Raw genomic sequence first — 72,089 nt, forward strand, 5'->3', positions numbered from 1 at the left:
GGTAGAGTCTGCTTAAGAGCCAGAACTTCAGCTCTCTTCCAAGGAACATGTACCCAAACACACTGAAAATGAGCCGGTACAGCAGCAATACCATTAACGGCATCAGCCAAAACTTCTTCTCTCCATACCGGAGGAACTTCTCTCAACGGATACTGCTTCACTTTTCTCCTAACCGAAGGATCAGGTTCAAACAACAACTGAGAAGGAAGTCTACACCTAAACGCAAGAAGCGTCTCAACTGCTTCTTCAACATCGGGAGCCACTATCGTCCCTTTAGCAAAGTTGGACTGAACATTAAGTAACTCCGATGGAATCGAACCCATTTTAGCATCGTCCCACTCTTCACGAAGGAAAGTACACATAACATCAAAAACATACCTTTGCTTTGGCGCTTCCCACTGTAGGAAAACATCCATAACCGCTTGCAGATCATACCTGGAAGCATTCAAAACCCATCTACAAGCAAGAAGATCTAACACTGTCCGCTCCTCGGAACTCGGGAGCTGACTACGCGTTTGTTTCCTCACCGAAACTGGGGTCATATTAAACGACCCAAAAAGAGGAGACAAAAAGACTAGTGACAGTTTCAGCCATTCGCTGTTGAGTAGAAGGAGAAGAAGTTGACATGAGGACAGGAGACAAAGTGTTCTGAGACGACAAAGACATAGGGTCAGTAGAAAAGGAACTTAAAGGCAAAGGAGTAGAAGGCAAAGGAGTTTGAGGCAAAGCTGGCGGCCCTAGAGAAGGCTGCGCCAGAGGTGAGAGAACCAACTGTGGAAGAACCGGTGGCTGAACAACAGCAGGAGGTTGAACAACTGGATGTTGCACAACTAGGGGTTGCCAAGGTGCCGTAGCACTCTGCATATAAGGGGGTGGTGAATTCAAAAAATGCAACATCAAAGGATCCTTTTCAGGGTCATTAGTCACATTCGGGACAGGAGATGGCAAAGCCGGATAACACTTATCAATGGCCACGCAACATTGTCTATCTGACACCTCAATCGCACGATCTTCTTCATCTTCTTTAAACTGCCTATCAGCTTGCATTATCGACATATTCTTATTTTTCCTATCTCTTTTAGCTTGCTTAATTTCTCGCTGTTTGGCTTCCTTACGCCTGAGGCGGAAAGAGTCAAACATCGCCGGCCGGGCTTTCTTCCTAAATAGCGCAACTTCCAAATTATCTAGAACATCTGATTCAAAACTACCATGTTGTGGCCATTTTAAAACACCATATTTACGTGTATAGCAGACCCATACTTCATTCTACGTAATGGGACCCACTCCATGCTTTGAATAGAGCTCATAAATCAGACTTCCAACCGGAGGTATCGGACACGAGTCCTCCAATCGGGAATCCCTGTTGCAACTACAACAAAAAAAAATCCTACGTTTGCTAAGACCAGGCATCTTCGCTCACTAATCTAGCTTCAAACTTCAAGGGGTTATCTAACTCGATATACTCGCAAATGTACGAGCCCCTCGGCTTTGGTATTTCCAAAAACCAAATCAAAGAACCCAAGAAACAAAACCAAGTCGTGGTAGCGACCCACTTATACTTAACCAAAATGTCTTGTCACACCACCAGAAGACCGTCTATCGTCTCGCTCTACAAATCATCACAAAAGGGTCCAAGACAGGGCGACAGTCAGGGCAGCAGTCCTTCGTAGCCGTCGGAAAGGGGAAGCCTCGCAGCAAAAACCTTCAGTCCACATTCGACATGCCGGGGTCGATGAAGTGGGGGCCCTCTTCCAGAATTTCCTCACGAAGCTCCTCACGATCCTCGGGCTTGGACCAGTACCGCTGAAGTCGCCCCATGTTGGGCGCCAACTAAAGAACCGGGTTTTTAGAACCCGGCGGCGCCAGGGGCACGCCCAAAGTCTTCGGATTCACCTTGGTTACAGAGACACGGAATACTTCTGGGTGGCGTCAGAGACCAAGTTTATTAGCTGCAGCCAGTAACAGTGATCCTAAAAATACAGCATGGAAGTATTTCAGGAGACTGCTCAAATTTGTAGAGCAAGACATCCCTTTTTATACACAATAATCCCATTTTATGAGCATACACTCCCACTGCGCCAAAAGTTAACCAATGAAATACATTCTCAAACAAAGTATCACATGACGAAAAGCTCAGTTTGCAATGTCCGAACCCAAAGTTATTCATTGGGAATGTCCCAAATCCAATTTCCACAAGCAGGACAAACCCATAATTGAAAAGCACAATGCATGTAATGAAGAGCATAGAAAAGGAAACAATGTCTGATAGCGAGCAAGATAAGGCATGTGTAAGGAGACTAAAAGTTAACGATGTCCTGAACAATGATTGGCAATCTCAGACAACGATCAAACCAGGGAAATTGACTCGGCAGGGTCAGCTTCAGGTGAAGGAATCAGATCCTTACAATTCACCTCGTAGTCAAGAAAGACCCTGTTAATGTATACCAACACATGAAGGCCAGGTTGCTTCGTTCGTTCGACTATATTCGTCGGCCTGCGTGATGGCAAGACAAAATGGAGACTTAAACAAAATGGAACCCATGTTCGAGACGGAATCTTCAAATGCACAGCGAACTCGCTAGCTAACGTGACAAATTCACTCCACATTAGCCGCACTCGCTAAATACAGTCCGACATCACCAAAATCCTGACGGAACCATGACCTTACGTAACGAGGCCCGTTTTCACAGAACCACACTACACAAAGATCTTTGCAGCAAATCTTTGTCTTAACCCTGTAACATATTTTAAAATGCTGGATCTTTTAGACAAATTAAGTAAGCTAGAACAGCTTTACTGTCACATATGTCCATGTTATCAAATTCGTTGGAGCTGATTTTTTTTATATATGTATAAGTTGAAAGACTGCTTTTCAAGCTCTGCCCCTCATAACTTCACCCCTGTTCACTTGCCACACCTTGAATCCCCCAAATTCTGGGTTGCTGGGCTAAATATTTCAACTCGAGCACTGTCAGTCTGCCTTCCTTTCCTCTCCTCACCATGCTACATAGGTCCACAGTCAATGGAAGTAGCTTGAAAAGGATGCCAGTGTAATTAAAAGTGTGGTTGCAGTAGGGTTGTATGTGTTTAGCACAATTTTTTTCCCCAGTCGAGCAGCTAACACTCATCCCCCACCTTGCAAACTGCCAAGAAGTTAGCCTGCTGCTGCCTGTGATGAAAGGGGTCCCCCACAATTCAGGGGATCCCAACAGGACCATTGCCTGTAGATGTTTGTGAGGTGCCCTTTCAGAGTCTGTTCGTCACATTGGTCTTTGAGGGGCTCCACTGACAATGGTCCATCATCGATGTCGCAGCCCAGGTGAAGTCACTTTCATTGATGTCACTACATAGTACAAAGGGTTTGAGATTTCCCCCCTTTCAATTTGCTGAAATGGTAATATAGGCGAAACTAAAGAGGATGAGAGTTTTTGTTTGTTTGTCACCGACGTGTATGGTTGCAAGAATATCAAACTACCCCTTTAGTAACAATGGCAGCCTTTGCCATAAGCTAAGCTATTTCAAACAGAAAACAAGCATTGGCATAGCCAATAGGTCTCGCCTTTGGGACCTTAGAAGTGTTTAGCCATGTAACAGTTGATGTTGTTGCACCAAGAATATTGTGCTGGATAACTAAACACTTATGAGGTCCCAAAGGCAAGACCTATAGGCTATGCCAATGAATGCTTGTTGTGTATCAACATGAAAATGGTCAATAAAGTTTAAAAAAAGGTTCTCAATCAATACAACCACAAAAACAAATAAAATCTAATAAAATACTGTCTAGTTATAACCCTAGTATACAGTGTATCACAAATGACTCTATATAACCGACTTAAACATCACAAGCCGAGCTACAAAGAACTGGATACTGGAAGTCTTACAGATATTGCAGGCAAAGGAGCCGGACCAGCAACGATAACTATTGTGTTGCAGCATTTGTTTAGCTCCTACTACATTTAAGGGGGCTCTAAAGCACTAACCCACACAAATTGCAAGCTCCAACGTGTAGGGTGTGTGGTTGGGCAGTGCAGTTTTTGTTTTGTGCCTATGTGGGAAGTGTTTTTATTTCTCTGTGATGACCTCCAAGGTACGGTTATCATGTTATGGGAAGCAGTATGTGAAAAATACCTTCAAATTACAGTTATAATACGGACTAACTTGCTTAACCACAGGGGCGATGGTATGTCGTGTGCCCATAAACCAAAGAGGGGGAGAGGGATAATCTGATAAGACCCAGTAATCCATAAAGCGACATATGCCAGAAAGAGATACTGTCAAATGAGTCAATGATTGCCACAAGGGTAAGAATGGGACTTGGAGATATAAGCAGTAGCCATGCACCTAGTAATTTTATTTGTTAAGGTCTCGCCTACGCAGCGTGCAAGCGCTGCTTTGCTGTGACCTCTTGGAATCACTCCGGACTTTTGTGGAAACTCGTGCATGTTCTGCACTGTTTCCAATTAGTACTCGTGCATGTGTGGGGTTTACCTTGCGGGAGCAAGCAGCAGCGTCATCTGTTTGCAATTATCGCGCCTGCTGCTGCTCGCTCCCGCAAGGTAAACCCTGTAGATGGATTTTAACTTTTGCGATACAGGGCCGCGCTTGTCTTTCAGCGCTTGTTTGCTTGGCTTGCTCATCTTAGTCCACGTTCTGGAATCCAGGTCCGTGAGTCTCCCTTCCTACAGCGTTCTGCTTTAGACAGTTGCCGGCAATCTCCTGATTGGGCTGATCGTGGGCCCACAACTTTATTTTAAATACCCGGAAACCTACCACCTACCTGTAGTTCTCTCCAGCACAGAAATTCTGAAACATTGTCAATAGTGTACTCTATCCTGACTTCTAACAGGCACTAACTGCAATTAACCTGTAACGATCCCAAGATCGTGTGCACTCTCTTGGAAGCTCACGGCCACTGCCCGCCCAGAGCCTCCCACACAGGAGGACCCGCACACCATGTGCCCTCCTCACCAGAAAGCCCATGGCGGCAGAAACTCTGCCTTCTGACATTGAGCCATCGGTACTTCTAACCCAGGTTGGCTATTGCCCAATATTCTGCCCTCTTCTAGATGCCCACAGCGGCTACCAGCAAGAAGCAAGACACAGAATGGCCATCCCCTTGCTGTAACCACGCCCCAAAATCAAGGGTTTTGTCTCCTTACAGCACCAGCCTCCGAGCCTGACAAGCCCCTGCCAGCACAGATTTATATAGCACGAACTCGAAGGAATTTGAGCACCAGTTTGGTAACACAAGGACACGTTCATCATTCATTCAGTTGAACCAGAGCTGGGAGAGCACCTGAGCAAAGTGAATAAACACATACGCTGCACCCACGACAACTGGGGCAATCACTTCCGGTGGGGCTGGAAAGCCACTTCCGGGATATAGACCTTCTTTTCCGGGGTGGGCTCTTTCCTTTGAAACTTCGTAACTTTGATTGGGCAGTACAGACTATATCGCCTCCTAGTCCCACCCTGACTGTCACTCAGTATGACCTGGCGTTCCTATCTTAATTAGACAACATTAAACAAAATATTTGCATTTGGTGATGGTTTATTATTTTCAGTCAGCAACACCACCACTGCCTCGCTTTACATTCTTTATGCTGACCACCTGGGTCTCTCCCGAAGCATTAACTACATCAATTTCTTTACACAATTAAAGGTGTGCTCCACCACCTTGGCTACTGTAATTCATTCATGGAGGGTATGCTCTCTCCTTGGTCGCTCTTCTTTCACATACATTCCCCGTTCCTAGAACGAAGCATGAAATGGTCTCTGATGTGTTCATCATATAGGGTCCCCAACGCACTTTCCGTTGTTCCGACATCCCTTTCACCAGGGGATTCTAACGTGTGTTCAGATATCTTCAAGATTCCTCAAGGATGTTTAAATCCTCTCTGCTTGCATCATCATTTGTTAGATTAGGCATAGTCAAACATGTTCAAGCCCCTCCTGGGCCATAATATTGCAACAACATAGAATTGTGTCTCAAACATGGCACCACACTAATACGGAAGACAGCACTGTGACCCTTTCACCTCAAAAGTGGCTTACCAGGACAGAGCAAAAACAGACTGGGAGGTGATATTCATGCGTAGGATTCCAAAATGAATGTTGATAACACACAATGTGAATGTGAAAAACTCCACAGGCAAAAAAAGAAAACTCACCCGAAATCAATTTACAAACTTCTTCTCCTACCGCAACCTCCCCCGGACTCCCACCCCTCGCCTAAAAACACACTTTAGCTCTTCTGCAGGCAGGACATCTCTGATAACAGACTCCCAACACTGCACCTGAAACCAAACTGCCTTCACGCAATAACTCACTGTCCACAAACTCTTTATTAGCAAGAAAGGCCTCTTTATTAAGACAGGTGCAAAGTAAATATTCTTTCCAAAGCATTTTGCCATTTATCAGATAAAGCAAATCCCCAAACTTAATTTAGCCTGCCCTACAAAACCTAAACCCCAACAACGTTAACCCAACCAAACCCAGAAAGGAACTGACTCCTGTTGAGATCCCAAACAGAGTTTTCCTGCCCCACCAAGGAGAACCTTCATGTCCGCCTGCCAGAGCACCATATATTTTCTTTCCAAATCTGCCCAATCAAATCCCGTAATTCCAGTAAATAAAATGCTTGCCCCATTTGAGACAGGTGGACCCCAACCATATGAAAAAGATGCCCCTTAGTACTCTGTATATTAGGGTGAGATAAAACAGTAACCCCCATACTCCCACAGAAGAGACGCATAGCTCTATTAAGTTTTCTTCTCGCCTTCTCCAAAGCTGCATGGCTTTTTGCTCCTCTCCAATGCAGCCGCGGTATGAATTCTGTCCTAACCACCGTGGTGCTCACCCACTTGTCTTTGATGGCAGACAGATCCAATTTCATTATTTGATCAGAGTCAGGCCACATAAGTCGACACGATTGTTCTCTCCAAGGTGAATGACCATGGTCCCCCCTAGAACACATCAGAGACAAAACGGAAAAAAAACAACGCAATTCCCCCTTTTCCACTCCGTATCACCTCATGGTTAACACTTGTGAGTCCAATCGATCTCCCACAAATTTGTTGCTCAGCATAAACAGCAGCCCATTTAAAGAAGGAGTGTCCTACTATCCAAGTTGTCCTCTTAAAGTGTGTAAGCCTGTCAATCAGACCTAGATAGAGAAACAAATATTAACAAGGGAAACATAAGTGCTGAAAACATTTCCTCACATACTTTTTGCAACATCTGGACTTCCACCTCCCAATCCTGCATATGGCTGACCAAGACCATCCCAATATATCAGCTTCAGTAGCTGCTCCAATATGAAAGGAGTGCGTTCCAAAATGCAGTGGATTCTCACCGAAACTAATGAGCACCTTCCTCAACACCGCCAACAACTGAGCAACTAAAATCGGTTTCCCCTGTGCATGACAAAATATGTACCCAGGTGTGAAAAAAGAAGAAGCCTGAAAAACCTCCCATTCCCTGACAGCACAACAAATTTCCATACCATTCTTATTCAAGAAAAACCCATTTCCCCCTACCCAATTGGTCAGTCTTAGAAGCCCTCAAACAAATTCGCAGCCTGTGGCCTTCAACAAAAACTTCATTACTGTGTATGTCTACCCCATTCCTTAAACCTAGTAACTCAGAGGCCCTAAATGCCCCAAAACACTACCACAAAAAACGTAACCTAAACTTGCCACACTCAAACTCATCATAGCAGCAAAAGGGCAACTGCAACAACATCCTTTGCAGCAACTCAAAAGACGCTGGCTTTCGCAACTGTTTGTTACCAGCCTGTTCCCTTCCCAACACCTTAAGAACCTTCCTCACTAATACCCCCCCACTGGATCCCTACCCCCACCTTAACTGCCCATAAAGAGAAATGCCAGCCAATTTGCCAGAAATAGTAGTGTGAGAAAGACCTTTATCTATTAGGTGCAAAACGAAATTCAACAAAAACTGTTCCTAATCAATCACCCTCCCATGTGTATGCAACCTGTTACCATAACTCAAGAACTCATTCCAGGCTTGTTGATAGCTTCTTCTGGCCGATTCTGCCACTGATTGTTCTACCAACTTGACAATTCTCATTCCCCCCCACGCTCAGACGCACTGTGGGATCTGAGTCTTGTTGGCCTCTGCCCCAGGAGCCAGCCTGCGGAATTACTCCCACTGAAAATGAGACAGAGGGTCTGCTATACAATTATTTACACCAGGAATATGTCTCGCTTTAAAAATAATGTTCAACTATAGACACTTGAGCATGAAAGCACATAACAACCTCAACACTTGCAAATCCCTGGCCTTTTGCTTGTTAATCAACTCTACCACCTCTAGGTTGTCAATATTGAACAAAACTGTTCTATTCTGGAATTCCTCGTACCAAACATACAATGCAGCCAGGAGCGGAAAAAGCTCTAGAAAGGCGATGCTGCGACCCTGCCGCCGCCAATGCAATGGCCAACTCTCTGCGCACCACCGCCCCTCCCAGAATATGCCAAAGCCTTTAGCACCAGAAGCATCAGTGTATACCTGCACTTGCCAAATCATATCTCCGTCCGCAAAAAACAAAGATAATCCAATTAAGGTCCTTGAGAAAGGTGAGCCATATGGACAGATCCGCCCTGAATGCTGTTGAAATGCACACTCTATGGTGTGGGAGATAGGCCCCAGACAATGACATTCCAAGCCTCCTACAGAATGTTCTCCCAGCTCTGATCACCCTCCAAGCGAAATTCAGGTATTCTGCACCTTCCGGAGCTCCAATTTACACTCCTCCAACACTGAGGACAAAAAGGCTGAAATGTACTGAACTTTGTCCGTTGGCAATCTCCCCACCATTTCCAAAGTGTCTATCTCCATCCCCAAAAGGTCAGTGTGGTACTAGGACCTTCAGTTTTGTCATGTGTCAAAGGCACACCAAGCTCCTGAGTCATGTCTTGAAAAATGTGTAGCGCTTTTTGACACTGCCCTGAATCTGAACACCAATGAACAAAAAATCGTACAATTATTGACAGATGAGCTCATGACCACTAATGTAGGTAAAATGCCACTGGAAGAAGATGCTGAATGTTTCAAATAGCACACAGGATACCGAACACCCCATGGGCAGAACTTTATCCATATAGAACGCTCCCTGGAAGTGCATACAACAGACCAAAGTCAGAAGGATGGATGATCAAAAGCCTAAACACAGACTGTATATCACTTTTGGCCAATTGGGCTGCTCTACACGCCGATCTCACCAACCTCAATGCATCATCCATCGATGCGAAAGAAACTGTAGAATCTTCAGGTGCTATGAAGTCATTAATAGAGGAGCCTTATGGCCAAGACAGGTGGTGTATCAAACGGAATTCCCCAGCCTTCTTATTTGGTACCACCTCCAGAGGAGACACAATCAAGTCTTGCATTGGACAATGAACAAAAGGAACAGCAACTCTGCCTGCTTTGACTTCAGGCCATATCTTTTGCTGAACAACCTGAGAGAGTTCTTTAGTGGACTTTAAGTTGTCCGACCACCGGCTCTGACGGGCCCTTGGTAACCGATCTTATATCCATCTTTGAAGCCCCAAAACAGTCTATTTGCAGCTTCATTATCTGGATATGCTGCCAGCCACTGCTCCCAGACCTCCAACCTAATGGGTGTATGAGCCCTATGGAACAAACTGAAGGGCCTGGCCTCTCCCCCTCTGTCTCAGTCCCTGATCACCAAATCTCTGGCCTGGGAAACATTGTGTGAGGGGATGTCTGCCTCCACATTGAGAGCACTCATGCTTGCATCTACAGAACTGCCTACTGCAAAAACCTCTGTTGAAATTCCAACAGGCCCCAAAAACTGCTGGCTGCCCCCTGTCGCTAAACCCCGCCCCTGGCTGGGTGGGAGGATATTGAAAGGGCCGGTAAGATACTGGCAACCTATTTGCAGTGTGAGTAGTAGCATGCGGCTGAGAATATGCCATCCATTGTAGCCATAACTCCGAGTCCACATCACCCCAGGGTCTATCATTAAACACACTCATGCGAGCTCAAAATTCCTCATCTTATGAGAGCCAAGCATAACCCCCAAGGTAGCGCTGAGCTTTTCTGATAATATCCATATGCTCAAACATGGCAACCACTCTATCCTGGTGTTTTTCACAATATATATTAGCGTATATAAGAAAAGCAGATGTCCAGTTCTCAATCGTTTTAGGGACCCCAGGTCGTCTGGCTAACTCCCACTCCTCCTTTGGCCCTTCTTTGGCCTGAATGTCACGGTGTAACAATTTAAAAACATCAACAAATTTGTGTCGCCAAATTCTGCTCTTGGTCTTGTCTGTCAAATAAGAGCCTAAGGTATACCAATCCCCATGTAAGGCAATTTGTTGTGTATATTTTTATCCTCTTCTACTGCCTCCTTTTTGTCTGGTTCCCCTTCCTTAGGTCTCTGCCCAACTTGTTCTGTGACGCCACCCTCCCGCACCTCTTCCAGTAAATGCCCTTGATGCCCCGTCCCATCCTGAACGTGATCCAAAACCCTATCCCCCACAATACCAATGGACCTGGTAGATTTTTGTGAAGCACCCCCTTGTTGCCAACAAGACCACCAGTCAGCCTTACCTTTTGGCAACTGCGAAGCTCTCCTGCGAAAATCCAGCGGGTCATCGTGTTGTTCAGTGATAGCTGAGGAGTCCTTTGCAATTGCTCGGTCCGCACTTGACGTCCGCAAAAGACTAAACACACTGGTTTTCCCCGAGACACCCCTCTTCTCCACCACCGGAGCCAAAACATTTTTCCCATCATCCCCATAGTCCCCATCTCTCACTTCACCCTCCTCCAGGTCATCGCTGCCCGCGTCAAATAGCAATGTTTCCCCACAACCAGCATCATTTCCACTTCCCCCGGGCATTTTCCCATCACCAACCCCACCATCATAAAATTGCCATTGCACATCTGTTAGAGCAGTTGTGTTGCCTGCAGTGGAAAGAAAATCCGCTCCAGATCTCCGTCCCTTTATCAGCCCCTCTGACTGAGCCGCCGCGTGCTCAGCCTGCATCTTCCTTTTGCCAGCCGCCATCTTTTTAGACAAAACTGGGACCGTGCCCCTCAAGCCGCTCAGACCAGACTTCTCTGCCCCGAAAATGCCTGCAAACCCCCCACTGGGTCACCAACCGCTACCGCTGACTCACCACCCGCACCCACCCACACCCACTGGCCTCCCTGGGGTTCCTGAACTATCTTCTGCGGGGTGTCACCAGAATGCATTCCTTGGGGACCCAGCACAAAAGCTGGACTAACTGGCTGCTGTGCCACCCTACATGCCGCATCCCCAATGTGAACCTTGGGCCCTGGCTCTTTCAGTGGCTGTGGCTGTGGCCATAAGGGCAACTGCAAAGCTCCCCCAGGTCCCCTAACCCCAGTCGGCGACACCACCTCATCACTGGGGGGTGCCTGGCCTGCCACAACAACAGATGGGCTCATAGATCCACATCCCTGTGTCAACCGACCCACTGACCCAACCACAGGGGCCTCCAGGGGCACGGCTGCATGATATGAACTGGGCAATGGCGCAGCTGGGCTCAGGAGAAAATTCTGCCCATGCACAGTAATCAATTGGGCACCCCCTGGCCACTGCACACCAGCCTGCGGGACATACTGCTCTCCATAAGCCTCTTGCTGCTTGCTTACAGAAGCCACCGGTACTTCAGCGCTCCTCCCCCGCCTCCCTCGCAGACCTAATTTGCTTTGCAGAGCTGCCCGGCTCATAACTCCGCCTCACATTCTTGAAACCCGCTCCAAAGACCGCCCCCCGTCTCCCGCCCACTGCCACACGCCTCCCTGCCACCACGTGAGCAGCAGCGCATACCTGCTCGTTATCGGGAACCTCAGCGGGGGGGGGGTCAAGAGGCTCCAATACCGATGCCACCTCTCCCTGCTCCGCACCTACAGGCATGGCAGCAGAGCAGTTTTTGTCGTCCTCGGGCTGCGGGGACAAACACGCAGCCACTGCCTTCGCCACTCCTCTAGCGGCCTTCTGGGAGGGTCCTCTCTGCCCGCGGTGCAGAGCACCCGGATAGCCTCCCGTATCTCCACTGACAGGCTGGGACTGAACCCTTGTGTTTGTACACTCGGCCCGTGCAGGTACCGATGGTCAGTTTGCATGGGGTCAAGAGCTCCTCACGTTGAGCCAGAGTAGCTCACTACCAGTTACCGAATATTACTCTTTCGCATCAAAGTCTGCACAATAGCATACTCAGAATATCCTCTATCTTAAATATCGTTTACCAAAATATCTGCCCATTAGAATTAATAATTTAAAATCTATGCAAAAAGAGACAATATTTTTGCAAACTACATTTAGGGCACATGCAGACAATATTTTTGATAACGATGTCATGAGATACAACGTTTTTTTGCAGATACAGCACTTTATTCACCACAAAGGCGCACGTGCTGTCCTAAGAACAAGTCACTAAGTGCATCACTGATTTCACTTAATGACATGCTGATACTCACTCTTATATCTGTGCCGAAATCGGAGACTTCCATGCTATAGTCAGTTGGCCCCAAAGCCCCTCCCTCTCCGTGCCCCTCTACCCTGCAACAAAAACAAGCATTGCAAAAACCACAGTTGATGGACAGAATGCAGAACAATGCCATACATTCACCCCAGTACAGAGATCTGGGCCTAAATCCATCGTTTTTTTGCACTCCACACCACCTCAGTTCAGACATGGCCATATGCAAATCAGTCCGACCGTGTGCCTCATGGGAACAGTCGAGCCCGAACTGCCAAGCCATGCCTTCCCTGGACCGGAAACAAGCTTCAGAGGGCCGGTTTCTGGCATTCCAGCCGTCTTCAGCCCGGCTTACTTGAATCCAGTGGTGTGGAGAGCATGGGACTCACATCTGAGCATACCCATCCCACTCGGGGTGACAAATGCAAAAACCACAGTTGAAGGACAGAATGCAGAACAATGTCATACATTCACCCCAGTTACTTGTATAGGAAAGAAGGAGGTTCCCCTGTGGTATATGACAGGGAGGGGGATCTTAACATCAACAAAAGGGTTGGAGTCCCTGTCTTGACCGTGGCAGGCTAGAATTGCTGAACCATTTATCCTAAACGGGGTCAGAGATAGGTGGGAGAATAATTATCCCTATCCTTTTAGCAAACCAATAACGTAAGCAAGGCAGAGTGGACATAAACACAAAATCAATTCAACTCGAAAACATACTAAGTAAAGCAATTTTTTGTCAATTAAAAATAATCATAAACCTTTTGTTGATACATTCACCCCAGTACAGAGATCTGGGCCTAACTCCATCGTTTTTTTGCACTCCACACCACCCCAGTTCAGACATGGCCATATGCAAATCAGTCTGACCCTGTGCCCTGTGCAGAGCCAATAGGTATCGCCTGTGGGACCTTATAAGTGTTTAGCCATGTAACAGTTGATGTTTCACCAAGGATATTGCGCTGCATAACTAAACACTTATAAGGTCCAAAGGGCAGACCTATTGGCTATGCCAATGCTTGTTATTTACTTGTCCCCGGTAGAAAAAGACATCCCATGAAAGAGAGAGTATGAAAGGATGTGGGCGAGACCTGAAGGCCGGCAGTCTGAGCAGAAGCTGCACACTCTTTAAAAGGCCCAGATTTCACCTACTCCTGCAAGCCCGTAGGAATCCAACATTGTGAGCAGGGGTTCACACCCATAGCCTCTATCAAACTCTCAGAGGTTCTCAAAGGTGGGTGGGACCCAGTAGGACAACCCCAGTTGGGTCATAGCTCCAACCCCAGCTAGATGGCACCGTGCTCATGCGAGGGTCAGAGACAAAGGACTTAGTAAGAGCGAATTGGCCTGCCTCGTGTTAACCTGCAGGCCTCACCTTTCCAAGAGATCCCAGTACTTTTCTTGGATCCCAGAGACCCTTGTTCTTTCTAGTTTACATAAAGAGGCGACCTCCTGACATTCGAGAATTTCCTCCCAGAACAACTTCCACTGTCATTATTAGCGCTGAACGACAACATTTCAGGGTAAAAAAGGGGCCATGTGGTGCAAGAAGGCTTACACTGCTTCCATCACTTCGGCATGGCGACGATTTGAAAGTTCTCAATGTGTTCGTTCTTATCCCAGCCCCTGTCCGACCTGTGCGCCTTGCGAATAGCATATGTTTTTTAACTGCAGTGTACAGTGAATAAAAAATGTTATTATTACACAATGTAATTGTACCCAGCTTACCTACCTGTGAAGTTCCTAAGGATCCGTTAGCATGTCAGGCATTCGAAATACTGCATGTCTCAGCAGCAAGCGTTTAACTCAATTAGACACACTGTCAGCTACAGGGGCGAGGGGACGAGAAGCGGTGAGGTTTCCAGGGGGGCGGGTAGGTAGCCTGGGATGTTTAAAGCTGGCTGTGTGAAGAAGGGAGTGGATACTCAAAGGTGTTCCTAGTCAGCAACTAACCACAAGCACAGCTGTGGAATCACGTCACCGTGTGAAGCAGGCATGTGTGTTAAATGCCTCTTCAAACTGTGTGAAGGTGACCTTGTAAAATCTTGTGGAAATGCCACGTCCTTTGATACTTTTCATTCCTGCTGGGCCATCTCGGCTGCGAACACGGTGCTTTTTAATATTTCTCATGCATGCAAATCACCAACAGCGCAGGCGACCAGCGCATGCCCTTGATGCTGAAACCAAAAAACGTGAATGAACTCAAACACGAAGAGTGCATGCCCTGTGTCTGTGAAGGTTCTTCTAAAGAGGTGGATAAACAGTGGGAGTAGAAAGTGGTTTACATGCAGGTGGGTGAGAAAGAGCGACACAAACAATGTCTGTAAAGCGGCTCCTTATGCCAAGTTCAGGGCGAGCCTCCACCGTGGTGTGACGGTGACTCAGAGCCACTGGCTCCGGCCCAGCTCGCGAGCGGTTACCAGATTTGAAAATGGATTCTAAGCTCGGCCATGCCTCGGAGTGCGACCTGCAGGAGATCCCCCACTTTCAAGTGCTGCGGAGGCTGTGGCAGTGCTTCCTCTGGCCCAGGAGGCTTCTTGATGCTGCTCGCTGCTGAGGAAGGTAAGGGGAGTTATCCAAGCATCAGTGCACATGTGGATCCCACATCAATCAAGGTTTTCAGCCTGTAATCCTCTAAGAGGGGAAAGGGGCCGTTCAGGAAGATCAAAATACCACAAACACATCTTCCAGGAAAAAGCGTCACACTTCAAAACCCTCCTCAACTCAGCCAAAAACAGACCCAAAAAACTATTTGACCTCATCGAAAATAAAAAAATAAAAAAACTTCTCTCCCTCAATCATCAAGCATGACGATCCACCAAAGAAAGCAGCCGAATTTGCTATATTCTTTGATGAAAAAGTAAAACCACTGGTGGATCAGGTCATTCACCCTACCCACCTGGGGAGCACAATTCCTTAGTCATTTGACAGAACTTTGTCTCTATCTCTGAAGATGCCCTCCTCAAATGCATTCTCGAAATAACACCCTCTAATTATTCCTTCAACCCCATCCCTAGCGTCCTCGCAATTGACTTCTACACCTACACTCTTTCCTATTGGACCAGTCTGGTTAACTTCATCCTCAGCCAAGACTCCCTTCCTGTTGCCCTTAAAACAGGACAGGTTACCCCACTTCTTGCAATCCCCTCCGCTGATGCAACTGACCTCAACAACTTCCACCCCATCACCAACCTCCCTTTTCTTGCTGAAATCACAGAAAGATGTGAAGCGAAACAACTTTCCCTACATATCAAGGATAACAACCTTCTTGACGAATTCCAATCTGGTTTCATGCAAGACTGCAGCACTGAAACAGCCCTGCTGAAAGAGATCGACGACACCCTGTGTGTACTTGACTAGGGGGGGGTCTTGTCTTCTGATCCTTCTAGACCTTTCTGCAGCCTTTGACACTGTTAATAACAACACTCTCTTGAACACTTTAAAACAGAGAATTGGCTTTGTAAGGCTCAGTGCTTAAATGGTTTGCTTCATTCCTCTCGGGTAGATCTCAAGTGATAAAATAGCCAACAGCCTTTCGTCTTCAATGGCGTTACGTCAAGGAGTCCCTCAATGATCTATCCTCGCTCCCACTTTGCTGAATCTTTACTTGGTACCATTGGGAAATCTCCTAAGTAAATCTGGGATCCTTTACCACCTCTATGCTGATGACACCCAAATCTACCTTAAGGTGTCTTCCGCACACAACATCTCAATACTCAACACTACTCTAAACTCTATACAAATGTGGATGTCAGCTCATCAACTCATTCTGAATCCTTCCAAAACTGAATTCCTCCTTCTCTCTACATCACTTTCTTCTCCTGTTTAATCTTGGATGGCTAAGCTGAATTTAGTTAACAACAAACCTAGTGTTGTCGATACTTGACAAAAGGCTCAATCTACACTCCCACATCAATTCCATTGCAAAGAATGCACGTTACCAACTGCGCCTTCTCTGGAGGATTCTACGTTTCTTTCCAGACCAAGACCTGAAAACTATGGTCCAATCTCTGGTTCTCTCTAGTTTGGACTATTGCAATTCTCTCCTTACTAGCCTCCCCAAATGCCACCTTTCCCCTCTTAAATACGTAATCTATTCAGCGGCTCGTTTTGTTTATGGGGCCAAAAGAGGTGATCACATCACGTCCATACTGCTCTCTCTTCGATGGCTTCCCATCGAAGCAAGGGCAATCTACAAGACTGCCTGTATCACCCACAAAGCCTTGCACACTTCCTCCCCTCAATACCTGGCGAGTAAACTTAAAATCTCTGGAAGCTCTAGACCTTCATGTAATGCTGAAAATGTACTGCATGAGCCCCCTACCTTCCAAAGGGAAAGATCAATGGCTCAATCCTTCTCGGGCAATGCAGTTAGATTCTGGAGCTCGCTTCCTCCATCACTCATTATCACCACCTCTACCCGGACTTTCAACACTGACCTCAAATCTCTTCTTTTCCAAAGACACATATATATTCTTTGCCTGGACTAACCTAATCCTAATGTTTATTTTTTGTATGACTGATTTTACTTCTTCAACTATCCCGTTTGTATCTGTAACGTGTAAATATATAAATCTCCTCATGTAACGTACTTGGGGGCATATTACCAACAAGTAGCGATATTTATCGCTAAATAGGCTTAGCAACGTTTTTTTATCGCTGCCTATCGCTGGATATGTTAGTGGAGAAAACATGCTATTAGCAACGTTTTTCTCCATTGTGCTAAAATATCCAGCGATAGCGGTGAAATAAGTGAATATCGCTGAGAATACAACGATATTCACGCATTAGCGACGAAATGCTCTTAGCCATGTTATCCACCTCCCATTGGATAACATGGCTAAGAACTGGTCTGGGCAGGTGTTAGTATTTGGAGATATTTGCGCATAGCGCGAATATTTCCAAAGCTACGCCTGCCTTGCTAATAGGCGATAGCGACGTTAGCGACTGCTTTCAGTCGCTAACTGGTTGGGTACGCCCACTTTGCATGTCAATAGCGATAAACATCGCTGACATGCAAAGCGGGCCCCAAACCGCTCACTATCGCCTAAAAGCTGTCGCTAACATCAGTTAGCGACAGCTTGCTAATAGGGCGATAGAATTATCGCCGCTTAGCCGCCAAAAACGACCGCTAAATCGGCGATAATTGCTTATCGCCCCCCTTGGTAATACGCCCCTTGGCTCTATTGTGAAGCGCTCTGACACCTTTGGGTAAAGTCCGCTCTATATAAAAATGCATTAAATACATAAATAAATAAATAAATACTAGCTTTCCAGGGGCATTAAACTTTTGGTGAATTGGGTAGATTTCTCTATAAGCAAGTTTGCTTTTGATGTTATGAGGTTGCTTGGTTCAGGTATGTAGTGCACAGTGTACGTCATTCATTTATTAATCTAACAAGAGAGGTGTGAGGAAGGTGGTCATGCTCTGGCGGGAAAGCCTGCGCCAAGTGCTATCTGGCCAGCCCCCATGCAAGCCGCAGCGTTCGCTGCAGCCTAAGCCAGGCAGTCATGCAGAGTATCTCTAATAGGCCCCATCCATCCGACGAGCGGCTTTTCTGTAATGAATTTCAGTGCTTGATCTCTCGGCAAAGGTTAGCCCCACATTAAGATCTACTCTGGATAGAGGAGCGCGTTACTGTAAGACGTATAACCCCAGCCTCCGTCTCTGGCACCTACGCCCTCCAATAATGACAGGCTTTATTATTGTTTACTTCCGCAAATTGCACGATTGATCTCGCCTTCTGGGTCCGGCCGTGCCCTTGTCCTCGACTGATGCAGTCCTGCACTAGCAGGGCCGGCTGAGTGTTCCTCTCCCGGGTATCGCACAGGCCCTTGGCTCGCGCACAGGCCCTTGCGGCGCTCTCACAGTCGGCGTTGGTAGGCCGGCCACGTCCACCCTGGTGCAGTGCATTGTCGATCACTGGGTTTGCCCACTATAAACCATGGATAGCCGCGGGCTGACAACGGCCATGGCGAGACCCTGGAACTTTGCCTTAAGAACTTATTTGACTCTCAATTTAGCTTGTCTAAAGGCTCCATTTGGGTGTTCGGTCCAACTACAGACAAGAGCCCTCTCTTTATCTTCCATTTTTTTAATGTAAATAATTGAAGTAATACACACTTCACTTAAGGCACAGCAGAGCACTTTACATAGAACATTTTGAAAACAAGCAGACCTTTACTACATAAATCACTCGCCGCTGCTAGCTCAAAGGCAAAAATGTATCTACTTGCAACTAGCTAAAAGGCAGATATGAACTACTTGCCGCTAGCTAAAACATTTAGTAGATTTCAACCATTTTACATTCGTAGATCTGTTGATTAATGTGGTTTGCGCGACCCCAAGTGAAAACATATCTGAACTGGACGTAAAGCCATTTCTTCTGCTGTCGCCTCACTGTCAAAACCGGTGCCTGCTCTTATCACAAGAAACCCAAACTCTTTATAGCTCAGAAAGGGCCTTAAATATTGGCTCTTTGCCCACAAATACATAATTTACAGTCTTGAACTTGCTACCTTAACAAATAGTTTTATCTACCTACCTCACCTAGATGTAGGTGAATAGTCAACTGTATGGAACAGCATGGTCTGTTCCAGATTATAGAAAGCGCACGTGAATTCAGAGGAAGGGATATTTACTTTTACACACATTTCAAATTTCAAGCACAGGAGGTAAAGCAGTTTGCCCAGAAAGGCAGAACATTTTGGACAAGGGAAGCAGGCAGGATTAGATTTCAGGTTTTCGGTCCTCTAAGATCAGCAACCTAGCTGCACAACCCAACAGGTCTCTCTTCTCAGGCTCACTTAGGGGCATATTATCAAGAACGGCGTTAAAAATGATCACCGGTTTAGCGGTAGAAACTGCCGCTAAAGCGGCGATAATGAGCTTGATGATATGCCCTTGAGAATTCCAATAGAAGTCCATGGGGCATATTAGCAAGGGCAGTATTGCCGCTTTAGCGGCACTTTTTGCCGCTAAAGCGGCGATATTTCTATCGCCCTATCAGCAAGCTGTCGCTAACAGCAGTTAGCGACAGCTTTCAGGCGATAGCGACCAGTTTGGGGCCCCCTTTGCATATCAGCTATATTTATCGCTAATGACATGCAAAGTGGGCGTACCCAAACTGTTAGCGACGAAAAGCAGTCGCTAACACAGCTTTCGCCTATTAGCAACGCAGGGGAAGCGATAAAAAAAGTTGCGCTAAGCGCGAATATGCCTAGTAATTAATACCTGCTTGAAACCTTACTTACCTATATTCCCCAATGGGAGGTGGATTATCAGGCTAAGTCCACCATGGCGTTAATGCTTGAATATCGCTGGATTTCCAACAATATTCAGGCATTTCGCCGCTATCGCTGGATATTTTAGCACAATGGAGATAAACGTTGCTAATAGCATGTTTTCTCCGCTAAAATATCCAGCGATAGGCAGCGATAAAAATAAACGCGCTAAGCACGTTTTGCAATAAATATTGCAACTTCTTGCTAATATGCCCCCATGTTCTGTTGTGAACATGGGCTTCTATTGGAATTCTCCAGGGCATATTATCAAGCCCATTATCGCCACTTTAGGGGCAGTTTTCTGCAGCTAATTCGGCGATAATTTCAACGCCGTTCTTGATAATATGCCCCTAATATAGGAAACATTGCACCTGGGAGCATTCAAAAAGTTGCTGGTGAGTGGGAAAGTTAATTGGGTATAGACAAATACAGGTGGTTAAGTGAAAGAAGTAGACTCGTGAAGAGCTAATATCTATTAAATCCAGAGCATCTGCACCTTTTAGTACTTTGTGGCCAGAAAATAAAAGCTTAAACAGCAAGAATGAAACACTGTTGGTGTATCACTAATTCGGCTAATGCCGGGAAGGAGGTTTCCTACAGGTACAATACCAGGTTTGGGTCCTGGGTGCCTCATGACCATACGTCAATGTAATGGAAATTGGCAAAATGAAAGTTTTGTTCATCTGAAAGTCAAGTTTTTGTATCTATTTTGGTGGATTGCAGGGTGCTTGCTGAGTATGAGCTCTTCATACACCAGTGGGCTACTATCCTGTTATTTTATGCACATATGTTCAGAGAAAACACTTTTCAATGAAAACGCTTATTGCAAAAGGACATTTTGCTGAAAATGGGGAAATACATTTCCTTGAAATTAGGGAAATAATATGACGCTTATGGTCAGGGTAAGGGCTAGTGACCGTAGTATGGCAATGGTCAACGCTTGAGTTTGGAAGAGGATTAGGGGCAGTTTAGAGTTATGGTGAGTGTGCACATCAGTGTTAGGGCTAGGGTCAGGATTAGACCTATGTAAGGACCAAGGGAACAATTGAGGTTAAGGTTATATTTATGTTCAGTGTTAAGGACAAGATTTGGCAACTGTTAGGCATCCTGACTCTGCCTTGCTTTTGCCTATGTCAAAGTGCGTAAGGATACCCTCTACATTGTGGAAAACCACAAGCATGGGAACAGGAAATAAGAATAAACAATTTGTTGTGCTTTTCATGGAGAGCGTGCTCTTGGATTTTTCTATCGACTCTATCACCCTGTGACAAAGTGATTAACTTGACATAAAATGTGCGTTATATTCTCCAATGCCACCAATCCTCTTCCAATACAGATGGAGGGAGGAAGAGGGCAGAGTAGTAATGCCACAGTGCTTAACAAACAGTGGTATTTTAGAACTATGCAGACAATGTTACTCTTCATATAGAAGCAATAAAAATACTGGCATTAAAATAGTGCTTTAGTGAAAGGATGCAATGTAGATCGCGCTTACCTCCGCACGCTGGCGCCACGTGATGCACTACTTTGATGCTCCTGAACTCGCACTTCTTTAGTATCAAAAGAGGGTGGAAGGGTAACCGAAACTTGAGCACGGCCCGGATGGACATCTCACGTCTCAGAATGATGTGCCCGTCAACCATCTGAGTAAAGCCAAGACAGACTAAGGGGCTGATTAGGATGGAGGATTTTCCGCATCCTCCTGGCCGGCGGAAGCCACCGCCGGCCTGGAGGATGCGGGAAATCCTCTGCGGACCCACCAAGACCCACCGCCACATTAGGATGGCTGATGGGTCCTGGTTTCCGTCCGCAGCTTTTCCTCCGCGGTTGGCTTACAACCGCGGCGGAAAAGCACTAATATGGTGACGGTGTCTCTCAGACACCGTCAGCCAGATTAGGATGTGCTCGGAAACATGCTTTTCCGTGGCGGCTTTTCCGCCGTGGAAAAGCATGTGTAACTTCACTGTGGGGGCCCTTTGCGGGCCCCCTAGGTGAAGGGGTGGTGGGGGGTGCACATGGGAGGTACCTATGGTACCCCCCTGCATTTGTATGCAGTAAGCGGCAGGCACCGCACGGTGCCTGCCACTTTCTACATACAAATGCAATGCGTGCATTTTTAACATCGCTGCGGGTGCAGCTTGAAGCTCCACCCGCCGCAATGTTAAAAATAGAGGATGTGACCGCCACCCTGGCGGTCACATCCTAATCTGCACAGAGGGAACGCCGCAGCCCATGCGGGCGTTCCCTCCTACTCAGGGGTCGCGGATGGACTCAAGTCCATTGTTGCTGAGCAGGAACGTGCTGTTGAAATCCTTGATGCATTTTATTCCATGAAGTCAATGGAATGCATCTTTGAAACCAGAGAAGTATTGTGCATCACACTAGCAAAGTATGTAGTCTTGCAGTATGTTTTCACAAGTAGCACTCTATTAGGATGCAAACGCTACTGCACTTTTTTGTTTTCAGGAGTTATCGCTTAGGATAAGGAACTCTATTACACTTGTTCACTTTCCACAAGGAGTTACCCAAGTGGTTAAAAACCAATCATTATTGCAAAACTTCATTGGAATCATGTTGGCACAAAGTATGGTGTGCAGACATGATAACTGTAAATATGTGATACCAAGTGATCCGATTAAATGCACCATTTTAATGAATGCTTTTCATGTCACGGTTATCAATATTTTACATTGAATATAAACAGAACTACAGAAAGGTATTTGACAATATTGAAGGTAGCTCTCCCTAGCAAACAAAATATAATAATGCTGAGTGTGATTAACAGTTGATTAAAGCCAACTGCTTTTAATCAACTGTGCATTTAAACTCAAAAGAAATATCGAGTTTCATTTAACAAATGAGAGTTGGAAATGCAAAGAGTTTCTGCAGGTACATCATATATTATATCATAAGTTGAACATCAAGGTCAATACTGTAAATATTCTAAAGATCTTCTTTCAGATTAAGAAATCAATATGCCAACAGTGCAGATTAAGCCCAGCTGTGGCCAGGCGCGGCCAGTACAGGTAAGAGCGGTGGGGCGGGCGGGGTGGGAGTTGACAGAAGACAGGATAGGGAAAATAAAATAAATTAATAAATAAAACCACTTACCTTGCACTCGCCGCATCACTGACTCAGAGATGCGGTGAGCGCAAGGTAAGTGGTTTATTTATTTCTTTATTTTCCCTATCCTGTCTTCTGCCTGCAGACTTACGCCTGCCACTCTTACCAGCACCAGCCGCGCCTGTGGCACCAGGAAATGTTATGATACCCAGTTCTCTGTTTCGCTCTCTTGTCCTATTCACTGTTCTCCAGGTCTACTGCAAACTGTAGTGTTGGTTTGGCTATGAGTTTGGCAAACTATGGAAGCTATATGACAAAAGGAGGGGAGGTGGATCAGATGGAGATCCAAGGGTTCAGATTACCATTCAAGGAAATAGGAGAATGGAAGGTCCAGCCAAAGTCAGAGCCCCAAGGGACAGTGACAACAAAGATAGACTTGGCTGTTCCTAAAGGATAGAAGAAGGAAAAAGTATGGTCACAAGGAAGGTAAGGGTAGTGCTCAGTGGAGGGCTACCCTGGATATCCAATTTGTTGGATTTATTGGCCTCACACACCCTTGCGAGTGTCATGCTTCATCATTGGCGTTTGCTCCTCGTTGGGCAGGCGGTGCAATGCCCAACGGGCTCACCTCAAAGAGGGGCTCTTTGGCGGAGATCTTTTTACCAACTGCCTATGGGTGAAGTGCGGGTGAGGGGCCAGGAAGGAAAGGATAGTGTAAATACGTGGATTTAAAATGTGGCACAAGGTACCGGAGATCAATTTATTCTGGTGGTCCCCTGCCACAAGTAAAAACAGTGGGTAGCCTATGATCGCAGGAAATTAGGATTCCACGTCACGATCCAGGACTACTTTACATAACGTGAGGTCAACATGTTTCTCGCCTATGCACACTGGCTGCGATTCTTCAGGACCTAATTGGTTACATCTATCTCTAGCAAGACATGACCTAGTTTAGTGTCAGTATATATATAGTTGTACTACCTGTATGGGACAGCTCTTGCCTAGGGAGACAAAAGAAATCGTTACCATAGTTCAGTGACAACAAGTGCCTTTTGTGACCGTGAGCACACAGTGTTGTTGTGGGTGAAGTGACACATTAGCAGTGACATACTAGTGATAAGAGGTGACCAGTATGTATTGACTTATATCACAAAACAACAACATTTCTAGATTAAAACCAGAGTTAAAGTTAAAAACAGCAGCAGTTTCTTCAAAGTCTTAGGTCCAAAACCTATAGCAAGGGTAACATGTTACTCACCTAACGGTCAAGGTGTAAAGGTGACAACAGTACCCGGTAGGTTTAACATCAAGGGGGAACCATAGGGGTTTAAGGCTAAAAGGGAATAAGCACAGTGGCAAGCTAAATGAATCATTTGCTTATTTCTTTTATAAAACAATTGCCTGCTGGTATTAGAATGAGGCAGAAGGGGCCGGCTATGAACAAGAAACACTATTTCCTCGCTGTATATGGAGGATTGAAAAGCTTCGTGGGTCTTGTTGCCAATCTATGCTGCTCGCTGTTAGATGGTTGAATCCAATATTTAGATATTTAACACAGTCAAAGGTGAAGCTTCACGCGTTTATTGGGAGGGTTTCCCAAAGTAAATACATCATGGGGTAGCATCATGGACAACCCTTATCATGCCTGTAGGTTAGCGTGAGGTAGGCTCTAATTAACTCCCCTCTTTAGTTGGCTTAGGGTGCTTAAGTCGCTTAAGTTGCGTGTCAGTAGTCACAACTCGACTGAATGCACTCCCTGTATCAATTCCGGGTTAAGGGTGGCCAGAACTGGATTATACATATTGGAGTAATATATATATGTAAATAGGAAGGTGAGCGTTCCCTCACAGTGCCCATCTCATGTTGTAACAAAAGCACTTCTAAAAGACACCTGTTAGAAATTTGCCAGAGTAATACAGGCAGTATCGAGCAGATTACCGCTCTATCCCGTAGCCCTTAGTGTGTGTCAAATTACGTTCTAATTGGGCCAAACTCAGAGGAGAGTGTTGCTATGCGATGCCTACAATGCCTCTAGGGGTCGGTGCATGGTAGAATTTGCCAATCGTAAAGTTCGCCGCTGTACGGCTAGATGGGGTGCTGGTCATGCTGCCGCTGTACGGCTAGATGGAATGCAGGTTGCGCTAAGGCCTGTCAGTCTCAGCGTATGTTTACTTCTCTTCTAAAGTTAGCGCTTAGCAGGTCAGGGTGCACAGAGCTACCGCGCGTCCATGATTAGGCGCGTTGCTGGCTATCGCGTATCAGGGTACACGGAGATACCGCGCATGCATGGATTAACGTGTTCCTGGCTAGCGCGTGTCAGTCCCCGCGTATAGTAACTGCGAGGGAGAGAAAAAATCACTTACTTCTCGCTGCCTTGACTACTGCGTGGTGTGCCTACCCATCTCTACCGGGATCCGGATAGTGCAGAGTACTCGGATGGACGTCTGTTAAGTGGTTGTAGGGGGCGTGGTCAATGCTAGGGGTAATCCCACCCTAAGTGTCTTGTGGGATCGAGCGTTAATGCGGGGGCCATCTTGGAAGGGACCCATACTCAATAAAACGAGTGTTTTTCATAGATGGTGGAGATATAAGTTAGTAAATCGGAGCTATGCGTTTTGTTATGCTCTCAATAATTCAGAAGCTTTTTCACATATGATTATTATTATACTCTCACTAATTTAGAAGCTTTTCAACACATGTGTCACCAATGTTTATGTGGTTCACGCCGGGCACGGTAGGAGACAGGATTATTTTGGCAACCTCCTTCTGGTATGTTATACTGATATGGTAGAGAGGTAAATGAGTGGCAGTTATTATAGCGCACTCCACGGGATGTCTTCATTAAGTCCCCGCCTGTCTGAGGATAACCGATGTATCCACCTCTGTTCCTTCTGGAATAGGTTCTGCTTAGACTTGTTACTTGGTGTCTCAAGGATGAGCCATCTCAGTGTGTCAGCAGTATGGTTTTGGTCTACAAAGTGCCTACACATCTTAGTATTTGTTTTTTTGCAACGAAAGTTGCTTCTGTGTTCTGAGATGCGGATCTTGATGGGGCGAGTGGTCATGCCCACGTATTGAAGAGTATCTAAGACAACTAGGGGATAGACGCTACTATACCCCCATTCCATCTAACCCCACTGAACGACTTAAGACTACAATCACAGGCATTGTTGAATCTGCAGAATGTCAGGAATGGATCTCTAAGAAAGAGGCTGAATTCCTTGTGAAAAAAGACACGAGAGTGCCCTACTTCTACACCCTGCCCAAAATTCACAAGGGGACCACCCCAGTGCCTGGACGCCCAATTGTATCGGGCATTGGCTCAGTATTAGAGCCCCTTTCACAATTTTGCGACCATTTCCTGCAACCTCTAGTGAAGAGAATTCCGTCCTATGTCCAAGACACCAAGGACGTCCTACGTCTCCTTGACAATCTACAAGAAGACGTTCAAATTGACTTCCTGATCACCCTTGATGTGGAGGCCCTCTATACCAACATCCCACAGAGGGCCACACTCGGGGTGATTGAGAGAATCCTCAACACTGAGGAATGGACCTCTCCCACGCCACCCTCCTTTATTATGGAGTGTGCAAACCGAGTCTATCTTTGTTGAAACTATGGAAGCTACCATTGCTCCTGGTGGATCCAGATCGCATGCAAAGTTAGTGGATCTAGACATTTGGAGGCGTGGGTTTGAAATTGGCATGTACATGAAGGAAGACTTGGAAACTGGCATGACGAAGTGTTTTGGACACGGTCTAAATGGAAACAGGGGAGCATGGCCAAGATGGCAATCGGGAAAGCTGCAAAGTCACAAAATCTGACCAAAAGCCCAAGCAATTATTCCTTCTAGTAGCGATGAACTCCTCCTGGGGCCCAAGAAGGATGATTACTCCAGCTGAGAAGGGGCATCCACTGGAACAGGGTCCTGGGTTGCGGAATTGAACCTGCTGGGTGAGCAACAATAGTGGGGCTTGTGACTGCCTCCACACCTGTGGAATGAATCACTGACATAATATTGATAGACACAATATCGACATACACATATATCAACACAAAAATATCGAAAGCAATAATATCGACTTCCTATACATAACTAAAAACTTACAAAAAAATCGGATATGAAATATCGACCTACAAAAACATCGATCTCACTATTATCGACATCATACATATCGAAATATTTAAATATCGAGTACTAAATAATTCACACAATAAGTAAAAAATATCAAGAGTAACATTATCGACAACAATAATATCGTTAATTTAGAAATATCGAAAATAATTATTATTATACAATTACACTTTTAATCATTTAAAAATACAATTAACACTAAAATATATAACTCTTGTAACAAACTATAAATAAAATTACATTTCACAATTTAAATATATTTAATTCTATAGAAATGTAACTAAAAATATTTAAATAAATTATATAAAATTATCTAACCATATAATTAATTAGCATTTTCCTTATATGTAAAATAAATACCCAAACATATTTTCAAAAATACTAATTAACCAATAAAAACACTACAAATACAAATTGACCAATAGCAAACTAATTACTAACTCCAAACCACTATATAAACAATTAAACACTAAACACAAACCACCAGGAAAAAAAAACGACAGGAGAAAATACTGTGGATTAATTCGACGACACCTAGAGCATCAAGATTCAACCTATAATTCAGAGAACAAAAAGTAAGTAACTTAAAAAAACTAAATGAAGCTAACTGCTAAAATGTTAAATAAAAAACATGATCCAATAACTAAAACATATCTATTTGTTATTTTCTCCTACTACTACAGAATACACTACAGACAAAGAACATAGAACAGAACTCAGAAAACCAAAATACAACTAACAAAGTAAGGGATCCATTACGATGTTGGGCGGATCACCACCGCCATGGTGGCGGTGGCGATCTGCCCGACAGAAATGCCCGACCGCCACCCTTCCCCCCTCGCCACATTACAATGGCGGGGGGGACCGCAACGGAGGGAAACACCGCCCGCCACTTTTCCGCCCCGGTCGCCTTGCGGCCAGGGCGGAAAAGGAATAATATGGTGGCGGTGTCTAATAGACACTGCCAGATATATTATGATGAGTGGTGTGCAGCTCCTTTCTGCAGCGGCAATGCCGCCACGGAAAGGCATGCAGTCTTCCCTCTGGGGGCCCTCTGCGGGCCCCCAGAGTGAAGTACAGGTGGGGGGTGCACGTGGGGGGTACGTGTGGTACCCCCCTTCATTGTCATTTGCAAAGCAGTAGGCACTGCGTGGTGCTTGCCGCTTTGCATATGACAATGTTAAAGTGCATTTTCAGCATTGTGGCGGGCGGTGCAGAGAGCACCACTGCGTGGTGCTTGCCGCTTTGCATATGACAATGTTAAAGTGCATTTTCAGCATTGTGGCGGGCGGTGCAGAGAGCACCGCCCGCCACAATGCTGAAAATACAGGATGTGCCCGCCACTGTGGCGGGCCATTCCTAATGGCACCCCCGGCCCCCCTTATGGCGGGTGGTCCCGATTTACGATGGGATGACGGGCGGGCAAAGTCCGCCCGTCATCCTAATGGAGCCCTAAGTATGTCCAAAGCTTTTTATAACAACATAAAATAAGTTTAAACTAAAACGTATAGGAAAAAATTTAACTGCAACCTAAAACATTATTTCCAAACGGTTAGCAAAAATAAATGCAATATTTTTTCAGATAAACAAAATACAGAAAATAAAGGGAACAACTAAACATTGGCTACATTCGACTACACCTACAAGAACATCAAAACTCAACCTAAAAATCAGTGATTAAAAAGTAAGTAAATAAAATGAAGTAAATAAAACGAAGTGCTAAATTGTAAAAAATAACAAACATGATCAAATTACTAATGCATATCTACTTTTTATTTTCTAGCACCAGAACAGAATACTCTATTAATAAACAACATAAAACAGCACTCTGAAAACCAAGATACAACTAACATAGTAAGTATGTCCAAATACTTTTATTAAAACATACAATAAGTCTAAGCTAAAATTTATGGCAAAAACTGTAACTGCAACTTAAAAAATATATCAGAACAATTAACACAAATAAAGGCTTTTATTTTTCAGGTAAAGAAAACACAGAAAATACAGACCAAAACTAAACAGTAAACAACATCAAAATCAAAGACTGAATTTCCTAAAAGGTAAGCATTTACAATAAAAATGTTAATAATTTTAAGTTAATATACATATATCTTTATTTTAAATAACTATAAAATATATTTCTTATAGATTAAAAAACAACAAAATGACAGAAGGAGCTGAATTTGTTACCAGCCAGAAAGGAAAACTATTACTCTGCTACATGGGTTACACTTATACCCAAGAGAAACAATTTGAGAGGAAAGTTAATTGGAAATGTTGCAAATATTACTCCAACAAATGTTATGGAAGGGCAACAACTAGGGAAGCAACAGTCCTTTATACCAGGGAACACAACCACCCACCAAACATAACCGAAATAGAAGTTAGAAAAGCATTAGAAAACATTAAAGAAGCAAGTACAGGTTCCCAAAAACCAACAAGCGTAATCTTAAAAGAACAGATATCCCAAATACCTAAAACAGCCACTACCCAAATGCCAAATATAGTTTCCCTCAAAAGAACAATATCACGTACCAAAAGAACAACTACCACTATCACTCTACCTCCTAGAACATATAGTGATATTAATTTAAATCCTGACCAAACTATAACTTAAAACAAACAACCTTTTGTCATTTACGACAACGAAAACAATGAAAAATGACTAACAATTTTTGGCACAGCTATTAACCTCATAAAACTCCAACAAAGCCAATATTGGATGATGGATGGGACTTTTAACATCTGTCCCAAACCTTTTTACCAATTATACACAATACATGGCCTATATCAAAACTGCATTATACCTCTACTTTATGCTCTGCTACCAAATAAAAGTAATTTAACATATATGGAATTATTAAACACTATCAAACAGAAAACTAATGACTATTCCCCAGAAAAAATAATACTTGATTTTGAACAAGCAATGTTTTCAAGTATTTTAAAAATACACCCCCATGCCTGTATACAAGGCTGCTACTATCACTTTAATCAGTGTCTATGGAGACATTTACAAAAGACAACCCTAAGCATAGAATATGCAACCAATACATCTTTTGCATATCAAATCAAAAAACTAACAGCACTGGCTTACGTTCCAGAAACAGATGTGACCGAACACTACAACATTTTAATTGATAGCACATTTTACAAACAAAATGAAGCTAAATTAAGTGCACTCTTAGACTACTTTGATGACATATGGGTAGGTAGGCTCCATAGATCTGGCCACAGAAGAAATCCAAAATTCCTAATACCCTGGTGGAACGTTTACAGAAGTTCCTTAAATGGGGAATCTAACACAAACAACTCTGTTGAAGGCTGGCACAATGCCTTCCTCCAATCAACAGGCAGAACTAAACCAACTTTAGAAAAATTTATTAAATGCCTCCAAAAAGAGCAAAGTTATCAAGAATTCAGAATGGAACAATCCATTACTGAACTAACTCCAAAAACATCTAAACAAACCAAACAAATGCACAAATACCTGGAACAACAAGTAAAGCTGTACCCTAGCACAATAGGCATTGAATACCTCAACATAATAGCCAAAAAACTACTCTAAATTACTGTAACCAACAAAGCAGTCCTAAATAAAATACAAACACTACAATGTAAATCACAAGCATATATTGTATCTTGAAAATAACTAATGTGTGCAATATATATTATAATTTTTTTAATATATATACACACATTAATAATATTTGAAAGAAATAAAACATAACAATAATCATAATAACATTACCCACCCACAATAAATAAAATATTAAACACTTACCAAACATATCCCAAAGGCTGTAGAATCCTTTTACACCAAAACAATCCAGTTTAGAAAAATTGTACCCAAAACAAATGAAAAAATACAACTGTTCCAAAACAGAATAGTCCATTCCACAAAGGTATTTCGAAAAACCAAAAAAATCCAGAAAAATGATAAAAATACAAGAAACGCTCCAGGAAAACCGAAAAATTTAAAGAAGTGTTAAAAATCCATTAGTTAATAAAACTAACAAACATTTCTTTTAAAAAAAACGACTCCTTCCGACATAACGAACTCCTGCAACAAAAATACATAAAACATACATTCCCACCCACACAAAACAACACATAAACTCGTACTAACAGTAATAGTAACATTAGATTTCACTTAATAAACTTTAAACATCAAAACACTAACTCTACAAACAAGCCTATACAACGCAAAAAATGACGTACATCTACCATACGTAAATACAACATATCAAAACGCCTAATACAACTAACTTACTTCTAACCACACTAAATAGTACCAAACTACCATCAAAAATAATTTAAAACACAATTAAAACATATAAAACAAACCTTACCTTCAACGACGGGAAATGTCTCCCAACCGCGAGCTAGTCTTCATCCAAATGACACAAAACGACCCAAAGCGGTTACAAAATACAAGACCCGAAACTAAATAAAATGATTAATATAAAAAGATATAATTTAATGTTTGAAAATATTCCTTTACAGAGTAAAAAATGAATACTATGGGGTCGATTCCGATTCGGGAAAAAAAAACATCCGTATGATTTGTATCCGGAGCCCTCTCTGTACGAATCGAGTTGCGTAGTACGATCCGTATTCCGTGAATCCGTCCGAATCGTCGTGATCCGTACGTATTGCAAGGCTGAAACCGTGAACTGTACGACTCGTACACATGCCCTACGACTCGTACACATGCCATACGACCCGACATGCCATACGACCCGTACGGTCCACGTCAGTTAAGGGCAAGTCGTACGGAAAAGCACACAAACACATACACACCGTACGGTCCGTACACCCAATGATCGCAGGGGTACGCACCGTACCCCTGTGATCATGGGGTGTACGAGCTGTTCCCCATGTACGATCGGTGTACGAGCCGTACCCCATGTACGATCGGTGTACGAGCCGTACCCCATGTACGATGGGTGTACCCATCGTACATGGGGTATGGCTCGTACACCCATCGTACATGGGGTACGGCTCGTACACCGATCGTACATGGGGTACGGCTCGTACACTGATCGTACATGGGGTACGGCTCGTACATCGATCGTACAAGGGGTACGGCTCGTACACCGATCGTACATGGGGTACGGCTCGTACACCGATCGTACATGGGGTACGGCTCGTACACCGATCGTACATGGGCTACGGCTCATACACCGATCGTACATGGGGTATGGCTCGTACACCCCATGATCGCAGGGGTACGGTGCGTACCCCTGCGACCATGGGGGATACGCAACGTACCCGGGGGGGCCGTTCCGTACCTGTTTTGGCGCGAACTCTGCTTTTATGGCTGTTTTCAGCTCCCGAAGATAAAGGGTCATACGGTGCATACCCGACACGTATCGTACTTGCTGGGTCGTAAAAACCAGCCGCGAACCGTACAGATGTCGTGTACAGCGGGTTCCGAGGGAGAATCATACGGAGATTAGAGTCGTACGGTCTCTGTACAACTCGTACGGAGTACGGCTCCTGGTATGAATTGTACTTCGTCGTACGTACAGGGGACGTTGCAGGGTACGATTCGTACGGGAAAAACGCTCCAAACGGCTATTCGGAGCAGTTTTTCCGAATCGGAATCGGCCCCTATGTATTAAAAACATTTTGATTTTTTACTTGTATGAAAATACTTAACAATATCTACATATTTTGTTAAATTATAAAAATAAATATTATAAAATACATAATATTTATTATTATTAAAAACAGGAAAATGTGTAAAAAATTCTTTCAAAATGTTTTTTGAAAACTATATAAATAAAGCTGTGTTAAAATATGATTTTATTTAAATATATTGTTAATAAAAATATTATGAATATTTGTTTTATTAATATTAATATAAAAAAATATTATGTACAACTAACATGTATGACAATATAAAAATTGTATATAATTTGTGAACATATTTACCTTTTTTTTAAAAATTCAAACCATACTTACAAGTACATAAAATATGTTTTTTCAATAAATTGTACTATTTCAATAAAAATGTGAAATTAAAAATTAACCATAAAATGTTATAACAAATATATGACTAAATATATTTGTATTAAACAAAAATATAATAGTAATATTTTTTGTTTATTTTTTGTGATGTTAATAAAAAAATAAAATTTTCCAACTATACACAATTAGTATGAAATGTATTTATTCTCATAAATAATATACTATTCCAACTCCATTCTACATTCATTTGAGGTAAGTACTGGACAGTAATTACATATAATTTACTATTCCCACTCCAGTCTACATTAAATTGGGCTAGGTGCTGGACACTAATTACATATAATTTACTATTCCCACTCCAGTCTACATTAATTTGGGGTAGGTGCTGGACACTAATTTAATATAATTTACTATTCCCACACCAATCTACATTAATTTGGGGTAGGTGCTAGACACTAATTACATATAATTTACTATTCCCACTCCAGTCTACATTAAATTGAGGTAGGTGCTGGACACTAATTAAATATAATTTACTATTCCCACTCCAATCTACATTAATTTGGGGTAGGTGCTGGACACTAATTACATATAATTTACTATTCCCACTCCAGTATACATTAAATTGGGGTAGGTGCTGGACATTCATTAAATATAATTTACTATTCCCACTCCAATCTACATTAATTTGGGGTAGGTGCTGGACACTAATTACATATATTTTACTATTCCCACTCCAGTCTACATTAAATTGGGGTAGATGCTGGACACTAATTACATATAATTTACTATTCCCACTCCAGTCTACATTAATTTGGGGCAGGTGCTGGAAACTAATTAAATATAATTTACTATTCCCACTCCAATCTACATTAATCTTGGGGTAAGTGCTGGACACTAATTAAATATAATTTACTATTCACACTCCAATCTACATTAATTTGGGGTAGGTGCTGGCCACTATTTACATATAATTTACTATTCCCACTCCAGTCTACATTAAATTGGGGTAGGTGCTGGACACTAATTAAATATAATTTACTGTTCCCACTCCAATCTACATTAATTTGGGGTAGGTGCTGGACACTAATTACATATAATTTACTATTCCCACTCCAGTCTGCATTAAATTGGGATAGGTGCTGGACACTAATTACATATAATTTACTATTCCCACTCCAGTCTACATTAAATTGGGGTAGGTGCTGGACACTAATTACATATAATTTACTATTCCCACTCCAGTCTACATTAATTTGAGGTAGGTGCTGGACACTAATTACATATAATTTACTATTCCTACTCCAGTCTACATTAAATTGGGGTAGGTGCTGGACACTAAATACATATCATTTACTATTCCCACTCCAGTCTACATTAATTTGTGGTAGGTGCTGGACACTAATTAAATATAATTTACTATTCCCACCCCACACCATTGCACGATAATTTGGAGCAAATGCTGTATAAAAATAAAAGATTAATAATAAAACAAAATCCTAATTATAAAAGAAAAGAAAATAAGATAATGAATAAAATTTTCCTTTTTTAAAAAAACATTTTTCATTTATCAATTTAAAATTAATAATCATTTTTTTTTAAAACATTAACATTTTTTCCTATAGTATAAACTTTTTAATTACTATCACAAACCTTAACCACTATAAACACTACAATTCAATCCTAACTTTAAAAATTATATTTCGAAATTTAATTTTTTAATTTTTTTATTGTATTTATACATTTCAAAAAATTAAAATTATTCCTATAGTATGTACTTTTTACAAGAAAACACAACCCTTTTACATTATAAACCCTACATTTTCAAAATGTATTTCAAATTTTTAAATTCACATTTTTTTTAAAAAAATTTAAAAATGTTAAGTTGTTCCTATAGTATATAGTTTTTACAAACAGACACAACCCTTATACACTTTATACATGCCAACTCAATCCTAAATTGAAGAAAAAAATTCTCAAATTATTATTTTTTTAAATATTGTCCTAAATATTTAAGTTTTACTAAAAAAACTAACATTATCCACTATAAACACTACAACTCAGTCATATTTTTATTTAAATGTAAAATTTGTATTTTTTATTTCATTTTAAAAAAAATTATGACATTTTTAAAATTTAAATATACTTTTTTAATACACTCACCACCCATATCCCCTATAAAACCAACATCCCGCTCCTAAAATATCTAGTAAATTAATACATAAAAAATATGGATTTTTGAGAAAAATGTATATATTAATTTTTTTTTAAAAAATATAACATTTTTATTATACATTTTTAAAACACTCCCCACCCTTAACCCCTATAAAGCCAACATCCCGCTCCTAAACTTATATATGATTTTAAAAAAAACATTATTACAATTAATTAACACATTAAAAGTACTAATTTAAAATACAAACTAAATTTTAAAACATAAATATACACATATTACTAAAAACTACACTATATCGATATTTTAACACAACAATATTTTATCATTCGATATTTTTACTTTCGATATTAAAACACACATACTGCTAACGATATTTTTGTAATCGATAATAAAGAGTTCTATATATATTACCATCGATATTAAAACATCGATATTCTGTCACATCAATATTTAAATTTCGATATAATGTCTACTTACCCTGTGGAATATGAGTTAAGGAGAGGTTTCCCTAGCAGTTTCTTGAACCAGGATGTTTACAGCACTCCCGCTTTAACTTCGCCTGCTGGTGAGTGCAGGGGATGCCTGACCAGATGAGTTGAGTGAGTGAGAAACAACAAGAGATGATCTGAAGGCCAACTGATGGACAGCTCTGTGGGCAGGCCCACTCCCAATGCATGCGGATGAGCTGTGAGGTAGAGCTATGTGCACCCTACATCATACTGCATGCCTTCCTGCATTGCAGCCAAGGAGAAAAGACTACTGGACTGGCCCCTTGTCACATGACACTGCCTCGGACAGAACTGGGATGGCTCTGTGCCCTGAGCTTATCTCTGGAATCATAGACCAGAGGCCCACACTGGGACTGTCTTTGTGAGTTGGTCATAGTGGCCCAAAAGCCTCACTTAGCAGCCAGTGGCACCTCGAGTTGCATTTGTAGGCACTCAATTTACCTCTGCCTATGGTAGGGCTGTGGGTGCGGCTGTGTGCTCTGCTATGATGCATGGTTGTGAGGTGAGCAGAGGGGGGAGACATGCATGCCCACTGCTGACCGGCCTTGTATATGTTCAGGTACTGCTTATGGGACCTTCATTATGGTTGAGAGTAGAGTTACTGGACACCCTAATCTACATTGCCCCCTTTGCTTGCTCCTCCACTGCCGTGGATGTGCAGGGATTTCTAGCCACCTCCCATACTTGAACACTGCAGTCGCCTGGATGAAGTACGCTGCAGGGCACCAAAATAACCATCAGAGTGGTAATTTGGCCACATCGAGGAACACTGGGATCACTAGCTGGCTATAGCCCCACTCACTGAGGGGCAGGCTGACAAATTACCAGGGCCGTACTCCTAGCCTCCGCCCTAGGACTCTTAGGCTCCCTGGCACTCTGCCGCAGCACCGGGCTCACGCTACAATCCAGCGCCGGTCCTCCCACACCAGCTCACGCCTCTTGACCTAAAGGTCTTACACCTAGAGCTCCAAATCAGCCCCTTGATCCTGCAGGGCACCAGATAAATGAAGCATCATTTCAGGCCTGCCGAGAGGCGTGCAGTGGTTATATTCCTCGGCTCTCTATGCGAAAGCCGCCAGATCCGGGAAGCTCGGAAGCTCATGTCCTGTCGGCCATGTTGCTTGACCATGCCCCCGATCCATAGGTACTTTAAATGGAAAACCCGACACATAAAATCTAAAATTATTTATCACCCAACAGCAGGCCAAAGCTTCCCTCTCAATGACTGAATATGAATGTTCTGCACCCTGATCTTCTGGACGCAAACCCAATAATACGTTCGTCTCCATTCACAATTTGCATCAATACAGCTCCTATTCCGATACCACTAGCATGTAAATGTAAATGTATAGGCATTTATATAGTGCACTACTTACCCGTAGGGTCCCAAGGCGCTTCGACCGCTGCGAAACCCTTCCTGGCTTCCCTGAGAGATGGTCCCTTAATGGGTATCTCCAGGGTGAGACCAGGCATCCCCGGCGGTCTGGTGGGGCCGTTAGTGAAGATGAGGCAAGCTAATGCCCAGAGTTGCCGAGTGTGATCGCTGATCAGAGTGGGCACCGAGGCGAGAGAATTATCGAGTCCGCTGACCCTGGTCCAGAAACCTGCCGCGCCGGGAATCGAACCCTGGTCCCGGGCCGTCCTCTGCTCTCGGGTCTGCCGCCTCTAACCAGTGAGCCACACTACTACTAGTAGGGTAGGTTCTACCTGTGACATCAAAATGTCCCAGCATAGGTGCCTTACTGACATTCTCCTTAATCATCTCAAAACCTTGTTTACCCTCGTCGTTCAAGATAAACATCACATTTTTCTTCATTATCTCCCTTAAAGGTTCCACAATTCCTGAGAAACTTTCCACATATTCACAATATTCTGCTAATCCCAAGAAAGATCTCAGTTCATCCTTATTCAATGGTTCAGGAGCCATGGCCCCAGCTCTCAGAATATTTTTCTTCGGTCGTATACAATTCATACTTATTTCATGTCCAGGGTAATCCACTTGTTTTTTCTTCAATTGGCACTTGTCAGTTTTTATAGATAGACTATGCCTTCCCAATCGCTCCATTACGTTTCCGAACAATCTATCATGGTCACATACAGGGAGGAGCGAAAGCCACGCTTTTAAACCGAGAGGATGCAAGAGAGTTTATTATTTTGTTCTGAGCTGGAGTGAGCACGCTGTTTTAACAATAGCAGGTAAGCCAGGAAATGTTTAAAAAGGGTTTTATAACGGGAACCAGTGAAAATGTTATATTTAAAGATGCACAGTTAATGATTAAGAGAGCAAACAGTTGGTTCCATAAACACAGGGAGTGCAACTCATGAAGGCAGCAATGTGTTAACTCGGGTTTATGTTAGAATGAATTCTCGTGTGTAACTTGTTTGAAGCTTATTTTTAACACAATTACATAATGTTAACCTTGATAATAATTATTGAAGTACATGATATTGTGGTTTTAAACGGGTGGATGGAATCTTAATAGACTTATTTTGTACTTTCAGTTACCCCTGACGAAAGGCCCCAAGAGGCCTGAAATGCATTGGGTTTAAATAAACTGCTTTTTAAATGGATTTTGGCATCAGTACGTGTTTTTGTCAAGAGGTTCGGATGGCCCAACATTAACATGAGAAAATTTTGGAAAATTGCGTTTCCTGGTTTGAGGTTGGAATGAAGGATGAATGTGGAAAAAATTGAGGATTAAAAGCAAAAGCACTAAGAAAAAACAGTGAAGAATTAACTATATTGCGGCAAAATGCAATCAAAGAATGCAGTGCTACGAGGTGGAACAAAAAGGTGTCCCACAGATATGGTGTTCAGATTATTACGTGCAGTATGGGCTGAGCACGTCACGTGTGCACGCGATGGATTAAAAGGACTGTGTCAATTAAAAATGGAAAATTAAAACTGAGTAAATATTGGAGTGCTGCCCCTTCATGTATGTGATGTCACATACATCCTTCCCCAGAACCAAGATATCATCCTGGATACACCACACTTGTTTCATGCCTCCTAAAATATTCTTCATTACCATTTGAAATGGGTGGAGGCTGATGCTAAACCAAAAGGCATTCTTCTGTATCTGAAAGCACCAAAAGATGTAGCAAAAGAGGTCAAATGTATTAATTCTTCATGTAATTTAATTTGATGACAGACAGCTGACATGTCCTGCACTTTAAAGATATGTCCATCCTCCATAGTAGATAACATTTCAGATATATTCTGGATGGTTTGCCTATCAACCCAAATGTTCTTATTAAGATTTCTCAAGTCTATGCAAAGATTAATTTTACCTCCCTCCTTTGGAGTTATCACAATTGGAGCCAACCACTCTGATGCCTCAATTGGTTAAAATTTTCCATTTCTTGACTTAATGATTCAGCCATCATGTTAGGAATTTTTTTTATTTTGTGGACCACTGGTCTAGCATTATTTCTAAAGATTATTTTACATGAAAATCCCTTTAATAAACCCAACTTTGAACACTTTGGGGTACTTTCTTACCATTTTAGTACAATCATTCACTTCCTCCATATTTGTTTTCTTTATCACCATCTCAGGCTCTTTATCATTATAATCTATTAATATGTTCACATCCTTTTGGTGCGCACCCCCCCAAATGATTTGAACCACAATTTGTGATATAGACTCTTCCTCTGACAGCCTCTCCTTTAAACCTTATAGTCTTCTAACACATTCCAACAATTTCTATCCTTTTGTGCTGCATAACCTACTGTTGAAATGTCAGGATTACTCAACCACGGACCACTTCCCAAAGGCCAATTCTCCTCATAGGACTTGTTAGATATAAGAGTGTACAGACATCCATACTCTGCTAACACCTTTGTGTGTCATTCCCTTCGAAAGAAACATTTCAATGTGGTTTGTCAAGATTATCCACACTTTCTCCAATACCACATTAATGTCTTTATCTATGAAATTATTTTTAATTTCTCCAACTGTCAATCAATTTCATGTACATTCTCACACACGTCGTCGTCAACTTCTTGTACTTTTTTCCTTTTTGGCATTCTGGTCCTGCATACTTTTGCAAAATGCCCCCTTTTCCCACAATTTCTAAACAGTACACTTATAGAAAGGCAATTTGAACTAGGAGCAATGTGCCCCAGTGAACCACCATGGAAACACTTAGGGGCACATTAGGATGGCGGGCGGGCTTTGCCCGCCCGGCACCCTATCAGGATACGGGACCCATCCGCCTCAAGGGTGGGGGTCCCGAAATGTGCATTAGGATGCGCCCGCCACAGTGGCGGGAGCAATCCTCATGTTAACATTGTGGCGGGCGGTGCTCACTGCACCGCCCGCCACAATCTGATAAGCAAATGCACGCATTTGCAGACACGAAGCGGCAGGCACCCCGCAGTGCCTGCTGCTTGGTGTATGCAAATGCGGGGGGGTAACACAGGTACCCCCCCATTGCACAGAACACCTCGGCCATCACCAGGGGGGCCCGCAGGGGGCCCCCAAACCAAAGACCACCTGCCTTTCCGTGGCGGCCTTACGCCACGGAAAGGCTTGACAGAATGCCCATTGTAATATGGCTGGCGGTGTCTAACAGACACCGCCACCATATTAAACATATTCCGCCCCGGCCGCAAGGCGACCGGGGCGGAAAACAGGCGGCCGGTGTTTTTCACCGCAGCGGTCACCCCCGCAATCCAAATATGGCGGGGGGAATTTGGCAATGGATGTCGGGCGGATTGCCTCCGCCAGGCGGGTGGTGGCTACCGCCAGCCTGGCGGAGGCAATCCGCCCGACATCAAAATGGACCCCCTAATGTCTCTGACTGGAATATTTTTTCTGTTTGTAGTTTTCTTGAATCATTGTTTATTTCCACATGTTTCTTTTCTCTATTTTCCTTTCAACAACTTCGATTTTGGCCTGTTTTATATTTGATGTACTTTCAATTTCTTTTACCCACAAGACTGTATGTTTCATTCCTTTCACTATCTGTATGAATTCCTCTTGAGTATGTTCTCTCATTAAAACTTTCTCTTTTATTAGTTTACTGCTAGCACAATGTGCTATCTGGTGTCTTATTGAAGAGTCATTCAAATCTACATGTTAGAGCTGACCCCTTTAGAGTAGCTACATGCTGTATACTGCTTGTGGTTAAATTTACGAGCACACAGTTCTGCGCTTGCCTAGTTCCTCCAATGTGGTGGAACTCTGGTTGCACTGCGTTCCATACGAATGTTGGTGGGGAGAGTTCTGAGTTGGACAGTTGTACACAGGCCAGCGAAGGGGGAGCTGCTTACGACTGTTGTCCATAGTAATAAATCCACTTACCTCCATTCACCTGGTGTGATGAGCCTCATTTCATTTACAACTATTTTGACGACGATTGATAACCTGGCCAGTGTGAGACTCCAGCAGAGATATTGAGACAAGGAGGAGGGGCAGTACATGACAACGGAGTTGCAGAAGCAGCAGAAGATATAACGGTTGCTGTCCTACCGGTGAAGTTTGTGTAGTCAGGAAGTAAGCCTGAGCCTGGAGCAACGTGATATCCGAGAGAGAGACTGTAGCATGACATTGCACATGCGTGTTACGGCAGCCGTTTTGAGTGTGTAGCCTGTGCAGTCTGTACATGGCAAGAATGTGGTGGCCATCTTGAGCAAGGAGTGTCGAGAGTGAAAGGTCCATTCTATGGGTCTAGTTGTTGAACCATGGATGACGCAGCGTGGACGTGCGGCCATATTGAAAGACATAAATGAATGGCTGCATCTGTTCATGAGTTTGGCACTCTAGTTTTGCAGAAACAGAAGATGTCAAACGATGTTGCAGCCATTTTGTGGAGTAGGGAATCTCAACTGTGATGCGCACACAGTGTAGGAAATGTCAATTGAAAATAACGGTGATGCGCTCACCTTAGTGCGTGCATTTTGATAGAAACAGGGATGCGCACGCCATAAGTATACAAGACCTGTGCAACTTTGTGGACAACGAATAGCACACAGCAGCAGTTACATTCGGTTACAAGATTAGCTACTCTGTTTTTGATAACTTACCTTTGATTACTTAACGCAATATAAGGGACACGGCACAAAGCACACCATGTTGTCAATCACGCTGTAACTTATCATCATAAGTGTGTTGGGTATAAGTTGTAGAAATGTTTATTGCACTCATTTATAACATTTGTGTAGGTCATGGAAGTTTCTGAGAAAGGGCACAGTGAAATTTCTTCGGTCACTCCTGTGCATATTTCTGTCATACTCCACCTTATTTTTTAATACAGCCGGGGTCTCCGCCTGTGCCCTGGGAGGGTTGGATCCTAATGTTTGATAATTATTTAGAAGCTTTCGATGGTGAAGGATTTCGATCTGCTAGAAAGAAGGCTTTATTCTTAAGTGCTTTGGGTAAAGAAGGTCAAAGAGTGTTCAGATACTTGCCCATAGCTACTGAAGCAAATGGTCAACCAATTTTTGATGTTTTCAAAGAGGCGAGGCATAGATTAGAAACCCACTATGCCAAGGAAGAGAATTTAGTTATGAATAGGTATAAGTTTTATACACAACATCAAAAGGTAGAGGAGACCATTGATGAATTTGTATTTATATTACGCAAATTATCTACCAAGTGACGTTTTGGACCCATGACCGATGAACTTACCAGGGATCAGTTAATTGTACAATGCAGGTGACGCCATAGGTATAGCTAAAGTTGTGGAGCAGTCAGACCTTTGCATAAAGGAGTAAGTGAAAAAAAACATTTGAAGAGTTAGTTTCAGAGATAGGAGCAGTGAGCAAATGTGGACAAGGTGCTGGTCGTGGATGGGTGACATGTGTATCTGATGCTATCACTGAGGCAACAGAAATGCTTGAAAGAATTTTATGTGTTGAGGACGATACTGAGGTGAATGAAAATCAAAGAAGGAATAGGCCCTAGGCTGTTTTTACAGTAAATGGAAAGGAAGTTCAACTGATGGTTGACACAGGCTCAATGTATACCATAGTACCTAGGGACATGTTAGAGGGAGTGTCGGACAATCCAAGGATATTTCACCAACAGGTTACTAAGGGGAGACTATATATATTGTGGGTTACACCAACGCAGAGATACTGTTTGGAGGGAGGAGTACACAAGGAAAGCTCTATGTGGATGAACATGGTCCTCTGATCTTAGGTTGGTTACACCAATATGACTTGCACATTATGGTGAACCCTAGGGCACCTTCTCAAGTTATGGTGGTCAACAATAAGTCTGTGTCTGATATTGTAAGTTCAGTGGATAAAGTGTTTGACAACAAACTAGGTATGTTGGAAGGTTATGTGCATAAAATAATGTTTAAAAAAATGCCATCCCAGTTCAGCACAGACTTAGGAGGGTTCCAGTTATTATAAGGAATTGAGTAAAGCAGGTGATTAATGAAATGTTGTAAGAAGGTGTCATCAAGCCTGTAGAAGCCTACGATTGGGTGTCTCCAGTGGTGATTATACGCAAAGCAAATGGGCCTTTGAGGTTCTGTGTGGTCCTGAGGTCTGTTAACCAGAATATTGTAACTGAAACCTATCCCTTGCCTGATATAAACGAGTTGATTCAGTTATTGAAAGGAGGCAAGTACTTTTCAAAACTGGATTTGAAAAATGCATACCATCAACTCAAGCTACATGATGAATCTAAGCATCTAACAGCGTTTATAACTATGGAGGGAACTTTCCAATTTACACGGATGCCATTTGGTCTATCATCCGCAGCTAGAGTTTTTCGGTGTATGATTTCTGATGTATTTCAAGGAATGGATAATATCCTCTACTTTCAAGATGATATCTTGATTTTTGGTAAGACTATAGAGGCGCACAATGCTATCCTGAAGCAAGCATTGCAGCGCATTGTTGAAGTTGGGCTCATGTTACGCAAGGACAAATGTTGTTTTCTAACAGAATATGAAGAGTACCTTGGGTGCACTTTATCGGCTGATGGGGTTAAGCTCAAGCAAAATCTTTTGAGAGCTATTGAGTTAGCACCAAGACCCAAACATAAAGAACAATTGAGATAATGTATGGGTCTAACAGAATATTATGCAAAATGTGTACAAAATGTTGCTGACAAGATGAAACCATTACGTTTTCTATTGATAAAGCAGCAAACATTTTTGTGGGAGCAAAAACAAGAGTATTGTTTCAATCTCATCAAAAAAGAGATTTGTGAGGCAGGAATTCTTGTGCCTTTTGATATTAACCTAAAGTCCATTGTAACTGTAGATGCTAGTGCGACAGAGGTAGGTGCCATCCAGTCTCCCACAGCATCCTGGTGATGAAAGAACAATTGCATTCACATCAAGAACCCTTAACAAATGCTGAAAGAAACTTTTTTATAATAGAGTGAGAGGCTCTGGCTGCACCGTGGGGTGTTGAATATTACAGAACGTATTTATGGGGCACAGAATTGGTTTTACGTACAGATCATAGACCTCTGATAAGGATTTTGTTGCCGGGTGGAGCCGGTAACAGGTCAGCCAGATTGGCCAGATGGACTGTTAGGCTTCAAGAATATCTCTATGTTCTGGAGCACATAGATGGGTGGAAGAATGTGCAAGCCAATTGATTGTCTCGCATGGCTGTCTATCACGAAACAATGTGTGCATTGGATGTTTGGAGTAACGAGTGTGAGGAACCTGTGGCCTCTGTACAAAATATGGTATTGGAGGGGTCTGGGGCCTTCACACAGGAAGAATGGTGCAATACAATGGATAATGACAACAATCTCAAAGAGGAGGTAAAGATTAGGGCTTTTGGTGGAAAGAGGGAGAGTTGTGTTAGATTACCTGTCCGCCCATGTATCAAAATCCATGATGAGTTGACCCTCTGTTGTGGTGGAGTTCTAATAAGAGGTGACAGATTTGTTCCTTCTGTTGGGTTGAGGAACAAACTCATAAGTATGGCTCACAAGGGGCACCTTAGACAAAGTTTTACGGAACATCGCTTTAAAGCGCAATTCTGGTGGCCGGGCATGGATGATCAAGTGACCAGCTGGGTTGTTAAGAACAGCGTGTGCAAAGAAGGAGAGAAGAGGCTAAAAGTGTGTAAGCAAGGTGTCACAGTCCCATCACAGACCCAGGGAAAGCTTGGCACAGCCTGTCTGTTGACTTCATTGGTCCCATGTCTGAAGTAAATAGTGAGTGTAGGTTTGCCGTGGCTGCTGTAGATGTGCTTTCAAAGTGGTTGACTGTGGTTTTCATGAGAGAGATCACCACGGATGCTACTATTTGTGCATTAAGGAAGATGTTTTCTGAGGCGGGAATACCATCTATCCATATTACCGAAAACGGTATGCAATTGGTCTCTAGTGACATGAAGAAAACCCTTTTGAGCAGAGGAATCAAGCATCACACCACTTCTCTACACAACCCGCAAAGAAACTGTATGGTTGAGAGAGACAATAGGACGGTCTAGGGTGTAATCTATATGGCAGGTGTGGCTGGACTTGACGTCAGGAGGGTGGTTGATGACTTGGTGTGGGCATACCGCACTACCACGCATGAAATCAATGGCAGCTCTCCTATCGAGTTGATAAGAGGGAGAGTTCCAAGTTCCAAAATGATACCCTCATTGAAAGGATGTGGAAAGATGTGTGGTGCGGAGAGGCAAGATCCCAAGACACATGTCATTGCTGGAAATGGTGAAATTGATGGAGGTAATTGGGTCAAGGTCAGTTCTGGCTGGGTCATGAGAGGATTGTCCGAATTCAGGGGTCCTTTCAGATGTTCATAAATGTAATGTTGTCTTAGAAAATGGTGAAAGGTTGAGAAAACGCAGAGCGACCTTGTATCATTAGGGTGTGCTGTACGTAGAGGTAAGGAGGGACTGTAGTGCTTACATGTTGATGAAAGATGGTGAGTTTGGTCTGATATGGATGGGGGTTTTTATGTGATGTGGTGCCTTTGGGTACAAAGGAAAATGTTTCTTCCTCCCGCTCCCAGGTTTTTTAAATTGATAAGTGCAAGAGGGAGAAGCGAAAGATGTCGGAGAACTCCAGTCTATTGGAAGGATTATGTGTATTAGTGATGTTGTCTCCATCTGGCTTTCTGTTCTGGTTTGGGTTTGTTCTCATGTGATTTTCATTCTTTTGCCATGTGTTATTAATTTCTGCTCTCTACATGTACTGGAGGAGAAATGCACACATTTCTCTTTGTACGATTGAAAAGTAACAACCTAGGCAATTTGACAATAAAAATCACATATAGATCGAAAAAGATATGGAAGTGATCTACAGCTGGCTAAAACACAAGTTTTTATTCAACAATTAACACAATTAAAAAAGGTCATTTATATGACATCAAATGACAGTTAAAAAATCACATTATATAATTGACAATTACACATTATTAATTAACAAACAATTTTAAAAAAATATAGGGGTATGTGGCATGAAAATTCGGTCTCTACGAGCGTTTCGGCGGCCAGCGCCTTCTTCCTGGAGCAGCCACACAATATCTATAAGGTGAAGATGCATATAAAACATAGAATTATATCAATTCTAAATCACAGATTAAAAATAAGTTTCTAAACATTTCCTTTAAATATATAAAAAAAGAATTTTAAGTTTATAGCAGCTGTAGAAAAAGGCAACCTAGTAATTTACATTTGTCTTGTCATTTCCTTGCGGAATTTGTTCTGTCTATTTTAGGGACGGAAAGATATTATTTTTAAATTAAAGAAATAGTGAAAGAGTAAATGCCAATGATGAGCATTTGTGTTAAAATGGAGGTTACATCTATCATAGAAACAGTGTGTGATGGTCTATATTAGAGTTTCCATAGATGATCAGAAAGTCCGGTATGGAAATGGGTTTAAAGTAACATTGATCCAATATTACACCATAAATACGCGATACTTTTAATTTAGTCGACGCTATTTCCCTATCTCAATAGTTTAGAATTGGTTGGTCTGATACTTACTAATGGATAGTTTTTTGCAAGGAGTTGTTTAAAGATTAATTTTCGATCTCTCGTTTGAATTCTTTTGATGGCAGATAAATTTAGACTGAGGATAAAGAGGACAATGTCATGAATATTTAATAATTATAGTTAACTATCAGAAATAAGCGTGTATTTTGGCGATATTTTTACCTGATTGTTTTGGTGATTAGGTAGTTAGTCCCGCCAACCGGAACCCTTTTGTGATGGTATTGGATAAAATTCGTTCCTGGGTATTTCTGGATTTCCAATTGTTGTCATAGTAGGGAGGATAAAAATAATGGAAGGTATAGCGTTTTATTTATTATTTGTTTCTTTGCTATAAGAAGGAGCTATGTCTCATTGGTCTAACATAATTATTTAATACATAGATTAGTGGTATTCTTCTTACCTCCAAGACTATATCTAGTTCTCTTGGGATTTTGGCAATAGATTTCCAAATTGATGGCTGGTCTATTGTTGGTGCATTTTTCGTATAAATCTGATAACCTAAGGAAGTACATGAATATTATAATTAGGGATCGAATGTGTATTGTTTACATAGCGGTAACTATGTTCCTTCTATTGTTGCAACTTGTCTTACCTAAAAAGAAGGATGCTTGTCTTTTTCAGGTTTCAGGCGTAAGGAGGTTGTTAGTCCTTAGGCGTGTTGAGAGTAGAGTTAAAAGATCTCCCTGCCTATGAATTAAAAAATAATTATAAGAGGGAGAGTATGGCTAAAAGGAAGATAGTAAAATTTACTATTGCTTCTCTTAAGTAGTCTATTTTTAGGGCTTATTTCTCTTTGTTACACCTCTGTTGGGTAGGTGCACAATTTTTGGGTGGAAACCAAGGTTCACAAGTCCTTGTAAATATGGGTCTGCATCAAAACACATTGGCAGATGCATGTATGTATGTATTTTATACCTGCAGCAGCTCCAGGTGTACTTTGCATGCTAACAAGAGACATAGCTCCAAGCAGAGGAGCAGTATAAATTGCATAAAAGATGGCAAGTGTGGATCATCGCGGCCACTATTATATACCCATCTGGCCCCTTTTGTATCATTAGGTACTGGGCACCTTACAGTTGGCAACCACCGTTCTTTTTTGGCTGTATAAACACTGTTCTGTCTATATGCTTAAAATGTGCAAAACGTTAATAAAAAAAGATTTAAACAAAAAGATGGCGAGGGTGGATATATGATACACACTCACGTACTTTTGATTTGTACGGTGAGTGCTCATTTGGGTGGCGCAGGAGTCCAGTATACATTACTGCATTCTAAAATTGACCCAGAGGGTAGGTACATGGTGATTGAAGAAACCTTGGATGGAGAACCATTGGCTCTGGTGGCGATCTATGCTCCCAAATCTAAACAGAACCCATTCTTTAACACTCTGACACCCTCTCTCCTGCACAACACGCAGGTCCCTAGCATCTGGATTTCAACTGCATCCGGGATCTGGATTGGGATAAGTCTGTCCCGCCGGGCTCGAGAGCACAAGCTTTCCGCACTACTCGCTATCTCCGCCATTTATCAACAAAATACAAAAGTGTCTGCCAGATGGAGATGAATGCATCCAGAAACAAAAGAATGTGCATATTATGCTCCAGTACAGGTGCTACACATTAGAATTGGCTTTGCCCATTATACAGTAATGGCTTGCGGTAGAGAAGTGACTGACGAGTGTCCGAGTAGTACACAATCACTTCACAACCCTCTTAAGATTGCATTCAGTTTGGATAGCCCCCGGTTAAAGATGCCCACATGGCGCCCACCTACAGAGGCATTAAAGACATCGCTTTTCGGGCACAAACAAATGAGTCCATCGACCATTACTTTACAGACAATGCAGGCACTGACACAGCAGTAGAATGGGACACATTTAAAACTGCATGACAGCGATTTATGCAGAAAGAAGGCTGGCTTAAAGAAAAAAAAAGGTTGGCTTAAAGAAAAAAAAAGGTGAATTATGAGAGCTGGAAAATGCTAGAGCTACGCACCCGGTGCTATTTCACTCGTTTTTTTGGCCTCAAACTGGATCATAAAAAAGTGCGATATAGGCTGTGCATCCCGGACTATAGGGACCATCTAGCATGCCAGCATGCAGCTGGCAATGAAGCTGGTTCTCTCTTTGCACAGCTGTTGAAGTCAGACACCCCATAACCCCAATATCAGCTGTTCACATGTGAGAAGGTCCTATTGGTTAACTCCTAATTGGAGTTCATTTGGGTCTTCGAAACAAATAGGGCGCTATACAAGGTGCTGCTAGAAACAAAACCATCCCTTTGAGGGGGATTGCAGGAGAAGCTACATGTTCCATCTATGAATGCACTGCAGAGACGAGAGTTGGATCCTCCAATAACTGTTGAAGAGCTCCAGCTGGCACGTGCGCAGATATCGAGAGGCAAAACACCTGGAAGAGACTGACTCTTAGTTGGGTTCTCTGCTGCCTTTAAACACTCCTGGCGCTGCCATTGTTGGAAAGATATATGGCGGCCAAAGGCGGGCATCATGACAGAAGCACTGACAGTGGTTCTTCCAAACTCTGATCGGAATCCGCTTCCTGTTAGCTCAGATCGCCCATTATCACTTCTGGACCTTGACTACAAGGTGCTTGGTGAGAGACTTGCAAATCGGTTAATTTCAATAAATCAAGGCATAGTCAACCCAGAGCAAAATGGGTGTATAACGGGTAGAAATATGTTTCTCAGCTTATGGTGAACTGCTCAGGTTTATGGATTGGTCCAGACAGACAAAATCTAATCAATGGGTTGCCTCCCTAGACATTGAGGAGGCCTTTGATACACTGGGCTGACCTTACCACATGCCGGTGCTTTTCAAATTCAGAATGAGCCTGGAATTTTTCAAGTGGGTGTCACCACTTGACACGGAACCTGTGGCACAAGTTTTCACGGGTGGGGTGATTTCTGACAAGATATGCCTTGAACGTGGCACTAGACAAGGTTGTCCTCTCATACCTGTACGTTTTGCATTAGCCATGAAGCCCCTGGCTTGCTTACTGCAATCAAGGAGCCCAAATTGGGGAAAATAGATAGGCTCACAGATGCATGTTGTGTCACTATACGAGGACAATGTCTTCATTCATCTCTGTGGGGACGCCAAAGTGGTGTCTGCACTGATTGACAAGTGAACGATTTTGGTTGAGTCTCTGGCCTAAAAATTAACTGGGACAAATCTTGCCTGTACCAATTACTCATAATGTCAGATACACAGCAGAGTGGGCTTCTTGTTATGCAACTGCAGTGGAAGCTGGATACTATAAAATAATTGGGTGTATATATATATATTTCGGAAAAAGGCTTGATTGACAGAAACATGGGAAATGCAATTGCTTTGATGCATCGGTGTCTCCTATTTTGGTGCCAGCTGCAGCTAACACCGATGGGCAAAGTGGCAATTTCAAAGACCGTGATCCTACCTAGATTTCTTTATTTGTTTGCTGCCATTCCAGTAATTTAAAAGAAGAGAGTAACAAAAACTTTTCACATCACTGATATAGGCAATGGTAGGTGTAGAGCTGCGTTATCAAAAATATATGCACCCTTGATTGGGGGAGGCCTGGGGGCACCACATTACACATTATATTATGCTGCAGCGCTGTTACAATGGCCCTTGCGGTGGATGAATGAAGGGGCTACTCGGAATGTGACAATGTGCTCAAAGAGTTAGGAGGCAATTATGGGGCATATTGTCAAGGAGGGCGTTAAAATTATCGCAGTTTTAGTGGCAGAAAACTGCAGCTAAAGCGGCGATAAGGGGCTTGATAATATGGCCTTGTGAATTCCAATACAAACCTTTGTTCTGGTGTGAACATGGGCTTATATTGGAATTCTCCAGGGCATATTATCAAGCCCATAATCTCTGCTTTAGGGGTAGTTTTCTGCCGCTAAAACTGCGATAATTTTAACGCCCTGCTTGATAATATGCCCCTAGGTGTTCTATTGGCTCCTGTCACCTCACTCAGTCCAGAGAACAGACCGTGTGCTCATGGCCATGGTCGGGTGGGTTTAGAGAACATATGTGCATGGAAACCCCAGAAACGCTCTATACAACCCACAATTGCTGATTTGGCATCTCTCGTTGTGGCCTCTGACAGCATCTTACCAGGTTACCACCTGGACAGAGGAATAGGCGGTCATAAGCCAGATGTGGAGAATGACTTAAGACATGCCGGGTCCAACATGGGAATTGTCTGTGATGCGGACGAAAAGCCGAAACAGAAAGGTGATTACATATCTATATAGAGCATTGATGCAGCAGCCACCTGATCAAAGGGGGATGCATAAAAAATGTGGGAAGGGAAGCTGAAGGGGGCTCTTCCAAGCAACATATGGAGCAGGTGCGTGAGCTCGATAAAGCAGGTCTAAAAAAATGCTACATTGCAGTTTACACAATGTGCACAACATGTAACTCACTCTAAGAAGGATCATAAAAATGTACCAGAAGAGAATCATACACATTTACCCAGGAGCTTCACCTGGCTGCCATAGAACACAGAAGCTGTAACAGATGTCTACCACATGGTATGGCACTGCCAGATTATAGTTCAATTCTGGAAAGATGTATTATAATGCCTGATGTAGGCGACCTGTGAAGCCTCTCACCCTTTACCCGAGCCAGTGTCTGATTAATGTGCGGGCGGTAACAAAAAAGGCACAATAATTGATTTCTAAGCTTGGCCTTGTAAATGAGGCCCTGTTAGAAGGGGCGATCCCAGGGGGGACAGAGGTCGTTCTCCTGACCACCACGTGACCCGACTCTCCCAGGAGCGCTGCCGAGCACAGGCGTGAGGCCCTACAGGAGAGGGCTTCGTATTTAGGATCGTACACGCTGAGATTCCACCACTCTATAAATGGACACCACACAGAGATTACTGAATAAAAGGTTCTTTATCAAGCAGTAGTTATGAGGTACTTTCAGGTCAAATAGTCAAGTATCTACATTTAGGTCGGGGGTCGTAAGTTCTTGGGTGCAGGGGTGTGGGAAGCGGGACAATCACAGTACTGGGGTCAGTACGACGCGTATCCGGCGCACGGCTCTCAATCCACGAGCCGGGGGATACGGGCTGTAGTAGGTGTCGGTCGCACTGGTTGCTCCGTCACCCTCCTCGAGTTACGTTGTTTCGGTAGCATCGTCGGTCCAGCTGGACCAGAGTACCCCTCGAGCCGCGACCAGGTCAGCAGGGCACGAGTGAACGGAGTGTCCTTCAGTTCTTGGGGAGCCGCGATCACGTCAGCGGGGCTCAAGCAGAGGTTGTTGCAGCGTTGTGAGGATTCAAGGGTGCCGCGATCAAGTCAGCAGGGGTCACGTCGAGGTTGTTAAAGTTCAAGGGAGCCGCGACCAAGTCAGCAGGGCTCAAGCAGAGGTCGATAGATTTCAAGGGAGCCGCGACCAAGTCAGCAGGGCTCACAAAGGTTCCAAAGTTCGGGTAGCGATCTTTTCGTGAGATGGTTGAGCCGCGACTAGGTCAGCAGGGCTCTCTTCTTCCAGGATTCATCTGCCCGCTAGTTCCAGTGCGGCCTTGGTTATAGTCCTGTTTCCCCTTGAAGTCCGAGCCCTCGCAGGCGGGTATCTGGGGTTGATTGTCGGGGTTTCCTGCAATCCGGCCCATTGATCCTTTGAACATGAGTCCGGGGGTTTCCAGACACCCAGCAGGGAGTGGGGCAAGCTCTCGGGGTGGCCGGAGGGGCGATCGAAACCAGTTTCAGTGGGAGGCCAGAGGTGTGATCAAAACTACTCCACCCTATCTCACTCAGAGGAAGCCCTCTACCCCCCAGCCGGGCATGGCGCGTCTGGTGCCTGTGTTTCGCTGGGGCCGGGGTCATGCAGGGAGCTATGGAGTCAGGGATCTAGGGAAGGGTGATGGCTACCGGAGGCCTTCGGGGTTGATGTGGGTTGGGGGCGTCCGGTGCCGGGAAGATAGATGGCTGGATACGGGGATGGTCGTCCTATCGGTAGGGTCATGGAGGGAGCGGGGGCGGACAGAAGATGGGACGACCGGGGGTTGCTGCTGTACAGGGGCAACTGTCGGGCGCTGAGGGTTGGGGGGTACCATGCCACGAGGCCAGGTCTAACAGGCCCTTTGTTGTAAAAGTTGGACACTGGCCCTCAGCACTCCTAATCCATTATAACAGACCTAATAAGGAGTAATACTCAAGTAGAGACATTCACCCACAGTTGAAGTCCATGAACTAGGTAGTTCAAAAAGCGAAAAATCCCAGGTGATTAAATCAACAAGACTCATTTATCACTCACGCCAGAGTAGCATCTAAATCAACCCCTATCAACCCCCTACGAAACAGCTTCTGGACCTCAAAAATATAAGGTGCCATAAAAATGTTACAAAACTATGCAAAGTTTCTGTTCACTTCAGTGCAGTGCTTAATTTGAGCTGGTGGTTTGAGGTACCCGGCACCGGCACTTAATCCTCAACACCGGCACATATGAGAGTCTACCGCGTTTTGTTATGTTATGTTATATGGTTCTTGGTATAGCGTAATGACTCAGCCCCGAATCAACATCTCGACTCTGTGACCGGCAGATAGGTGAAAAGGCAGCTGATTAGAACAACCAGGATTTTAGATGTTTTTTAAAAACCAGAGAAGCAGGAACATGCCTGGATGAACAGAGGGACCTGTTCCAGTGGTACGAAGGAAGATAAGAGAAAGACTAGACACTAAATGTTGACGCTCGAATAGTCTAAGGGCATAAAAGAAGTTGATTTTTAGATCTTAGATTTCTGTCAGGGTGGTACAGAATGAGTCTGTCTTGTAGATATTTTGGGCCTAAGCCTAACAACGATTTGTAGGTCAGGTGGAGAAGTGTGAACAATGCTCTCTTTCTAACGGGGAGCCAATGAAGGGCTATAAGCACAGGGGCTGACGGTGGCCATGCATTGAAATTGTTAACCAGGCGAGCAGCGGTGTTTCCAACCACCTGCATTTTGGATAAAGGGATTCCTTTGATGCAAGAATTAGGGCATTGCCAAAATCCAGGCAACTAATGATTAATGCCTGGGTGAAGGTCATTCGGAAACTCAAAGGAAGTCACCAAAAGATTCCCCTAAGAAGGCGCAATATGCCGAAACAAGTGCCACAGGTGGAGGTGATCTGGTCTTTCATATATAGCTGGTAATGCTGACTTAGTTTGTTTAAATTAGAGATGAGGACAATAGCAGCTATTTATTAATTCGAAATACATTAAAATGGCCACTACCTGCCGCCCAAACCATTCTTATAGATCTGGGTGCATGGAATATTCATAATTGTCACACTTGCAGGAGTGTGATCTTTTGTAGTTGTGTTGGTTCTCTCATTGGCAGTGCTGGCAGCGGTAAAGATGGTGTAAACTGCAGCGGTCTCCTCGCGACGGCCCTGGCAGGTATAAATTGAGCACTCCAGCAATATTTTCACACACATTAATGATTCCTAGTCTTATAAAAGTGGCTTTTGGAGTCACGTCAGTTTTGCAGGACGGATTTCAGACTTTCCCGTGCGTGCATCTCACGTTTGCACAGAAAATATTTTGTGGATTGGGGCAGGGACTCTCTCCACAGGCGCGAGAGTCCCTCCAGCAAAGAAGGTCTGCTCTGCTCAAAGAAATTAATCCCCCCAAGGATTACTGCCTCCCACAGCAATAACATCGAGGCTGCTAACATTTAAGCACCAGCTATTACGCTTGGCAGATCGGTAAAGAGTCTGTTAGCTTTTCTGAGTTATAAGGTCAGCACGCCAGGACGCAGCCAGGCAGTAAGTCAATGTAGGAGCACGAGAGAAGGCAGCGTCGGCCGCTGGGAGCAGGGTGGACGTGAGAGGGGGTCAAGGCAGAGTATGTGCACAAAAGAAACGTGTCAGATGTGTGTGGTCTGTTGTGTGTGTGAGAGTGAAATCTGGCTGGGTTTGTCTGTGTGTGAAGGAGAAATCTGTGTTTGCGCGATGGGTCGCTGTGTGCGCGTTCAGGAGTGCAGCAGGTGCACTGACCCGAGGGGCCGGGTCAGAGGGTCCGATTGCACCTGGATTATAGATTCTTTGCTAACAATGGGGTTCCTTGCTTGCATTAGGGCCCACTGCACCCTTTCTATGCCACTGTGAAGTTGAGTGTTGTGTGTATGTGTGAATGCGTGTGTGTGGTTGTTTGTGTTAATTTTGGGGAGCTTTTTCAGTTGTATGCTTAGGGGTTATATATTAAATATAAAAGAGAAATGTTGAAATACTAAAATATGATTTAAATTAGTATTTCGAGTTTCGTGATCTCTAAATGTTAGACATGTTTTATTTTATTTTTATATTGTATTACTCCTTCTCCTACAGTTCGTATTTTCCGTATAAGTTTCATAGTTTATCCTATATTGTTTTGTATCTAGTGCACAGCATATATTAGCGATATATGATAGACTCTAATGAGTGTGTCAGATAGTATCCATCTGTTTCTTTTATTTTCCTAAATGCAATCAATAGAAAAATGGAACTGAGTTGGGTAACGCCATCAGCTGTTATTCACAGCTTTATGAAACTGCCATAACAAACAGTATAAAAAATAACTTTTATTCTTATCACCCACTAATACGTCTCTCAACATTCCTGCATGTCTGGCATCTCCCTCAACATGACTTCAACTCTCTTATCCTCCCCAAATGTTTGCTTCACATCTCTCCCAATGAGTGTGTGCTTTACATTTCTCTCAATGTGTGTGCTTCACATCTCCCCCAATGTGTGTGTGTGTGTGCTTTACACATCTCTCCCAGTATGTGCCTCACATCTCTCCTAATGTGTGTGGGTGTGCTTTACACATCTCTCCCAGTATGTGCCTCACATATCTCCCAATGTGTGCCTCACATCTCTTCCAATGTGTGCCTAACATCTTTCGTAATGTGTGCCTCTCATTTCTCCTAATGTGTGTGTGCCTCACATCTCTCCCAATGTGTGTGTGCCTCACATCTCGGAGAATGAGTACCTCACATCTCTCCCAGGGTGTGCCTCACATCTCTCCTAATGTGGGTATGCCTCACTTCTCTCACAATGGGTGCCTCACATCTCTCCCAATGTGTGCCTCACATCTCTCCCAGTGTGTGCCTCACATCTCTCCTAATGTGTGCCTCACATCTCTCCTAATGTGTCCCCACATCTCTCCTGTGTACCTCATATCCCTCCCAATGTGTGCCTCACATCTCTCTCAATGGATGTATGACGTTACAACGCGTTATTTTACAACGCAGACCGTTACATCGCAATTTTTACAACGCAGGATCCATTACAATGCATGCCTTTACAACGCATGTCATTACATAGCAGATACTATTACAACGCATGCCATTACAACATAAGTATAGGTAAGTATATCTTTATTTAAAAATGTAATTAAGTTAATTTAATTAATGTAATTTAATTAATTTAATGTAATTAATTTTAAAATAGTAATTAATTTAATTTAATAAATTTAATTCTAATAATTTAATTTAATTAATTTAAAAATAGTAATTAATTTAATTTAATTAATTTAATTTAATTAATTTAATTTAATTAATTTTAAAATTTAATGTAATTTAAATTAATTAATTTAAATTAATTAATGTAATTTAATTAATTTATAAATTGTAAATAATATAAATTAATTAAGTTTATTTTATTTTATTAATTTAATTTAATTAATTTTAAAATTGAAATTAATTTAATGTAATTAATTTAATTTAATTAATGTAAATTAATTAATTTATAAATTGTAAATAATATAATTTAATTAATTTAATTTAATTAATTTAATTAATTTAATTTATTTAAAGTCGTTTTTAAAAAAAACGGAACCCTAAAAATACCCCTGTACCCCAAAACCCAAACCCAGCCCTAAAACCTAAAAATACCCCTGTACCCCAAAACACAAACCCAACCCTAAAACCTAAAAATACCCCTGTACCCCAAAACCCAAACCCAGCCCTAAAACCTAAAAATACCCCTGTACCTCAAAACCCAAACCCAGCCCTGAAACCTAAAAATACCCCTGTACCCCAAAACCCAAACCCAGCCCTGAAACCTAAAAATACCCCTGTACCCCAAAACCCAAACCCAGCTCTGAAACCTAAAAATACCCCTGTACCCCAAAACCCAAACCCAGCCCTGAAACCTAAAAATACCCCTGTACCCCAAAACCCAAACCCAGCCCTGAAACCTAAAAATACCCCTGTACCCCAAAACCCAAACCCAGCCCTGAAACCTAAAAATACCCCTGTACCCCAAAACCCAAATCCAGCCCTGAAACCTAAAAATACCCCTGTACCCCAAAACCCAAACCCAGCCCTAAAACCTAAAAATACCCCTGTACCCCATAACCCAAACCCAGCCCTGAAACCTAAAAATAGCCAAACACCCCAAAACATATACATCAGTACCCCAAAACATATACTCCTATACTCATACTTATTTTTAAAATTACTTAAATTAATTTATTTAATTTATAATATAAAAAAAACATAAATAAATATATTTATTTATAATTAATAATAATTAAATTAATTAAATAATATTAAATAAAAAAATATATATATATACTTACCTATACTTACGTTGTAATGGCATGCTTTGTAATAGCATCTGCTATGTAATGACATGCGTTGCAAAGGCATGCGATGTAATGGATCAAGCGTTGTAAAAGTTGAGTTGTAATAGACTCCCGTTGTAAAAGTTGCGATGTAACGGTGCAATACCCTCTCAATGTGTGCCTCACATCTTTCACAGTGTGTGCCTTACATTCTCCCAGTGTGTGCCTCACATCTCTCCCAGTGTTGAATCACATCTCTCCCAGTGTGGGCCTCACATCTTTCCCAATGTGTGCCTCACTTCTCTCTCAATGTGTGCCTCATATCTCTCCCAACGTATGCCTCACATCTCTCCAAACCTATGCCTCACATCTCTCCCAATTTGTGCCTCACATCTCTCCCAACGTGTGCCTCACATCTCTCCTAAGGTGGCCCTCCCATCTCTCCGAATGTGGGCCTCACATCTCTCCTAATGTGTGCCTCTCATCTCTCCTAATGTATGGGTGCCTCACATTTTTCCCAATGTGTGCCTCACATCTCTCCCAATGTATGTGTGCCTCACATCTCTACCAATGTGTGCCTCACATCTCTCCCGGTGGGTGCCATATATCTCTCCCAATGTGTGCCTCACATCTCTCCTAATGTGTGCCTCACATCTCTCCCAATGTGGGATTCACCTCTCTCCCAATGTGTGTGTGCCTCGCATCTCTCCCAATGTGTGCCTCCCATCTCTCCCAGTGTGTGTCTAACGTCTCTCCTAACGTGTGCCTCACATCTCTCCTAATGTGTGCCCCACATATCTCCCAATGTGTGCCTCACATCTCTCCCAATGTGTGCCTCACATCTCTCCCAACGTGTGCTTCACATCTCTCCCAGTGTGTTCCTTACATCTCTCCCAGTGTGTGCCTCACATCTCTACCAATGTGTGCCTCACATATCTCCCAAAGCGTGCCTCACTTCTCTCCAAATGGATGCCTCACACCTCTCCCAATGTGTGCTTCACATCTCTCCCAATGTGTGCCTCACATCTCTCCTAATGTGTGCCCCACATCTCTCCTAATGTGTGCCTCACATCTCTCGCAGTGTGTGCCTCACATCTCTCCCAATGTATGTGTGCATCACATCTCTCCCAATGTGTGCCTCTCATCTCTCCCAGTGTGTGCCTTACATCTCCCCCAATGTGTGCCTCACATCTCTCCTAATGTGTGCCCCACATCTCTCCTAACGTGTGCCTCACATCTCTCCCAGTGTGTACCTCACATCTCTCATAATGTGCGCGTGCCTCACATCTCTCCCAGTGTGTGATTCACATCTCTCCCAGTGTGTGCCCCACATCTCTCCCAATGTGTGCCTCACATCTCTCCCAAAGTGTGCTTCACATCTCTCCCAGTGTGTTCCTTACATCTCTCCCAGTGTGTGCCTCACATCTCTACCAATGTGTGCCTCACATATCTCCCAAAGCGTGCCTCACTTCTCTCCCAATGGATGCCTCACACCTCTCCCAATGTGTGCTTCACATCTCTCCCAATGTGTGCCTCACATCTCTCCTAATGTGTGCCCCACATCTCTCCTAATGTGTGCCTCACATCTCTCGCAGTGTGTGCCTCACATCTCTCCCAATGTGTGTGTGCATCACATCTCTCCCAATGTGTTCCTTACATCTCTCCCAGTGTGTGCCTTACATCTCTCCCAATGTGTGCCCCACATCTCTCCCAATGTGTGCCTCACATCTCTCCCAATGTGTGCCTCACATCTCTCCCAGTGTGTGCCTCACATCTCTCCCAGTGTGTGCCTCACATCTCTCCTAATGTGTGCGTACCTCACATATCTCCCAGTGTGTGCCTCACATCTCTCCCAGTGTGTGCCTCACATCTCTGCTAATGTGTGCCTTACATTTCTCCCAACGTGTGCCTCACATCTCTCCCAGCGTTTGTCTCACATCTCTCCCAGTGTGTGCCTCACATCTTTCCTAATGGGTGCCCCACATCTCTACTAATGTGCGCCTCACATCTCCCCCAGTGTGTGCCTCACAACTCTCCTAATGTGTGCCTCACATCTCTCCTAATGTGTGCCCCACTTCTCTTCTAATGTGTGCCTCACATCTCTCCTAAAGGGTGCCCCACATCTCTCCTAATGTGTGCCTCACATCTCTCCCAATGTGTGCCTCACATCTCTCCCAGTGTGTGCCTCACATCTCCCCCAGTGTGTGCCTCACATCTCTCCTAATGTGTGCCTCACATCTTTCCAGTCCGTGTTTTGCTTGTTGCTTTCCTGAGCAGCGCCTGAGCGGGCGTGCAGTGCAGTTACCGGAGGCGGTTTCCCGGATTCCCAGTTTCACGGCTTCCTAGCCACCCTGTATCCCGGCCGCAACAGCGCAGTGCCCTTACTGCAACTTGGAAGCGGCGGCATTCCGGTACCGGCATCCCAGCACCGGCGTTCTAGCGGTGTGCTCCGGTGGCGGCCGGCACTTCCCCAGTCCTCTGTGCCTGAGTGCACAATTAGATGTCAAGAGGCAGCAGGCAGCGGCGGCGACCGCTTCCCGGATCCCTAACTGGGGTAAGCCACAACTTCACAACTCCAGAGGCTTGGAAATTATTGCACCCCAGCTCCGCCTCAGTGTACCAATACTGTTGGCCGAAGATTCTATCTGCATGTGTGGTTGAGGTGCTACAGCGCAGAGCGGAGCGGAACAGAGTGATCAGAAGGGGGGCTTGGGGGGGGCAGCCGACCGTAGGGAGGTCCCCACCCCCGGGCTGATTGGGAGGGGCCAGTGGGGGGGGGTTGTGCCAGAGCGCCAGCCTTGGGCTGGTTTTGGGCTGGTTTTGGGCTCCCTCGGTTCCTACTGAGGGAGCCCAGCTATATAATCCCTTGGCCCCGCCTCCCGGCCACCATTTTAGGTTGAATGACCTGGTGGCCGGGAGTTCATAGTTTAATTGAAAATTTTTATTAGTTCTTTGTGCGAGTTTAGTGGTGTTATTCGACATGTCTGGGGAGGATTACAGAGTTCTTGAGGCGATCCGCCTTCTCAGTGAGGCTGGACGCCTGGACTTGGTCCTAGGTGACGTGCCTGGCGCGGCGCGTCCTCGGCGACAGGCCTCGGCGCGTGTGGCGGCGGTGGTCGCGGCGTGTGGATCGCCGAAGAAGTCACGGAGGGAGCCGGTGAGTGAGAGGGGCCGCCCGCGCTCTAGGAGAGCGGCCCCTGGTACTGTGTCGCGTGAGGGGGTGGAGACGGTCGCGCTGCGCGAGGCGCCAATGGAGGAGGGTGTGATGCCGGCTCCCCTGGTGTCTGTGGGGCTGCCGGTGAGGTCGCTTTCGGTCCCCGCGGCCAGAGGCAAGCGGGCCGGTAAGCGCGGAGGCAGGAAGCGCTCGGCTTCTGCCTCCGTGTCGCATGACGCGGACATGCTGAGGGGGGAGTTGGCGGTTGACGCGCATGCGCACGTTGTTTTACCCGGGCCTCGCGCTGGCGGTGAGGATGTGTTGCCGGCTGTTGGGCCTATTATACAGTCTGTTGACCCTGTGGCTTTGGGGGCTCGGGGGGGTGGACAGGCGGTGACCCCGCTGGTATGCGCAGGGGCTGGTGGTGATCGCTTTTCGACGCCGGTCCGTTTCTCTGGGGAGGTTGTGCATGTCGGTGATGTGGGTGGTGGTACAGTGCAGACGGCTTTTGTGCCTTATAGCCCCCTGTTGTTTTCCCCCCCTGCTTCAACCCGGGGGGAGGTAGTTTCTGTGCTCAGTGGTTCCGTGGGGGAGGGGGAGTGGGCACAAATGGAGAGGAGGGCAGGGGCAGGTTTGTTAGGTGAACGGTCTGGTCGGGTTGTGTTGGGTGATGCACAGGAGGCTGGGGGTGGTGCTGCTGATGTTCATTTGCAGGGGAGTGGTGATAGGCAGGTGGGTGTTAGATCTTGGGAGGGTTTGGATGTTTTTCCTTCCTGGGCAGAGGGGATTCGGGATGCGGGCAGGGCTGCTCCTGTCCAGGGCACTGATATGCTGAGTGGTTTTGGGGGCACTTTGAGTTTTCCGGGTTTGCCTGTTGGGGGCAGATCGCTTGGGAGGTTGGAGCCGCCCGCTCGGATATTCAACAGGGAGGGCAGGGTGGAATGGCTTCGGGACCTGCGTCTAAGATTGTTCAGGAGTTGTTGAACTGGAGTAGTGGTGGTGAGGACGTGGAGCCTTCCCCTCCTCGGCGGGGGTTGTCGGTTCGATCTAAGGGGTCTGTTTCTCAGGAGGTTGGTCAGGTGCAGTTTCAGGATTCTGGATTTTGTATGGCTAGTGGTGTGGATAGTTTTGTCCGTTCTGGTAGTAAGGGTCCCGGCACATCAGTTCGGCCTTTTTCTTTGCAGGTCAGTGAGCGTCGTGGAGAGGCAGACTTGGTAGGGTGGAGTGTGGCCCAGTTGCACCGAGGAGAAGGGAGGGTGGAGCCTGGCGCGGCATACCCCGTACCGGCGAGGGACCCCGGCGTGGTCAACGTAAGCAGGTCAGGCGCGACCTCGTTGGCCCCAACGTCTTCCTTTCAGGATCTCGGCGCGGTCAGCAGAAGCAGGTCGGGCGCGTCCTCGCTGGCCCCAACTTCTCTTGCTACAGGTATCAGCGGGGTTGGCAGAAGCGGACCAGGCGCGTCCTCGCTGGCCCCATTGTCAGGTTCTTTGGATATCGGCGGGGTTGGCAGAAGCGGGACCGGCGCGTCCTCGCTGGCCCCACGTGTTTCTTCTCATCAACAAAGGGATTCATCGTTGGTTAAAGTGTATAAAACTGGTCAACGTTCGGGGGAGTACAGACGGGTCCAGTCGGCTCCCCCGCCTCAGGTGTCTGTACGGGCTGGTAAGGCCCAGGTTGGGTTCAGAAGTCCGCCAAAGGTGTTGGCCCCTCCTAGGTTGGAGAAATCGTTGGTTTTAGATTATGATGAGGAGAGCCCTGAGGAGGGTGAGATACGTGCTGAGGGTGCAAGGGGGGGGCTTTTCACGCTTCTGATGATGTTTTACAGGCACCGGTGGTGGTGCGTCCGAGAACTACAGTCTCCAGACCAACCCGGGAGAGCGGCCCCGCGGTGAGGGTTCCTCGGTCAGGCGACGACGTTGAACAGATGGCATGGAGAGCGAGGCCGGCCCAACTGCCTTTATTGAATCCAGGTGAGCTGGCTGGTGCACGGGACAAGCCGTTGATGGTTTCTGTTGGAACGGGGGGGGATCCTCCTGCAGAGGGCGTGGATCTTAAGCTCCATAAAGGTCGTTATGTTAAGGATCAGGGAGTGGGCACGGGTGACGGGGGTGTGGGTTCTAAGGTGGATTCCGGGACTGTTACAGAGCCCATGGAGGTAGGTAAGGATCCCCCACACAGCAAGGAGCTTAAAATAAAGAAATTGCCTTACATGGGCGTCACCAAACCGTTGGGCGCTCATTTAATGCTGTCCACTAAGGAAAGGATTTGGAAAGGGGAGTACGTGGAATTATTGAAGCTCTTACACAGGGAAGTTAGGTCTAAGGAGGGGTCTAAGGAGGAAGAGTACGAGTTGGCCAAGCGCCCTAAGGTTCCTTTGACCATCGAAAATTGGACTGCGGCATTTCTTATATATGCTAGTGTGTACTGTGAGAAATTCCCTGAGCGCTGTGTGGCCCTGTTTAAGTATATGGATGTGATCAGAAAGGCGCAGATTACTGGCAGTGGTTATGCCTGGTCACAGTACGATGAGGAATTCCGGGCTCGGATGGCTTGGGATCCTGAAGCGAAATGGGGGGAGTTGGATAATGACCTGTGGCAACACACTATGGGAGCATCAGCGGGTGGTAAAACGATTTTCACAGCTAGTGGGTATCCATTACCTTCACGGCCCTTTCAGGGTAAGCCCACTCGGGGAGGGGTGGGTGCAGCTGCGTCAAGTCAACCTGCCGATGGGACCTGTTGGGATTTTAACAGGGGATACTGCCCGAGAGAGTATTGCAAATTTAGGCACGAATGCTCACAATGTGGTAGAACGCACCCACTGTCCAGGTGTTGGGGGCCTCGAGTTACAAGGGGCAGGCAGTGGTCACAGCAGTCAGCCAACGCCCCTGCTCCTGCACAGCAGCCTCAACCTAACAGGGGAGAGAAAAACACTTCTGGAACTGGGCCCAAAGGCTCATACGCCAGTTAATCCTTTTCACTTGGCTGTGGCTCTGAAGGGTTATGGGAATGTTGAAGCTGCTCAGTTATTGTTGGTTGGTTTTCAGGAGGGTTTTCGTCTTGGTTACACAGGGCCGCGGTTGCGGCGGTGGTCAAAGAATCTTTTGTCAGCCAGTGAACATCCAGAGGTGGTACAAGACAAATTGGATAAGGAAGTGCGTGAGGGGAGGATGGCGGGTCCTTTTGACGATTGGCCTTTAGAAAATCTTATTGTCTCCCCAATTGGTGTGGTACCTAAAAAAGAGCCTGGGCAATATCGTTTGATTCAACATTTGTCATGGCCGGAAGGCTCATCAGTTAACGATTTCATTGATGGTGAGGCCGCTTCCGTGTCTTATTCTTCAGTGGATGTGGCCATGGCCCTGGTTGTATCTGCTGGCACTGGTGCGGCAATGGCAAAGTGTGACATCAAATCTGCTTTTCGTTTATTGCCTGTACATCCTGAGGATTGGGGTCTTTTGGGGATTCAATTTCAAGGAAAGTGGTATGTTGATAAGGCTCTTCCTATGGGTTGTTCCATATCCTGTGCGCTGTTTGAGACTTTTAGCACATTTCTCCAATGGTTTTTCACGGACACGTCAGGACACCAGCTTGTGACCCACTACCTGGATGATTTCTTTTTTGTAGGCGCTCCCAATTCCTCAGCTTGCCAGAATGCTTTGCGAACATTTCAAACTCTGATGGAATTTTTAGGTGTGCCCTTGGCACCCGAAAAGACAATGGGCCCCTGCGCGACCATGTCTTTTTTGGGGATTGAAATTGACTCTACTGTGATGGAGGCACGCTTACCGGTGGATAAAAAAGCAAAAATGTTGGACCTCTTACATGTGATGTTGAACAAGGCAAAGGTGACAGTGAAGGAAATTCAGGTGCTGCTGGGCCATCTTAATTTTGCTTGTAGGGTGGTCAGGGCAGGTCGAACTTTTTGCAGGCGTTTGGGTAGAGCCCTGTCTGGTCAGTTTTTACCTCACCATCACGTCCGCTTGTCAGCCGGTGTTAAGGAGGATCTGCGGATGTGGGTAGCCTTTTTACACTCTTTCAATGGCATTCCTTTGTACAGAGAAGAGAATTGGATTTGGGACGTCCAAATTTTTTCAGATGCTGCAGGCAGTGATGGTTTCGGTCTTTACTGGCAGGGCAGATGGTGTGCTGAACAGTGGCCTGCTGCGTGGAAGAACGGAGGCAGGAGTATTGCCTTCCTTGAGCTTTTCCCTGTGGTGGTGGCGTTGACTCTGTGGGGTCAGGAGCTTGCTCACAAAAAAGTGCTGTTTCGAATTGATAACAAGGCTGTAGTAGACATTATCAATCGGCAGTCGGCCAGGGATGCTCACATCTTGAAGCTTTTGCGAGTCTTTGTGTTGGGGTGCTTGATGTATGACATCAGTTTTAAGGCCTTACACATTCCTGGAGTGGACAATGACATTGCGGATGCTTTGTCTCGTTCACAGTGGGAGAGATTCCATGGGCTAGCCTCGGAGGCGGACAGGACGCCGACCCGCATGCCAGAACATCTGTGGACTGTAGGCGAGACAGGGTTTTGCAGTTGGTGGTAGGTTCGCTTGCACTTTCCACTAGGACAGCGTATGAATTGGCCTGGAAAGAGTTTTTGGAATCTGGAGCCGACTGGCGCGCTCCGGGCTGGAGACGATCTGAAGATGTGGTACAGTTCATTCTTCACTTGATAGACAGGGGCCTGACACGTGTGACGATTGCTGGAAAATTGGCTGGTATTGCGTTCATGGGCAAATTACTGTGGGGCTATTCTCCTTCGGCAGGGGAGGTGGGTAAGCGCATGCTGGAAGGTTGGTCTAGGGAGAGGGGTAGGGAACATATGGTTCGCCGACCTTTGTCTTGGCAGACGTTAGCCAGAGTTTTGTAGGCTTTGTCCTCAGTTTGTTTGAATGAGTTTGAGGTTTGTCTGTTTTCTACTCTTATGGTTTGGATGTTTTTTGGGGCTTTCAGAGTTTCTGAGTTGCTGGGGTCGAAAGTTGCTCTTGGGGTGGGGTGGGAGAATGTTCGATTTTTGGAGACGGGGTTGCACGTCTGGTTGGCTCGGGCAAAAACTGATCAACACAGCAAAGGGAGGGGCATTTGGCTGGAAGCTTCTTCCCCTTCTGAGACGTGTCCTTTTAGGTGGGCCAGGCGTTTGAGGGACTGTTCGGGGGCCGCCTTAGAGGGCCCTGTTTTCCGACATATGGATGGTTCCAGGGTGACTGAGTACCAACTGCGCATGGTTTTGCGTAAAGCGCTGCGATTCTTGGGGTTGGATGAGACACAGTATGGTACGCATTCCTTCAGGATTGGAGCAGCAACAGAAGCTCATAACAGGGGTTGGTCGCAGCAAGACATTATGTCTTTGGGGCGTTGGTCCTCCAACTGTTTTAGGCGCTATGTGCGGACAGATCCTGTTGTGGCACCTGCGGATGATAATTTTTCTTGAATTTGATGCTGCTTTTCTTTTTCAGGTTCAGTGGCCGGCCCCCGTTCTACTGTCATGACGATCTGGATAGTGGGACATTCCTTCATTAGGCGCGCGGAAGATCAAGCTATAAGAAGCTATTTTGGTTCCACTCTTGGTTTTAATTCTCGTCTTTTTAATGTTGTGTGGAAGGGGAAGGGAGGTATGATTTGGAGGGAGCTTATCCCAGCCTTGAATTCTTGGTTGGTGGGAGGTGTTTGTCCTGACGTGTTGCTCTTGCACCTTGGGGAGAATGACCTTTGTGGAGTGAAGGGAGTGGTTTTATTGAGAGCAATGAAGAAGGATCTTTCTCTTATTCGTCAACAATGGGTGGGTTGCCATGTTTTGTGGACAGAATTGGTCCCTAGAAGAACCTGGAGGGGTGCGATCAAGCCTAGGGCGGTTGATAAGGCGCGACGGAAGTTGAATCTGGAGGTTTCCCGTTTTTGTAGAGATCTGGGTTTTGGGCGGGTGTCCCATAAGGACATCCGGTATGACAATGTGGAATTCTTTCGCGGCGATGGTGTTCACTTATCTCGTATAGGGATGGATTTATATCTATTGGAATTGCGAGAGGTGCTCTCCAGGTGTTTGAAGATTCAAAATTTCTTAGGTTGAGGTTCTGGTTCATTGGTTGGTCGGTTTTGGGGGGCAGAAAGAGAGGAGGGTAATTCCTTTCCCCCTCTTTTCTGGGTGGCGGAATTTGGGCGTTCTTGGTCAGCTGGGACATGAAGGTTGTTGGGTTTTGATAAAGTTGGGCTATGGCTGAAAAGTTTAAATAGTTGTTTCGTGGGGTGGTTACAAGGTTTTGGGCAATGTACGTTGTTGGTGGGTAAATTTTGCAATGTGATGTTTGGCGGTGGGTTGGGATGATATGTAAATGATTATCAGGTTTTGGTATTGTTTGAATTGTAATTATGTTGTGCTGGGTGGGGGCGGGGTTTGTGACGTGTTAGGGGCGGGCCTGACGTTTGGGGTTGTAAGGTAACATCTTATTTAGTGAGGACTAGTTTTGTTAGGCGGTTGCCAGGTTTGTATTGTTGTAAATATGCACCTGTTTCAATAAAAGCGGCCTTTTGCACACTCTCAATTTGGTCTGGTGTCTGCTCACCCCCCCTCACCCCTCCCTCCCAAGGGGGGCTTGGGGGGGGCAGCCGACCGTAGGGAGGTCCCCACCCCCGGGCTGATTGGGAGGGGCCAGTGGGGGGGGGTTGTGCCAGAGCGCCAGCCTTGGGCTGGTTTTGGGCTCCCTCGGTTCCTACTGAGGGAGCCCAGCTATATAATCCCTTGGCCCCGCCTCCCGGCCACCATTTTAGGTTGAATGACCTGGTGGCCGGGAGTTCATAGTTTAATTGAAAATTTTCCCTCCCTCCCCCCCCTTTTTTCTCGGTTAGCTCTGTCTAATTCTTTTCGGGGTTTTTATTTATTTATTTATTTGCGTTATTTATTTATTTATATTCATAATTTTAGGGTCTTTTGTCGGAACAGGTGGATATGGGGTAACTCACAATGTTGTTCATTGTCGCTTGGAACAGGTGCCGTGCGGAATTTGGGCGTTCTTGGTCAGCTGGGACATGAAGGTTGTTGGGTTTTCATAAAGTTGGGCTATGGCTGAAAAGTTTAAATAGTTGTTTCGTGGGGTGGTTACAAGGTTTTGGGCAATGTACGTTGTTGGTGGGTAAATTTTGCAATGTGATGTTTGGCGGTGGGTTGGGATGATATGTAAATGATTATCAGGTTTTGGTATTGTTTGAATTGTAATTATGTTGTGCTGGGTGGGGGCGGGGTTTGTGACGTGTTAGGGGCGGGCCTGACGTTTGGGGTTGTAAGGTAACATCTTATTTAGTGAGGACTAGTTTTGTTAGGCGGTTGCCAGGTTTGTATTGTTGTAAATATGCACCTGTTTCAATAAAAGCGGCCTTTTGCACACTCTCAATTTGGTCTGGTGTCTGCTCACCCCCCCTCACCTCTCCCTCCCAACGGCCGCAGCGGACTTTTAACTTTTTGTGTCTGGCGTTCGGCGTCTAGGTGTCCTGAGCTGCAACTCGCCAGCCGGGAAAGTCAGGAGAGCCAGGAGAGCTCCGCCCCGCCAGTGCCCGTGACCTGAGTCACCTGCTGCAGTCATTCATCGGCAGAGCCATAGTGGGCTGCGGCGGGCACAGAAGGTTTATCCAGTCAGCAGGCCGTCAGAGCCTAACCCCCCGCAGGTGAGAGAGTGCTCTGTGCTCCCTCGCCTCCCGCCCAAGAAGAGGACTGGTCAGAGCCTTTTAGGGGTGAAGGGGGCACTGGGAGCAGTGTACAGTCTCTCCCCCACCCCCAACCAACAACGTTGCCCAACCTCTCAACCCAGTATCCTGGTTTTGGCCCGCAAGTCCGGGCTGCAATTTATTCAGGTTGAGGGGGTGGAGAAGCCCTTGGAGCTGGATTCTGGTTAAGGGCTTTCTTGGCCTCACTGGTCACACCATCGGAGAGTGCAGCAAACCAAAAATCAAAACCAAAAACCAATTAGGAAACCAACTAGGAAAACAGAGTTGAAAGTTAAAACCCGCAAAAACAGTATACAAAGCACAGAGTTCATTCCCCTCACTCAAATTCCCAATCAACTAAAAAGAGTTAAAGGAAAAAGGGCAAAAAGAGGCAAAGGCTAAAAGAAACTAAAAGAAGCTGACAAGCCTGCCATTGCCCACCTTTCGCACATTAATCAGGGGTCAGACGCCCCATAAACGGGGGTAAAGAAAAAAAAACGTTTTACTGCAGCAACTACCGCATTTTCTTGCCACGATCTTGCCACGATCTGCGAAGGCCTTCATCAGAAGAGTTCCTCAATAGTTTTCCAATAGTTCTAACAGTTCTGCTTAGCAACAAACAACAAAAGCACTTTAAAGGGGAAGAAAAAAACCTTGGAATCAAACCCAATCAATCAATCAATCAAACAACAATTAAACAATAATCATAATAGTCACAATAGTTACACAGTTCAAATATACTAATCGTCATCATTATTCATTTCACAAAACAAAACAAAAATAAAATCTATAATCCGACCGAAAAAAGAATCAAATTACTCCAGGTGGCAGCACAGACTCATCTCACATTAAAAATAATAAATTATAAGATAAACACCAAGCATGAGATCTGGCAAAGAAAGGCGATCTGTCACAAAAGTGATTAACAACAGGAAAAGCGCGATTTTAAAAGAACCAACTAAAACTCAAGCCACCACAACAACAACACTGGGCACCGAAATGTCTCAAACCCACAAGGATTCTGACATATTGGTTGACATCGGGGAGGTACAAAGTATATCATCATCAAATCAAAAACGTCAAGAAAAGAACTACTCTCAACCCAAAATATATTCTAAATTCTCCTTGGTAAAAGATGCCGGAGAAGTGTAAATCTCAGCATTAGGAATCGGTTGGGCCTCCCCTCCCCTCTGCATCCGGTAATGGACACAGAGACAGCCCCACAAATGAATGCCTCAGCTACAGCAATTACAACCTCTGCGGAAATAAGGGGTGGTGTAAATCCTGGATCCAACACTTATTGTGGAAACAAAACCAATGGAGAACAAGATAGGGATCAAGCGACAGAATATGACGACTGGAAAAATGGAAAAAGCTCTACCAACAACTACGGGAAACAGATCAAAGAAATTATCATCCCTCCCCTTTCCGACAGGATCGTCCACAAAACACTCACATCAATTCCATTAGAGCCGGAAATCAAAATACGGTCCCACTAGTGTCCAGGTTCTTTCCCATCCACAGCTTCTACAGTAACCACTGGATTACAAGCTGACCAAGTTAACCTCGAGACCATTTCTATTAGAACTATCGCCTCAGATCTTTATCCAGCTGAGGTCCCATTAGAGTCTCCAAGGACAACGGGACCCTGTATTTAGCTCCAGGATCCATCAGCTGTAACGGCTCCACCGATAAGAACACTATTCTCAAGCTGGAATTGTCAACTCCAGCGAACAGTAGCCTACTCCCTGTCCCGGCGACTACAGCAGTCGTCGGCAGGCCAGGGAAGGCCTGGGGAGTCGAAGCAGAGGACCTAGCTCTCGCATTAGACAATGCACCCGCTCTTTCTAACGATGAATGGGAAAATCTCGTCACCACATACTCCTCTGCGACTAAAGGCAAAATAGGGGGTCAAGAATCAAGGCAAGCAATAAGGAAGTCGAAAGAGGAAACTTCAATAGCCGAGAACACAATCTGGGCACCCCTGCTCATCACAATGCAACTCGCAACAAAAGCTATGGAGTACCACTCTGACAAGATGGATATACAGCTGACTCTACTTAACTGTCTAGTCCTACATGTTACAAGGATTGACAGAAAGCTATCTGACTTGAACAATTTCATCTCAAAAGCTCAAGCCGAAACAATGATAATTCCACCAAGCTGTTCGTGTCACCTAATCATCAACACACTTGCAACACTACCCACGGTGATGGGCGACCTCCTAATGGATTTAAAAAATATCAATACAACAGAGCCAACTAATCTAGGTAAACTACATTTTAAACAAACAGGAAACCTTAAAAACAATAGGGACCTAATCACCAAGGATGATAATAAGCAACCTCTATCAGATACGAACAGACCCCTCCAGGCTTCTTCTTCAGATGAGGCCAAAATCGAACCTCCTGCTAGAGATGTAGTCACAACCAATCAGGCTCCTCAAGACGATCTAGGAACCCACTGCAGGGGTAGAGCGAGCACCCACCTAAGCCCCATCCGCATCAGCAAAACGCACTCTCCAGAACTATCTCAAGTGGTACAGGGATGCAATATCTGCAAAAAACTTTCAAGCCAACCAATTGAAGGAGACGCTTCGCCAATAAAAATCCAAAACTCTAAACAACGGCGAAAACAGAGGAAAGGGAGGAATCACACTCCTCCAATCAACACTTTCTTCCAAGCTGGAAATGAAGGTCTGAATGAACCGAAGTCAGAACAAAGAGCACGGAGCGACCCTCGAACTCGTCAGCCCAATGCCACCACCGTCTCAGCATCGGGCTCAATAGCTCTAGATAACACAGGAACCACACACTTAATGGAACTGAAACAATCCGCAAACTCTAACACTGCAGAACTGGCAGCAAACAACTCGGCATCACCAACTAAAGGGGAACACACCACTGCCACAGCGGCAGCCTCAATGACCGCTAGGAGGTCCGGCAAAGTCTAAATTAATAATGGAAACAGTAACAAGGGGAGCCTCAGTTGGCCCAACCACGAGTAATATAGGGTGGTGGAAGAAAGGGTTAAGCGTTGATTCAGGAAACAGAGAGGGCCCAGCAATACAGTCATCCTGTTCCCTACAGGAGACGAAAGCACTCCCGCACCTCATTACCTCCACAAATAGCCTCAGACGGGTCCTTACCCAGTCAATACTGTTCATCCCTGACTACAAATCTAAAGGTCGGGGCAACACCCTCAACATAGGGAACATTCTTCGAATACTAACCGCCATCAGTAATCTGGCAGGGATTGGATCACAAGACTTAGTATCTGTTCAATTTGAAACATTCAAAAACTTCTCGGACCAGGAAGCAACAAAAACTATCTGGGTTAACCAGGAAATAACAGCAAAAATTCTTAAGGAGGATCCCCAAATGCAAGCTTGGGGGATTCGATTATATGCTCATCACGAAGTGGGATATCCAGAACCCCTTCTTGGACAGGTTCAAGAATCTAATGTCGACAAGACAAAAAACAAAGCCAATCCCGGTCCTTGCAACTCCGTGCTCAAAGGAGCACGAAGTTCCTCCGTTGAGGTCACACAATACAGCGGAGCAACCGTTTCGAAGGGTCAGGACGAAAGAGGAAGGGAACTTTCAATCGACAGGTCTTGGATCTCAAGAACAATATATAGCAGACCTGAGGCTCATTGACGGAGGGAAGAAAATACAATAAGCTCCTTGAAGCTAAAATTTTGCTCCTGGAACATCAACAGCTTCGGTGCAAAAAATTCAGATAAAGGATTATTACTGTATCTTCAGCAATTTTATATAATCCTATTACAGGAAACATGGCTAGAAGAGCCTTTTCACTTACAAGGCTTCAAAACATACCATCTTTCAGGGATTAGAAACTCAAAATTTGGGCATCTGAAAGGCGGGATCACAACCTACGCTTCAATCAAATCCATAAACTCGCTGAAGGAGCTAACAAGCATAAATACTGCAACAAATGGAATAAAAACAATACAGTTTGAAATATTAAGCCGCAGAAACAAAGAAGTCTTAACAATTGTCAATTCCTATATTCATCCCCACAATAAAAGAACCGGTGCAAATACTTTGGTAACGGAATTGACAAATCTCATTACTGTGGAACCATCTTCA

This window comes from Lissotriton vulgaris, chromosome 7 (assembly GCF_964263255.1).
Source record: "Lissotriton vulgaris chromosome 7, aLisVul1.2, whole genome shotgun sequence".
NCBI lineage: Eukaryota > Metazoa > Chordata > Amphibia > Caudata > Salamandridae > Lissotriton > Lissotriton vulgaris.